This window comes from Nicotiana tabacum, chromosome 18, assembly GCF_000715075.1.
Source record: "Nicotiana tabacum cultivar K326 chromosome 18, ASM71507v2, whole genome shotgun sequence".
Taxonomy (NCBI): Eukaryota; Viridiplantae; Streptophyta; class Magnoliopsida; order Solanales; family Solanaceae; genus Nicotiana; species Nicotiana tabacum.
In genome coordinates, this window is record NC_134097.1 from 29,284,133 (window position 1) to 29,356,221 (window position 72,089).

General features: G+C 38.4%; 4 protein-coding genes and 1 long non-coding RNA gene across 7 annotated transcripts in view; 3 read left to right on the forward strand and 2 right to left on the reverse strand.

Annotated features, from left to right (window-relative positions):
• Positions 1-21,987: 21,987 nt before the first annotated feature.
• LOC142172383 (uncharacterized) lies at positions 21,988-27,174 on the reverse strand. 2 transcript variants are annotated; one of them, XR_012701723.1, is made up of 4 exons: positions 27,022-27,174; positions 26,623-26,689; positions 25,366-25,410; positions 21,988-22,274 (listed from the first exon to the last, which is right to left on the reverse strand). It is a non-coding gene; the product is annotated as an uncharacterized LOC142172383 (long non-coding RNA). The 2 variants fall into 2 exon arrangements; XR_012701722.1 differs by having other exon boundaries at positions 25,343-25,410.
• Positions 27,175-33,981: 6,807 nt separating this feature from the next.
• LOC107775294 (inosine-5'-monophosphate dehydrogenase 2) lies at positions 33,982-38,120 on the forward strand. 2 transcript variants are annotated; one of them, XM_016595014.2, is made up of 5 exons: positions 33,982-35,066; positions 35,661-35,840; positions 36,382-36,639; positions 36,837-36,930; positions 38,003-38,120. In XM_016595014.2, exons 1-4 carry the CDS (start codon positions 34,077-34,079, stop codon positions 36,906-36,908), a joined length of 1,500 nt encoding a protein of 499 aa, XP_016450500.2. In that variant the 5' UTR covers positions 33,982-34,076; the 3' UTR covers positions 36,909-36,930; positions 38,003-38,120. The 2 variants fall into 2 exon arrangements, with proteins under 2 accessions (XP_016450500.2, XP_016450498.2); XM_016595012.2 differs by lacking the exon at positions 38,003-38,120 and having other exon boundaries at positions 33,983-35,066; positions 36,837-37,042.
• On the forward strand, positions 37,992-38,811 carry LOC142172461 (UPF0481 protein At3g47200-like). The gene is made up of 2 exons (XM_075236084.1): positions 37,992-38,298; positions 38,342-38,811. The coding sequence occupies exons 1-2, from the start codon at positions 37,992-37,994 to the stop codon at positions 38,809-38,811; spliced, it is 777 nt and encodes a 258-aa protein (XP_075092185.1).
• A 29,592-nt stretch (positions 38,812-68,403) lies between these two features.
• Positions 68,404-71,237, forward strand: LOC107775295 (cytochrome P450 89A2-like). Its single transcript, XM_016595015.2, has one exon. It carries the CDS (start codon positions 68,943-68,945, stop codon positions 70,524-70,526), a length of 1,584 nt encoding a protein of 527 aa, XP_016450501.1. The 5' UTR covers positions 68,404-68,942; the 3' UTR covers positions 70,527-71,237.
• A 555-nt stretch (positions 71,238-71,792) lies between these two features.
• The window catches only part of LOC107775296 (uncharacterized), a 5,617-nt gene continuing 5,320 nt past the window's right edge, over positions 71,793-72,089 (reverse strand). The window contains exon 5 of the mRNA XM_016595016.2: positions 71,793-72,089. This exon is cut by the window's right edge and continues 33 nt beyond it. Coding sequence (XP_016450502.2) covers positions 71,973-72,089 — 117 coding nt within the window. The 3' untranslated portion in view covers positions 71,793-71,972.

Consider the following 72,089-nt stretch of genomic DNA (forward strand, 5'->3'; position numbering starts at 1 on the left):
AGTTATTGACCAAACTGCAACCTTGGTCCTTACTTCAAATTCCAAACCACTCACTGCACCTCACGTGCCAATATACGATAGACGCGATTTCCATCACAACTATGGAACCGCCGATAGGCTAATACTTCATCACATAAGACTTTCCATTTAACTCACTTCAGGAGAACTATAGCAGCATACAGGCGAATCCTCGTAATCGTCGAATATGCCAATCTCTAAGTAGTTATCCAAGCCACCATAACACTTTCTAGGATCCGCCTACTCATAATAGGCCCTAACAAAAGAATGCTTCAGAATAACATCAATCACTGCGGCCGACACGCCTCATATTCATAACTCGATTACGCTAAACGAACCGATCACTGACACCAGTATACCAACTCAACTATGGCTAATCAATCTACTTCCTTCCAATTTATCCTTGATTGCCTTAGAAATAATAATATCTCCCTTTAACACCTAACTTATTTCAACCAAACTCACCCCGAGTGACCTTAAATCACGAGACCATCCTGTCTCAAATACCATGACCATTCCATGTCTCTCAAATGCTACATCGCAAGTCAAAACATCTTAGAACATTATGTGCCTTTCTTCATAAGCTGCTTCAAAAGCTTGACTCTTAACCGTACTTATAGACTCAAAATCATTAGGCACCACACTTTACCTCTTGAATTAACTAGGACCGCTATTGAGAGCACCCAGCTCTGACTTGGCCCCGAATGCAACCAACTCTACTGAATTTTATAACATATGAATACCCTCTCGATAAAGCACCTAGAGGGATCACTTCCCTCGAAGCCTGCACCTATACGAGGCATAAATCATGAATCTTCCCTCAAGTCTGAACATGAGCCAATAAGGCTAACCATAGCATGCATCCAATAATTCATTTACTCAAATTACCACTCATGGTCATTTTCCGTAGCTGCAATAACCCACCAATACGCCAATAACCAGAATTCACGCAGGTATTAAACTGTGCAATCAGCTAATCAACAGCAAGCTCCCCAACTTGGCTCGAAGCCATAGATCACAACACATATACTCTATTGCTGTCGTAATATCATGGTGAGATTAAACTCACTCCATCATAAGCTCGTGGAAACACGAATCATCTGGAATTTTAACTCTTCTGCAATTCTTGCATTTACTCACACAACAGTTAAGCCCACTCTCTAGGCGACCAATTTTTTTTAAGTCCTAATTTTCAAAAATTTTGACAGAGCCTCCTTTGTAATTGGTCCTATCCACCTGCCAGAGAATCACCAAAATCATCCTAACAACACATCCACAACTTGACAAAGCATCACAATGCATATCAATTACATAAATCTAAATTGATACATGGACATGCGTTGCACCTATTTGAATCATAACACATAGAAAATACCCTTCAACCCTCCATTATTGGGCTATTCAACCAAGTAGGAACATATTCTTCCTTTAATATTTTCGACCTTCAAGGTGGTCTCCTTGACTCAACGATTTCGTCATAATACATTTACGGAAGCGATCTCAGCTCCCAGACTTATCTAACTAGGAGACACGAAAAATATTCTTCACGCGCCCATAACTCGGGCTACTCAACAAATCACAATAAGAAACGAATCACTTAACAGTTCATCTACTATCCAGTAGGCTTCTTCGCCACTACCAAGTCGTACAAATACACCTCGCAACACTAACATACTCATCACGTGGATATCCAACCTCCATTCCGGCTAACAAGGACAATAATGAACATATGAGTTCAAAACACTTGCTCACAAAATCAGCACCTCGGTGCTTGTCACACCTCCTTTTTACGTACCCGCGAGGGCGCAAGGGAGTTTTTTCCAATTAAAGGACAATCGAAACGGGGTTGGTTTAATTATTTCAGAGTCGCCACTTGGGAGATTTAGGGTGTCCCAAGTCACCAATTTTAATCCCGAATCGAGGAAAAGAATGACTCTATATTATAGCCTGCGTACCAGAAATCCGGATAAGGAATTCTGTTAACCCGGGAGAAGGTGTTAGGCATTCCCGAATTCCGTGGTTCTAGCACGGTCGCTCAACTGTTGTATTCGGCTTGATTATCTGATTTTATACAAATTGAACATATGTGCAAATTTTAACTTTTAACCGCTTTTGTCGTTATTATTATTTTACGAGAATTGCAACGTCGTGAAAACATATCTCGAACCACGTTACATCAATGCACCCGTGGCTATCGATATATCTCGACTCGGTTGAGATTTGGATTTGGGTCACATAAATGTGCACCCGAATTAAGGAAAATAAATTATTAGAGGCACGCCTAAAGCAACTAGCGTCTTGTTATTTTGAGGAAGGTCGTAAAAATTCGTTAAACGGCACATCCCGAATTCTAAATACTTTGATATATACATACATTAGAGGGCCCCGCAACTTTTGTACATTTTGTTTGTCGAGGCTCGTCTCATTCTTGTTTTTTAAAAGGAATTTGCGACGTCATGGACACGCATCTCGAACCACGTCACAATCAATGTACCCGTGATTAGAAACACATTTCGAATCCGTCGAGATTTGGATTTGGGTCACATAAATGCGCACCCGAATTCAAGAAGGTAAAATTATTAAATACGCGCTTAAAGAGACTATCGCGTTATTATTCCTGGAGGTCGTGAGATTTGCTAAACGACCCACCTTAGGGACTGAATGCTTCAATATATATATACATTTAACGAGGGCCCCGCAATTTGTGCATTTTTCTTTACTTTTGTCGAGGCTCATCTCGTTCTTATTTTAAAAGGATATCCTATAGCAACTACCTTTCTTGTCGTGTTTGTCTCTACTAATTGAAAACAGTAGATAGCCCTAGTTAATTACATGCTTGCAAGTTATCTATAACAGAATTCCGAGTGCTTGCGCAAAATCAGTAGCACGGCCACGTACACAGTCAGCCGAGCAAATTTAAGGGCCCAAATCCAGCCCATGCGTGATGGACCAGACCTGGGCCATTGTTTGTTCGATGCAGGCCTGCTTGGTCTGTTTCGACCTGGGCTCGACCTTCGTGAGGTTGAGATTGCAAGCTCTGTGTTCTTTGTCTTAAAACATGGTTTACCAGTTATATGAAGCAGTTTTTCAGAAGGGAAAGAACTTAACTAGTTAGTGTACGATTTTCATGCTTGGCATACATTACAGAATTATACTACACCATTAAGCTAAATCTAAGGTACAACCTACTGCATTGGGCATACTTTTATCACCAACCTATATACACAGTCTAACATCCGACTACCATATATTGACATTTATTAGGCATGAGGACTATCTCCAGTGTCCAAAACAAGAACGTAAACTATTATACATTACATGAGGCCTAACATAATAGTCTATGTATATATAAACATCAGCAGATCTTCTCTTTTATACTCATTGCTCAAACTTTCGAGTTACATTGGTAGTGTAATTGTGTACCTGGTAAGGTAAGCAAGGGAAGAAAGGAATGATCAGTTGAGTAGTATTGCAACAAACACAGCAACAGCAGACACACAACAACAACAACCAACCAACAATGATGAAGCTCAAGAGCAGTCGAGCAACAAACAAACAATCCCAGAACCAGAGTAACGAACCAATAGAAATAACAGAGTATTCAATGCAGCAACACCAGCAGTTCAACAATCACAAGTAGCTCAATCAGGGCAAGCAACAGAACTTGGCCAAGACAGCTTGACCAAACGTGAATTCTTATGTAGTTTACAGACAATGTTTGGTCACAATATCCTCTGAATTTATGTCTCTTTCTTTCAGTTTTTTTTCCAGAAGAACCTCCTCCTTTTTTCTTGGCTCCCAAAAGAATCCCCCTTCTTATAGCCTAACCTCAGCACTTTACAGCCTGCTGGACAACTCAGAATTCCCCCTCCCTGTTGTTTTTTTCCACTCACTTATTTTAAATAACAAAACTCCCATGAAATCCCTGACAGCCCCTCTCTCTTTTTGTTGTTAAAGTGTCCTAATCCGTTATTTATTTAGCCAAAGTATGGGCAGCAGGAATATAATCCGACAGCACATGCTGTCCAATTATTTTAATTCCTTAAAGCTAATCATACACATATTGCCCACAGTCTAAGCCAAGAGAACATGTTATCCATAAAAAAATACACAGCCTGGACTGCAACTATAACACACCCTCAAATGTTTTTGATTCAATTCGAACAAATCTCAGGCAACACACTCAGTTCCTAATTGAATTCAAATACGATCACAGCAACAATAAACAACACGGATCAAGTTGTTACCATTAATGACTGAAACTAATTGACGACATACATCGACTCGACTATATTAATCGTAACACATAACAATCAATCGTTCATGTAAACAACACGTACAGAGTCCCGAATGACTTCAGACAACTTTGTTCAAACTGGGAGCCTATATGAATTAACTCATTTGACGACTAATTTAATTGACGATCATGTATACCACAGAATACATTCAGAGCATACACAGAAAATAATCGACCAAATAAAAGGTCTTTGACAGAAATGAAAAAAATTAAGAAAACTATCAAACAATAACAAACAATCACAACAAAGCATGCTAACAACTTAATTAGCAGTTGAATAAAACAAAAAGGAAAAGAAAAACTTACCGAAAAATGTTTAAACCAAACTGACCCAAATCTGACTCAACTTTGACCATTTGAGGCCGAACAAACTTTAACCAGGGTGTTCTCACATGAGAACACCTTGGTTAAGGTCTATTAGACCTCAAACCCCTGTCAAGACCGGCCTGATTCCAAGGCTACTCGTGTTCTAGGTTTTGGATCTTCAGATCTGGTTTTTTAGGAGTTGTGGGTAGATTCGGACCAAACCAAACTTGGTTTGGTCACAAGGGAGGTCAGGGGATTGTCTGGTACGAAGATGGTGAGGTTTGGTATAAATCGAGTTTTGTCTCGAATCTTCAAATCCAGATTCGAGGCGATGGGAGGTGATTCGAGGTACATGGTTAGTGGATTCGTGCTCAGGGTGGTTAGATGTTTCAGGGGTGTGAAGGGGGTGGTCACCGGCGTTCATGCCGCCGGGTTCTGGTGAAAAGGATATCAGGGCGACTGCTAGGGTTTGGGGTTCAAGGCTTGGGGAAGGAGATGAGTGAAGGGGGGTTCGGATAGGGGGCGTGGGGTGTGAGGGAAGGTTTATATACGGCGTAGAGGATTGGATCCAGGCCGTTAGATCATCTGATCTCAACGGCTGGGATCTGATGGTGAGGGGTGACACGAGGTCGTTTGGCATTAGAACGGGGTCGTTTGGGTTTAAGTGGTGGGTTGGGTTAGACCGGCTAAACAGGTCGGGTTACGGGTGCGGATGTGGACCGTTGGATCAAGGGGTTTAGACGGCTCAGATCGACTTGCCTGAAACGGCGTCGTTTGAATTGGTGCTTGGGCAGGCCGGATTTGAACTGGACTTGAGTGCTGGTTTGGGCCTATTTTTGTTTTATTTCTTAGGCCCAAACCGATTTTCCCTTCCCTTTTAATTCAACAAATTAACAAAAATTCCCAAAACAATGTAAAAAATTAACATAAACTTATACACATATTGGGTAACACCTACAACAAATGACACACATATGTAGAATTTTAAAATGGCTAAACCACAGCCTAGAGTAAAAGCTGCGTATTTTTGTGAGTTTTCTCTTAAAACCGGACTACGGCCTGATTACACACGGCGTACTTATTTTTGTATTTTGTAAGATTAATTGCAACACGGGCTGAACCACAGATGACTAGCAGCACATGGCGTGAAAAACTGAAAATTTGTACAGCGAGGTCACTGGTCACTATTTTTGTTTTCTTTTGGAGTGATTGTCCGTGAGGCAAAAATCACGTGCTTACAGCTGCCCCTCTTTGCACGAAGACACGAAGGGTTTTCGCGTAAAGATAAAGCGGGTGATTTTTGCTCGTCCGAGTACTCCGTGTGAAGCATTTTTGAAAAAGATTTGACCGAACCTTTGCTTCAGAGGTTTCCTACATATCCTGGGCTGAACAGGAATCAGGTCAATGTAGTTCGGGGAATTTTGGTAGCTGGGACTACCGTGTGACTGTAGTGCTCGCTGCTGTTGTGTGCTGTTGCATGCTGCGTAGGATGCTACTGCTCACTGATCTCCTTGTTACATTGTCTGAAAGGAAAAACAAGAAGCTAAGCTAGACTATGGATCATGAGATCTCGTCTATCCTCGACTTGTTCTTGTTGCCTTGCTTTCTTGTCGGCCAGTGCTTTCCTCTGATGCCTTTATTTTGTGAACTTGGGGGGATGATACTGGTCCTTCGCCTTTTCTGAATACCAGTTTTCATCACTTCACTTGATCTGCTGGGAACATGGCCCTCTTCTTTAAGCCTTTCAATGGTTTCTTCAGTGGTATGGCTTTCTTCATCAAAATCGTTATGTTGGGCATGCTATAACGTTCCCAACTGCTTCTTCTGAGACGCGTTCCTTCTTCTTTTAGAATCGCGCGCTTGCTTTTGCAGCCTTCCGCTCCTTGGTGCTGGGGATTTTATTGTTTCCTGCTTGGGGGTCTCTGTTGTAATCTTCCGCTTTTAGGTGGGGTTACTGATTCCAAAATCTAGAGCTGAAAAGTATTCCCGCATTTTACTGGTGGGCGACCTAGAACTTAAATGTATTCCCGCATTTTACTGGTGGGCGACCTAAAACTTAAATGCATTCCCGCATTTTACTGGTGGGCGACCTAGAACTTAAATGTATTCCCGCATTTTACTGGTGGGCGACCTAGAACTTAAAAGTATTCCCGCATTTTACTGGTGGGCGACCTAGAACTTAAAAGTATTCCCGCATTTTACTGGTGGGCGACCTAGAACTTAAAAGTATTCCCGCATTTTACTGGTGGGCGACCTAGAACTTAAATGTATTCCCGCATTTTACTGGTGGGCGACCTAGAACTTAAACGTATTCCCGCATTTTACTGGTGGGCGACCTAGAACTTAAATGTATTCCCGCATTTTACTGGTGGGCGACCTAAAACTTAAAAGTATTCCCGCATTTTACTGGTGGGCGACCTAGAACTTAAATGTATTCCCGCATTTTACTGGTGGGCGACCTAGAACTTAAATGTATTCCCGCATTTTACTGGTGGGCGACCTAGAACTTAAACGTATTCCCGCATTTTACTGGTGGGCGACCTAGAACTTAAATGTATTCCCGCATTTTACTGGTGGGCGACCTAGAACTTAAAAGTATTCCCGCATTATACTGGTGGGCGACCTAGAACTTAAAAGTATTCCCGCATTTTACTGGTGGGCGACCTAGAACTTAAATGTATTCCCGCATTTTACTGGTGGGCGACCTAGAACTTAAAAGTATTCCCGCATTTTACTGGTGGGCGACCTAGAACTTAAATGTATTCCCGCATTTTACTGGTGGGCGACCTAGAACTTAAAAGTATTCCCGCATTTTACTGGTGGGCGACCTAGAACTTAAATGTATTCCCGCATTTTACTAGTGGGCGACCTAGAACTTAAATGTATTCCCGCATTTAATTGGTGGGCGACCTAGAACTTAAAAGTATTCCCGCATTTTACTGGTGGGCAACCTAGAACTTAAATGTATTCCCGCATTTTACTGGTGGGCGACCTAGAACTTAAAAGTATTCCCGCATTTTACTGGTGGGCGACCTAGAACTTAAAAGTATTCCCGTATTTTACTGGTGGGCGACCTAGAGCTTAAACGTATTCCCGCATTTTACTGGTGGGCGACCTAGAACTTAAAAGTATTCCCGCATTTTACTGGTGGGCGACCTAGAACTTAAATGTATTCGAAATTGTTTCCCCGTTCTTCCGAGAAAATTTTCGACAATCGGCAGAAAATTTTCTGCCCCGGTTTTTGGTGGTTTCCCTGGCATTGCGTCTTGCCACCATCATCAATCCTTTGTTTTCCTGCAGCAGATAAAAGGATTTAGTTAGTTTTAATCGTGGTGGTAGGAGGTGCCTTTCCGGCGGATGATTTTTCCTCTCTTCCCCTTTTCTTGCTCTATGTCCCCATAATTGGTTGGTGGACAAAATTGCTTGCTGGGGGTTTCTAGCCTGCTGGGGCTGGTTTTCAATTTATCCCCTTTCCTGCTTTCTCTTTAAGCACATGCTGTGGGAGTCTGTTTTTACTCCCGAAACCACTCCCTTTAGGAGCTTACTTTCTCCAAAACTGCCAGGCGCGATCATTGCATTGCCTGGGGCCGGCCTTTAAGTCTGTTTGTGTTATCCTGCATTGACTGAATTCCCCTTCGGTCTCTGGAAGTAAGCTTTGAAAAAAATTCTTTTCAAGACAAATTTTTAGGAAGAGAAATAAAAGATAGAAAAAGGAGAAAATCTTTCTGAACCAATATTTGGTGGGAGAAGAAATTCAGAAGAACTTATCTGGAGGACATGACTGGTCCCCGTGATCATGACATGCACCATAGATTCCCAACCCAGTCTATTCGTATCAATCGATTTGCCCGATGGTCTGACTTGCTGGGGATGATAAATGAGTGTCCATTTCGTTGCGAATGTGGTCACTTTTTGTTGATCTGCCTTGTCGCCTCATAGTGCCCTTCGAGGGGTTTTCACTAATGAGACTCTCTCTTTTCTTTCATCTCCCGGCGCCTTATGGTGCCTGTGAAGGTTTTCACCAATAAGACTCTCTCATTTCATATCTCTCATCTTACGTCGCCTTTCGGTGCCTGTGAAGGTTTTCAACGATAAGACTCTCTCATTTTATTCTTCATCTTACGTCGCCTTTCGGTGCCTGTGAGGGTTTTCACCGATAAGACTCTCTCATTTTATTTTTTATCGAGGAATCGGGGTGTTGTCGATACGACCCTCTCTTCTGGAGATTCCTTTGACCATCAATTCATTCCCAGTCTTACGATCCTCTTCTTTGCTGGGGATCAGTGCATTATTCTCGGCCTTATTTGCCTGACTTGGCATCTCTTGGATATTGATCGGGAGGTCTTTTGGACGTCGATGTTGGTTTTGGTGTGGGGTTAAAGAAAGGCTATTCAAAAAATGAAATAATTTGATGGGTGATCTGCTACAACTTTTGGAATCAAACCTTTGTTGGAACTTAAAACATAACCTCTGCCCCAGTTTTCTTGCTTGGGGAATTTTATTTTTTACACTTATGTTGAGCTATGTGCGTTACGCACATTGTGCCTATTATGCACACTATGTACATTATGCATCCTAATTTCACTATGATGCACACTATGACCGAGCCGTGAGGCGCCTACGTATCCTCTTTGAGGAATCAGGTCAAACGTAGTTCCCACGGTTTTGCATTTCTTATGATTTTATCTTCTTTTTTCTTTGTTTTTTTTTCTTTTCTTTCTCCTTCTTTTCATTTTCCTTTAAAGATTTTTTTTCTTTTCTTTTTCTCTCTTTTTTTCTTTTCTTTTTTTTTCTTCTTTTCCATGTCTTTTCCATTAGTGATTTCAAAAGAGGGGTATGAAAGAATAACTTAAGGCTCAAAAGGGGAAGCAAGGGTTAAAAGTGTTTGGATAGAAGAAAGAATTGCCTCCGTCATCTCATTATCCAATAAATGCCAAATACAAATAAACGAACCAATAATTGCCATAATTAAAGAAATTACGCATAATATCTCTTGACTGCATCAGAATTGATAGCCATGTCGACACATCTCCCCTCGATATCTGTCAAACACAAAGCACCGTTGGACAATACTCTGGTCACGATATAAGGCCCTTGCCAATTTGGGGCGAATTTGCCTTTTGCCTCGACCTGATGTGGGAGGATCTTCTTCAATACCTGCTGCCCTACTTCAAACTTCCTAGGGCGCACCTTCTTATTGTATGTTCTTGCCATTCTCTTCTGGTACAGCTGACCATGGCACACTGCCGCCAATCTTTTCTCGTCTATCAAGCTTAACTGTTCCAACCGAGCTTTGACCCATTCATCATCATCAATCTTGGCTTCAGCGACAATCCGGAGGGATGGAATTTCGACCTCCGCCGGTATTACGGCTTCAGTTCCGTACACCAACAAATAAGGAGTTGTACCTATGGAAGTCCGGACAGTAGTGCGGTAACCCAACAAAGCAAAGGGTAATCTCTCGTGCCATTGTCTGGATCCTTCCACCATCTTTCGCAGTATCTTCTTGATGTTCTTATTGGCTGCTTCGACCGCTCCATTCGCCTTGGGACGATATGGGGTGGAATTGCGGTGTGTAATCTTGAATTGTTGGCATACCTCTCTCATCAGGCTGCTATTAAGATTCGCACCGTTATCCGTGATGATTACTTTTGGGATCCCAAATCTGCAGATGATATGGGAATGCACAAAATCCACCACTGCCTTTTTAGTTACCGACTTGAAGGTTTTAGCCTCAACCCATTTGGTGAAGTAATCAATGGTCACAAGAATGAATCTATGGCCGTTGGATGCTGCTGGTTCAATAGGTCCAATGACATCCATGCCCCATACTACAAACGGCCAGGGTGCTGACATCGTATGTAACTCTGTTGGCGGGGAATGGATCAGATCTCCATGTACCTGGCACTAATGGCACTTCCTCACGAAAGTGATACAGTCGTGTTCCATGGTGAGCCAATAACACCCTGTTCGAAGGATTTTCCTTGCCAATACATATCCGCTCATGTGTGGCCCACAAACTCCAGCATGTACCTCTGCCATAACCGTCGTGGCTTGACCGGCATCTATACATCTCAACAATCCCAAATCCGGGGTTCTTTTGTACAACACTCATCCGCTGAGGAAGAAACCATTCGACAAACGCCGAAGGGCTCTTTTTTGGTCTCCAGTGGCCTGTTCTGGATATGTCCCCATTCTGAGGTATTCCTTGATATCATGAAACCAGGGCTCACCATCCGGTTCCTCTTCTACGGCGTTGCAATAAGCGTGCTGATCACGGACCTGGATGTGCAGAGGATCAACATACATTTTGTCAGGGTGGTGCAACATTGATGCTAAGGTGGCCAAGGCGTCCGCAACCTCATTGTGAATTCTCGGGATATGTTTGAACTTCACCGATCGAAATCGCTTGCTCAGATCATGCAAGCATTGTCGGTATGGTATGAGCTTTAGATCTCGTGTTTCCCATTCACCCTGAATTTGATGTACCAAGAGGTCCGAGTCTCCCAAGACCAAGACGTCTTGGACATCCATGTCCGCAGCTAAGCGCAGACCCAAAATGCAAGCTTCATACTCGGCCATATTATTGGTGCAATAGAAGCGTAGTTGAGCCGTAACAGGATAATGGCGTCCTGTTTTAGAAATGAGTACTGCTCCTATTCCAACCCCTTTCGCGTTTGCAGCTCCATCGAAGAAAAGCTTCCAACCCGGTTCCTCAATTAATTCCATCTCATTTATATGCATTACCTCCTCGTCGGGAAAGTACGTTCTTAAGGGCTCGTACTTTTCATCAATGGGATTCTCTGCCAAATGATCGGCCAACGCCTGGGCTTTCATGGCTGTCCTCGTCACATAGACGATATCAAACTCTGTGAGCAGAATTTTCCATTTTGCTAACCTTCCCGTAGGCATAGGTTTCTGAAATATATACTTCAATGGGTCCAAACGGGATATGAGATAAGTAGTATATGAGGACAAGTAATGCTTCAACTTCTGAGCTACCCAAGTTAGGGCGCAACATGTTTTCTCGAGTTGAGTGTACTTGACCTCATGTACTGTGAATTTCTTGCTAAGATAGTAGATGGCCTGCTCCTTCCTTCCTGTGTCATCATGTTGCCCCAGTACACAACCAAATGAATTTTCCAAGACCGTCAGGTAAAGAATTAAGGGCTTCCCAGGCTTAGGCGGGACCAATACGGGTGGATTAGACAGATACCCTTTGATTTGGTCGAAGGCCTCCTGACACTCTGCCGTCCAACCTATCGCAGCATCCTTTCTCAGCAGCCGGAATATGGGCTCACAAGTTGCTGTGAGTTGAGCGATGAACCTGCTGATGTAATTGAGTCTACCCAGCAAACTCATTACCTCTGTTTTGTTCCTTGGCGGTGGCAAATCTCGGATGGATTCAATTTTGGATGGGTCTAACTCAATCCCCCGTCGACTGACGATGAATCCTAGCAGCTTTCCTGATGGAACCCCGAATGCGCATTTGGCCGGGTTGAGCTTGATATCATACCTTCGGAGTCTTTGGAAAAATCTCCTTAGGTCTGCTACATGGTCCTCCTGACGCCAAGACTTTATGATCACATCATCGACGTACACCTCGATTTCTTTGTGTATCATGTCATGAAACACGGCAGTCATTGCTCGCATGTACGTTGCCCCGGCGTTCTTCAATCTGAACGGCATTACCCGATAGCAGTAAGTTCCCCATGGCGTAATAAACGCTGTCTTCTCCGCATCCTCCTCGTCCATTAGGATCTGATGATAACCCGCATAGCAATCCACAAAGGATCCGATCTCGCGCCTAGCGCAATTATCGATCAGGATGTGAATGTTGGGTAACGGAAAATTGTCCTTGGGACTTGCTTTGTTGAGGTTGCGGTAGTCGACGCACACCCTGATTTTTCCATCCTTCTTTGGGACTGGTACCACATTGGCCAACCACTCGGGATATCGAGTGACCCGAATGACCTTTGTCTGCAACTGCTTAATCACCTCTTCTTTGATTTTTACACTCATTTCTGTTTTAAATTTCCTTAGTTTTTGCTTGACCGGGGGGTATGCCGGGTCAGTGGGCAATTTGTGAACCACTAAATTGGTGCTTAATCCAGGCATATGGTCATATGACCATGCAAAAACATCTTTGAATTCCATGAGGGTTTTGATCAATTCTTCCCTGACATTCGGCTCAATGTGGATGCTAATTTTGGTCTCTTGGACGTTATCAGCGTCTCCTAGATTCACAGCCTCAGTGTCATTTAGGTTAGGCTTGGGTTTTTCTTCAAATTGGCATAGTTCTCGGTTTATCTCTTCGAAGGCTTCACCTTCATCACATTCAGATTCATCCTCACAAACGACCTCTTGCATCATTGAGTCAGATTCAGATTGATTTATTAGACTAGGTCGAAGATCCGCTGTGCATGCCATGTCATTAGAACCAGTAAAAAGAGAACTGTTCAGAAAGGAAAAGAACAAAACAAAATTAAAATAGGGAAAAGGAGAGAACTTTATTAAATTTGCGGGATAAAAGGGTTCACACTTTTACAAAACAAAAGTAAAATTTGGATTACACCCTGAAATAATCCGGACAAAACAAAACACACAAAACATAAATCAAAGCCTACTACCAAGACTCCCCTCGGACAGGAAGAGGAGTAACTGTCCAATTGTTGGTCTTGGCCTCAGGCCCCACAAACTGTATCTCTGTTCTGCTGGAACCTTCTCCAGCTTCTACCATACTGACATCAGCGAATAGCCTCTCAAAACTCTGATTCAGGTCCCCATCCATACCAATCAACGGTCCTAGGATCTTCGGGACTGGCAACCTCTTGGCATTTGCTTTGACAAAAGACCTTGAGAGACGTGGCACCGGCTTAGGCAGAAACCAAACCCTCTTCTTCATTTCTCGCGCTTGCTTCCTATCTGCTGCGGTTGGTTTGAACCCCAATCCGAAAGTTTCCAGATTTTTAGGCAAGGTGATAGGTTGGACAATCCCCTGAAGCTTGACTCCTAGGCCTTTTCCCGGCACGAATCCATTACCCAGCATTTCTGAGACCATCATGATTGTTGCGGCAGCTACCCTAGGGTGCGGGATGATTTCTCCTTCAGAAATTTTGTCGGCCGACCCTGTATCAAAAATCTGGTAGACCCAAGGACCTTTGTCATCAGCGGTCTCTATGAAAGGTACAATGGCTCCGCCCGTGGTGCATGTTGTATCCTCGCCGTGTAACACGACTTCTTGTCTTTCCCACTCGAACTTCACCATCTGATGTAGGGTGGAGGGCACCGCTTTGGCTGCATGAATCCATGGTCGTCCCAACAGCAGGTTATAAGATACTGTGGCGTCTAACACCTGGAATTCCATGGCAAACAGGACTGGACCAATAGTCAGTTCAAGTACAACATCCCCCACAGTGGCTGTTCCGTTTCCGTCGAACCCTCGGACACAGATACTGTTCTTGTGGATCCTTCCGTGGTCGATCTTTAACTAGTTCAGGGTAGATAGTGGACAAATATTGGCGCTTGAGCCGTTATCCACCAATACCCGAGTTACCACCGAGTCTTCACATTTGACAGCTAGGTATAGAGCTTTATTATGCTCCGTACCTTCCACCGGCAGATCATCATCTGAGAATGTTACCCTGTTCACCTCGAAAATCTTGTTGGCAATGGTTTTCAGGTGGTTTACAGAAATCTAGTTGGGTACATGAGCTTCGTTCAATATCTTCATCAAAGCCCGTCGATGCTCCTCAGAATGGATCAGTAATGACAGCAGTGAGATCTGGGCCGGTGTTTTTCTCAGCTGTTCGACCACGGAGTAGTCTTGCACTTTCATCTTCCTCAGGAACTCCTCAGCCTCTTCTTCGGACACAGGTTTCTTGGTTGCAACTGGGTTGGTTCTTCTTAGCTCCACCGGAGCAAAACAACGACCTGATCGAGTCAGCCCTTGTGCTTCACAACTGACTTCTTCCACCTGTTTTCCTTTGTACATCACCACCGCCTTTTCATATTTCCAAGGTACAGCCTTGCTATCAATCATCGGCAGCTGGACTACAGGCTTTATGGTGACCAGTTCTCTATGTGCCCCCTTTAACACAACAGCAGGTGTGGGCGGAATCCCTGATATTACCAGCTTGTTTGGCTCGGGTTTGCTTGTTATGGCGGACGGGCTCTTTCCCAATATCACTACCGGCTTGACGCCTTCTCCCTGCGACTGTACACTCGTTCCTCCACTAGTTGAGACTTCTTTCGGGGCGGCCTGGATCATCATCACTGTTTGTGAGGGTTTTCTCAACTCTCCTCCCTCATATACCAACTCAATCATGTGAGTCTCGTGGTGTGCTGGTAGTGGGTTCTGGTTGATGTTAGGAGCCTCCGGTGTCTGTACCTCGATCTTATTGGTGTCAATAAGATCCTGTATGGCATGCCTCAATTTCCAACACTTCTCGGTATCGTGCCCGAGCATCCCTGAGTAGTATTCACAACTTATTGATCGATCCAAATTCTGAGGTGGGGGATTTGGTTCTCGAGTCTGGACAGGACTAACCAAACCCAATTGCCTCAGCTTGTGGAACAAAGCGGTGTAGGTTTCTCCCAACTCCGTGAAAGTTCTCTGTTTCCGTAACCTGTCATTCCTAGCATCTGGATTTCCCCGAAAGCCTGCCCCTGAAGGGTTTCTATACGCCCTCGGTGGAGGGTAGGTGTTTTGTGGTGGTGCATATATGTTCTGGGAAGCCGGTGCGCGCCATTGCGGGCGAACCGGAGGCTGAGTGTATGCTTGGGCCTGGTGTACGGAACAATGTGGTTTTCGAGGTGGATAGAAATTTTGTGGTGGGTTGTATGGGTAGTTTGACCTGTGAGGACTGGGTTGGTTGTAGTATGGCCGGCCAGCCCTAGACCAACTGCCTGCCTCGATCGTGGCAACCTCTTCTTTCTTTCTTCTCAGCGCACCTCCCGTGCCGCTTTGAATAGCCTGGGTTGTGGCCTTGAGTGCCGAATAGTTCAAGATTTTGTCAGACCTCAGACCCTCTTCTATCATGACCCCTATCTTGACCACCTCGTTGAAAGATTTTCCAACTGTTGTCACCAAGTGGCCAAAGTAGGTTGGATCCAATGTTTGTAAGAAATAGTCCACCATCTCTCCCTCTCTCATGGGAGGATCGACTCTAGCTGCTTGTTCTCTCCAACGGAATCCGAACTCGCGAAAGCTTTCCCCGGGTTTCTTCCCAGTTCTCAATAATGTGAGACGGTCAGGGACTATCTCGAGATTGTACTGGAAATGACCTGAAAAAGCCTGCGCCAGATCATCCCACGTGTACCACCTGCTGGAATCCTGCCTGGTATACCATTCTAGAGCAAATCCGCTCAGACTTTGGCCGAAATAAGTTATCAGCAGCTCATCCTTGCCGCCTGCCCCTCTCATTTTGCTACAGAATCCCCGCAAATGTGCCATGGGATCACCGTGCCCTTCATACAAATCAAACTTAGGCATCTTGAACCCAGCCGGGAGTTGGACGTCTGGGAAAGGGCACAGATCTTTGTATGCTACGCTGACCTGGTTGCCCAAACCGTGCAGGTTCCTGAAGGACTGCTCCAGGCTTTTGAACTTTCTCAATACCTTATCCTGTTCAGGGGCCTTGACCGGCTTCTCAATCTCTGCCGGCACTTCCAAGTGTGGATTGTAAGCCTGTGGCTTGGGAGCGTGAAACGTAGGCTCAGGGGGATAGTATTGTGTATCGTGAGCCTGAAACAATGGCTCACTGGTCGTTCTTTGCAAAGGGGCTGATGTTGGTCCCACAAAAATGGGAATATTGGGTGTTGGGAGAGGTTGATGGGGTGGTGGAGCTTGGGAATCATGAGGGCTTCTTTCTTGATGATAAAGGGGATTTGGGCGGCTTGTGGAAGGGCCGGAGTGAGGGTATTCTGGCATGTGTCCCAGTGTTTCAGGGCTCTTTTGTGTTCTAGCTATGGCTAGCTGCATTGCATTCATCTCTAGTCTCATCCTTTCAATCTTTTCCATCGCTTCTTTTAACAACTGGCTCATCGGCCTCTCTTCCTCATTACTATTCTCTGAAGTAGTCATGCTTGTTGCTATCGGTCCTTTGGATCTGGTTTGATAGGAGTGTGTTGCCAGAGTTCTTTAACAACTAACTTGTCTGGATCAGACAACAACAAACTTTGTTAGCGTTAGAGCTTAACAGATTTGATCACAACACATAGAGGATGCAATGCTCCTAGGCAGTTAACCGTTTCTACATGTTTCGCTTCGAACAACATGCGTCATCCCGGTTTGCTCATTTGTTCCCTTTTTATTTATTTTTGTATTTTCTCTTCTTTCTTTATTAAGAGCGGTCAAATCTTATGGGGATTGCCTACGCATCACGTCCCCGCGCAAATCAAACCAGGCGTAGTTCTGCACAAATGAGCATAAAAGCAAACAACCTTTTATTGTTGAAATGGCCTATTACAAACTACATTTTGCAAACGAAAGAGCAAACTTTGAAAATAAGCCTAGACTCAAAAATAGACCAGAAATCACCCTGATAAAAAAAACAAGCAAAAAGTGCTAAGATACAGACTTTGACTTATGAGTACATTATGGTTTTGAAAATTGGTGTCCGCGGGGCGTCGTTCGGCCTTGCCGCGGTCCTAGGTGCGAGATCCCTCTCAAGTTGGTCCAGCTCATGCATGGTCTGCTTGACATAACTCATCACTGCCGAGAGGATGGTAACGCTGGTCATGTTCTCACATCGTAGACATCGTCGGGTGATGGCATGGGCAATGGCCTTGATCCTATTTCTGGTTTGCTTCTTCTCTATAAATAGGCATTTTATCTGATCGCTGCACATCTTGAATACCTGAGCATCCTGGATATGTTGATTCTTCAGTTGCCGTACTTCTAACTTCATTCGGGCCAACAAGTCGTACCAGTATCTGCTCTCAATTTGGAGATCCTTGGCCTGATTAGCTGCTTTGATTTCAAGTGTAGCCATCTCTCTCTTCATTTTAGCAACAGTTTTCTCGTGGTCGCCTTCCAATTGATTCAGGTATCGGCGATGCTTATCTGCTCTTGTATCCCACTGTGCCCTGAGCTCTGCTATGACGTTTTCGGATTTCTCCAAACCATCTTGCCATTCCCTGATTTCACTTTTTAGCCTTTTTATCAGCTGCTCGTCTGATCGACGCCTTGGCTGTTTATCCGCATCCACCCTTATCTGTTTGATCTGGGCTCTGAGCATTTCGTTTTCCTGAATTAACCTGTTCCACTCTCCCAGATTGGTAGCAACTTGCACATTGTGCTCATATTTCAAGCTTTCCACTTGTCGCTTCAACCTGCTGATTTCGGCGCAATAGCCTCTTTCCTTCGCTAACCAATCCCACTGCTTTTGCGATGATTCGGTGAAATTCCGGATGTGGGGTCTCTTAGCCGGCCTTTCATGCTCAAATTCCCTTCTATACCATGCAAGGTAACCTGGCGCCGTCTCTCCTTTGGCTCGATCCCGCACGCAAGTATCTGATTTCAAATATTGACCCTCACTCCAGATTTGGCGAATCTTCGCTTCTGGGAATTGTCCGTTAGGACTTATCTCAACTGCTTGAGTGCTAAGATCCTCCTCATGAGGTACTGTTTGGCATCTTCCGAACTGTCTCAAAACTCGGCAGGGTGCGTAAGGTTGAATGCTCTTAAGCCCCATCAGCAAGAAATGAGTTTTAGCTGCCGACATATATAAGATCTCATCAACATGCAACCATCCCAACGTCCATTGTATTTGGCTGGCAGTAAGAGCTTGAAAGAACGAGGTCCATGCCAGGACTCCTTTGGGCAAACTGATCTCTTTGGTTCTCGTGTAAAATTCTTCTATGCAAGTCTTTTCTGGGGAACCATGGCTCAAAATCTCGGAATGATGGCAGAGGTGCTCGGTCATCCATATTTGTAGGAGCAAGTTACAACCTTCGAAGAAATTTCCCCCAGCTTTACAAGCTATAAGAGCTCGAAAGATGTCAGATACCACCATAGGTGCGAGAGTACTGTCATTTTGCGTGAGTAAAGTGCTGACGACCCCGGATATCTTCAAATCAATGTTTCCGTCTTTCCTTGGAAATACCAGAAGGCCTAGGAACATCATCATGAAAGCTACCCGTCTGTGTTTGTCCCACTTCTGACGAACACCTTTGCTGCACAGTTTGTTGATTGGATTATTGAATCCCCCCTCATGACCGTACCTATTATATATGAAGCATGGAGTACAAAATTCGGCTGCCAGATCCGGGTTGTGGACCGTTATGGGTATCTTCAATGAATCTAGGAACCGATGTACCGTGACAACTCTTGGGGCGACCAAGTATTTTTGCCTCAACAGAAGTTCAGCATTCCCGATGTACCCGGCCATTTCTTCCAAAGTCGGGGTGAGTTCAAAATCAGAGAAATGGAAAACATTGTGTGCCGGGTCCCAGTAGGTAACCAAAGCTCTTATGATATCTCCTCGAGGCTGGATTTCCAACAAACCCACGAGACCCTTCAGATATTTCTTGACCTCATTTTGTCCTTCAACACCTAGATCATTCCACCATAGCCGTAACTTGACAGGGATTTTGGTCATTATTGAAAAATGTTCATTTTGCATCGTGCTCATCCTGCACATTTATTAAGGTGATTTTAACAAAATGACTTGACTCAAAAATATTTTACAAAGGGGATCAAGTTTTGAACACGGCCTTTAAACACTTCGGGGACGAAGATTTTAAGGCTGTGTGGGTCAACTGGACAAAAAATGCTAAACAAGACCCAAAGGTGGCTGTTTATGCAAAGTCAGCCTTCCGGCGTCCCTTTTCGGGAACATTCGGCTATTTATGATAAAACAGCATTACCTGACTTATTTATGAATCTTTTAAAATTTGACACATCTTTTTTATTTATTTATTTATTTATTGATTTTGGCTATTTTAGCAAAAATGGGGTTGAACCCGACGAGGGTTGCCTACGTATCTCACATTCGGTGAGAATCAAACCGGCGTAGTTCGGGATATCGTGAATAGAGAAAATCAAATAAACCTAGAAAACGAGAATATATATTTATTATTTTTTTTCTTTTGTAAAGAGATAAAGACTAAAGAAAATATTTATTTTTTAGGAAATATTTGGACTATTAGTCTGAGTTTATAAAAGGGGTACTACGAAAGAAACAACATTTTTGAATTATGAATTTTCCGTTTTTTTTTACTTTTAAATAAATACCTTCTCTTTTTTTTTTGATTTTGAAAGTGATAAAAAGAAAATTTTTATATTATTTTTTTTTTCTTTTTTTAAAAATCCAACTAGAAGTAATTTTTATATTATTTTCGACACTACTCGGACATTGGTTTTTCCAAAAGAAGTAATTATCTCCCTACGCTGCTATTTTTCCCTTTTATTTTTAGAAACCGGTCAGCATGCGGAACTGAAGCAAATAGATGCGCAAAACAAATAGGATGCAGCAGGATGGTCTTTTCATTTCAGGTTGCTAGTCCTAGACGGACCCAACCCCTGTGTTGGGTCCCCTAAGTCAAATGCAACATGATGCAAATAAGCGTTCCTACTAGGGATCCGGCATGACGTTTCGTTATACTAGGTTCACAACCTGGGTATTTGTTCTAGACTGTGTACCCGAGCGGACAACTCGAGTCGAGGAGGGGGCTACGTACCGGGGACCCGCGAGATCGTCCGGCTTTGTAACTTGTCCGACCTCTTTCTTATTTCAGGGTATGACACTAACAGAATAGGGAGTCTCGACCAGCGAGCTTCTCCCCGGAGGTAAGAAGAGAAGGGTTTCGGCACAGTTTATATGTACAGTTCAAATAATATCAAAGCGGTAAAAGCAGCATTTAGCACATTATGCTCAAAACATGTAATAAAATCAGATAATAAACAAAGCCAAATAATAACAATTATTCTAAGCTCGAATTATCAACCCTGAACCAGTGGTTCTGGGTTTTAGATATCCCCAGCAGAGTCGCCAGAGCTGTCACACCTCCTTTTTACGTACCCGCGAGGGCGCAAGGGAGTTTTTTCCAATTAAAGGACAATCGAAACGGGGTTGGTTTAATTATTTCAGAGTCGCCACTTGGGAGATTTAGGGTGTCCCAAGTCACCAATTTTAATCCCGAATCGAGGAAAAGAATGACTCTATATTATATCCTGCGTACCAGAAATCCGGATAAGGAATTCTGTTAACCCGGGAGAAGGTGTTAGGCATTCCCGAATTCCGTGGTTCTAGCACGGTCGCTCAACTGTTGTATTCGGCTTGATTATCTGATTTTATACAAATTGAACATATGTGCAAATTTTAACTTTTAACCGCTTTTGTCGTTATTATTATTTTACGAGAATTGCAACGTCGTGAAAACATATCTCGAACCACGTTACATCAATGCACCCGTGGCTATCGATATATCTCGACTCGGTTGAGATTTGGATTTGGGTCACATAAATGTGCACCCGAATTAAGGAAAATAAATTATTAGAGGCACGCCTAAAGCAACTAGCGTCTTGTTATTTTGAGGAAGGTCGTAAAAATTCGTTAAACGGCACATCCCGAATTCTAAATACTTTGATATATACATACATTAAAGGGCCCCACAACTTTTGTACATTTTGTTTGTCGAGGCTCGTCTCATTCTTGTTTTTTAAAAGGAATTTGCGACGTCATGGACACGCATCTCGAACCACGTCACAATCAATGTACCCGTGATTAGAAACACATTTCGAATCCGTCGAGATTTGGATTTGGGTCACATAAATGCGCACCCGAATTCAAGAAGGTAAAATTATTAAATACGCGCTTAAAGAGACTATCGCGTTATTATTCCTGGAGGTCGTGAGATTTGCTAAACGACCCACCTTAGGGACTGAATGCTTCAATATATATATACATTTAACGAGGGCCCCGCAATTTGTGCGTTTTTCTTTACTTTTGTCGAGGCTCATCTCGTTCTTATTTTAAAAGGATATCCTATAGCAACTACCTTTCTTGTCGCGTTTGTCTCTACTAATTGAAAACAGTAGATAGCCCTAGTTAATTACATGCTTGCAAGTTATCTATAACAGAATTCCGAGTGCTTGCGCAAAATCAGTAGCACGGCCACGTACACAGTCAGCCGAGCAAATTTAAGGGCCCAAATCCAGCCCATGCGTGATGGACCAGACCTGGGCCATTGTTTGTTCGATGCAGGCCTGCTTGGTCTGTTTCAACCTGGGCTCGACCTTCGTGAGGTTGAGATTGCAAGCTCTGTGTTCTTTGTCTTAAAACATGGTTTACCAGTTATATGAAGCAGTTTTTCAGAAGGGAAAGAACTTAACTAGTTAGTGTACAATTTTCATGCTTGGCATACATTACAGAATTATACTACACCATTAAGCTAAATCTAAGGTACAACCTACTGCATTGGGCATACTTTTATCACCAACCTATATACACAGTCTAACATCCGACTACCATATATTGACATTTATTAGGCATGAGGACTATCTCCAGTGTCCAAAACAAGAACGTAAACTATTATACATTACATGAGGCCTAACATAATAGTCTATGTATATATAAACATCTGCAGATCTTCTCTTTTATACTCATTGCTCAAACTTTCGAGTTACATTGGTAGTGTAATTGTGTACCTGGTAAGGAAAGCAAGGGAAGAAAGGAATGATCAGCTGAGTAGTATTGCAACAAACACAGCAACAGCAGACACACAGCAACAACAACCAACCAACAATGATGAAGCTCAAGAGCAGTCGAGCAACAAACAAACAATCCCAGAACCAGAGTAACGAACCAACAGAAATAATAGAGTATTCAATGCAGCAACACCAGCAGTTCAACAATCACAAGCAGCTCAATCAGGGCAAGCAACAGAACTTGGCCAAGACAGCTTGACCAAACGTGAATTCTTATGTAGTTTACAGACAATGTTTGGTCACAATATCCTCTGAATTTATGTCTCTTTCTTTCAGTTTTTTTTCCAGAAGAACCTCCTCCTTTTTTCTTGGCTCCCAAAAGAATCCCCCTTCTTATAGCCTAACCTCAGCACTTTACAGCCTGCTGGACAACTCAGAATTCCCCCTCCCTGTTGTTTTTTTCCACTCACTTATTTTAAATAACAAAACTCCCATGAAATCCCTGACAGCCCCTCTCTCTTTTTGTTGTTAAAGTGTCCTAATCCCTTATTTATTTAGCCAAAGTATGGGCAGCAGGAATATAATCCGACAGCACATGCTGTACAATTATTTTAATTCCTTAAAGCTAATCATACACATGCTGCCCACAGTCTAAGCCAAGAGAACATGTTATCCATAAAAAAAACAAACAGCCTGGACTGCAACTATAACACACCCTCAAATGTTTTTGATTCAATTCGAACAAATCTCAGGCAACACACTCAGTTCCTAATTGAATTCAAATACGATCACAGCAGCAACAAACAACACGGATCAAGTTGTTACCATTAATGACTGAAACTAATTGATGACATACATCGACTCGACTATATTAATCGTAACACATAACAATCAATCGTTCATGTAAACAACACGTACAGAGTCCCGAATGACTTCAGACAACTTTGTTCAAACTGGGAGCCTATATGAATTAACTCATTTGACGACTAATTTAATTGACGATCATGTATACCACAGAATACATTCAGAGCATACACAGAAAACAATCGACCAAATAAAAGATCTTTGACAGAGATGAAAAAAATTAAGAAAACTATCAAACAATAACAAACAATCACAACAAAGCATGCTAACAACTTAATTAGCAGTTGAATAAAACAAAAAGGAAAAGAAAAACTTACCGAAAAATGTTTAAACCAAACTGACCCAAATCTGGCTCAACTTTGACCATTTGAGGCCGAACAAACTTTAACCAGGGTGTTCTCAAATGAGAACACCTTGGTTAAGGTCTATTAGATCTCAAACCCCTGTCAAGACCGGCCGGATTCCAAGGCTACTCGTGTTCTAGGTTTTGGATCTTCAGATCTGGTTTTTTAGGAGTTGTGGGTAGATTCGGACCAAACCAAACTTGGTTTGGTCACAAGGGAGGTCAGGGTATTGTCTGGTATGAAGATGGTGAGGTTTGGTATAAATCGAGTTTTGTCTCTAATCTTCAAATCCAGATTCGAGGCGATGGGAGGTGATTCGAGGTACATGGTTAGTGGATTCATGCTCAGGGTGGTTAGATGTTTCAGGGGTGTGAAGGGGGTGGTCATCGACGTTCATGCCGCCGGGTTCTGGTGAAAAGGATATCAGGGCGGCTGCTAGGGTTTGGGGTTCAAGGCTTGGGGAAGGAGATGAGTGAAGGGGGGTTCGGATAGGGGGCGTGGGGTGTGAGGGAAGGTTTATATACGGCGTAGAGGATTGGATCCAGGCCGTTAGATCATCTGATCTCAACAGCTGGGATCTGATGGTGAGGGGTGACACGAGGTCGTTTGGCATTAGAACGGGGTCGTTTGGGTTTAAGTGGTGGGTTGGGTTAGACCGGCTAAACAGGTCGGGTTACGGGTGCGGATGTGGACCGTTGGATCAAGGGGTTTAGACGGCTCAGATCGACTTGCCTGAAACGGCGTCGTTTGAATTGGTGCTTGGGCAGGCCGGATTTGAACTGGACTTGAGTGCTGGTTTGGGCCTATTTTTGTTTTATTTCTTGGGCCCAAACCGATTTTCCCTTCCCTTTTAATTCAACAAATTAACAAAAATTCCCAAAACAATGTAAAAAATTAACATAAACTTATACACATATTGGGTAACACCTACAACAAATGACACACATATGTAGAATTTTAAAATGGCTAAACCACAGCCTAGAGTAAAAGCTGCGTATTTTTGTGAGTTTTCTCTTAAAACCGGACTACGGCCTGATTACACACGGCGTACTTATTTTTGTATTTTATAAGATTAATTGCAACACGGGCTGAACCACAGATGACTAGCAGCACATGGCGTGAAAAACTGAAAATTTGTACAGCGAGGTCACTGGTCACTATTTTTGTTTTCTTTTGGAGTGATTGTCCGTGAGGCAAAAATCACGTGCTTACAGTGCTCAAGCCATTGGCAAAGATTTGGTCTCAAGTCCTCCTGACTGGTCTAACTTCAAACCCACAGAGATTACACCTCGCCCCTCGGTCGGGGAATCAAAAGCCATTGAGACACATCTGATACTGAGCGTCTGTTGGTGAATACGATCACGCGGAAGGAATTTCAAAAGTTTCTTTTCAAGCTGAATCGAGGACGCACGATAAGAATTCAAGAATGTGAAGTTTTCCCAGAGGTTCTGCAGCCTCCCGAGGATAAGTACAGACGTCTCCGTACCGATCCACGAGACTCTACTAAACTGGCTCATGACTCGTAAGACCAAGTAACCTAGGCTCTGATACCAACTTGTCACGACCCAAAATCCCAACCCGGTCGTGATGACGCCTCTCGTGGGGACAAGGCCAGCCAACAACAAAACAATACATCTCTTTATAATTACTTAGCAGGAATAAGTCTAATTCGCAGATAATATAATCACAAGTGCGAAGTAAACATGATAGAATAATGGAAACCATCCCGACTCAGCCCGAAATCGGGGTGTCACAAGCCACGAGCATCTAAAGATCTAAATACTAATACAAGACCAGCAATATACAGAATGTAATTTAGAATTAATGAAGAAATACGGTGCCGTGAACGCTGACGATCACCTTGCTCAGCTACAATAGTATACCTTCAGTTCGCTAATAACCCGCTACCGGGTGAACAATACCTGCAACTGCACGCGAGGTGCAGGGAGTAAAGTGAGTACTTCCAACTCAGTGGTAATAAGAGTAAATAATAACTGAGCGATAAGAAATCACGTAAGAACACTTCATCATGCTATCTAAGACGGTACAACCCTTTTTGAAAACAGTAATTCCATGAAAATCCTTTATAAAATATCTGACTCAGTTTTAAACCTCTTTTGAAAATAATCTTTTTAATAGTTGCAAAATAATTCCAGCCATCGGTGTCACTATGCACAGAAACCCGCCCCTCGGGCAATATCTTCGTTCCTGGTCAGCCACTCGGGCCCCAACACTCAAGGATCAGATAGCACCAGCAAAAGCAGATAAATATCTCCAGAAATATCACAATGACAAATAATGAACAAATGCATGAATGCAATGCAATGCATATGATGGTACATTCCAGTACCCACTGCGGCGTGCAACCCGAGCCATCCATATTTATTTATCGTCGACGGCGCTCACTGGGGGTGTGTACAGACTCCGGAGGGGCTCCTACAGCCCAAGCGCAATATCTTGGTCAGTCATTGTTACCTGACCAATTTATATCATACAGTGCCATTGTTACCACTGTTCAAGTATATCATCCAGTGTCATTGTTACCACTATTTCAAGTATATCACACAGTGTCATTGTTACCATTGTTTCAAGTATATCACACAGTGTCATTGTTACCACTGTTTCAAATATATCACACAGTGTCATTGTTACCACTGTTTCAAGTATATCACATAGTATCATTGTTACCACTGTTTCAAGTCACTTTATAATCAGTCCAGAAAATAATATAATAAGCCCTTTGGGCATTTACAAAACAGAAGTTCCCAACCCGGAATACATTTAAAAATATCGTTTAAGTTTTCAACACTTAGAATTATGGCTGAGTTTGCAAAACAGCATTTAAAACCTTGGACTGAAATTAAATGATATGCAAATCATGCTAAGTAGTAATATCAATCCTCTAAGGATTTTACAAATCGGCACAAGGCCCTAAACATGGCATCAAGCCCAGTAATATCAATGAAGTATGTGTATCAATCACCAGTATAGTATAAATATCACACGGGATGGACCAAGTCACAATCCCCAATAGTATCCGACCCCGCACTCGCCATGGAGTGCGTGTCACGCCTATAGCGTTACGAGGTGAAAGTCCGGGATTTCAAACCCCCAGAACAGCATTTACATCTATTACTCACCTCTAACCGGCCGTAGACTAGTCCGCAATGCCCTTTCCTCTTGAATCGACCTCTTCGCGCGTCGAATCTAGTCAAAACCACAACAAATACGTTACAATAGGCTAAGGGAATATAACCCAATCGAAAAGACTCGAAAAATGTCGAAAATCCCGAAATTAGCAAAACCCGAGCCCCGGGCCCATGTCTCAAAATTCAGAAATTTTTACATCAATACGACCCTTATCTCGCCACGAGTCTATACATACCAAATTCACAAAAATCGGAGTTCATTTGACCCCTCAAATCACCATTTAATTCTCTTAAGTTTCAAGCCCTAAACCACCATTTTTGTCCATAATTTACTTGAGTTTTCAGCTCTAATCCATGTATTTAACTTGGAAATAAGTAGAAACAACTCACCTTTGATGCTTGATGAAATCCCCCTTGAAATTCTCTCCAAAATAATCCAAGCCAAATGAAAGAAATGAAAGAAATAAGCCAAATCCGTGTTTAAAAGAATCTGCCCGTGCTTCGTCGAGTTGTACCTTGCACTTGTGCTATACAAGTTGTACATCCTATTAAAAATTTTCCTTGTCGGACACCTTCTGTTTAAACACCCATAACGTCTTGTATAAGTATCCAAATGACAAACGGTTTGAATATTTAGAAACTAGACTCGAAGATCTTTAATTTGATAGGTTGTACACTATATAACTCTTTATGTATCCCGAGATATGAGCTTCTAAAGTAGGCTCCCCGAATCAGAAAATTGCAGCAGAAATTTCTGCAGCTTTTTCTTTTCTTTTTGGTCCGAATTTCATTCCGTTAACCTTCCGAAATCCACCCGAGGCCCTAGGGACCTTAACCAATTATATCAACATGTTCCACAATATCATTCAAACTTGTCCCAACCTTCTAAACACCCAAAATAACATCAAAACATCAAATCATCATCGAATTCGAGCCTAAGTTTCCAAAAACTTCCGAAAATACACTTTCGATCAAAAACCCGACCAAACGATGTCCGAATGACCTGAAATTTTGCACACACATCACAAATGACATAACAAAGCTACAGCAATTCTCGGAATTCCATTCCGACTCCCGGATCAAAATCTCACCTATCAACCGGAATTCGCCAAAATACTAACTTCGCCAATTCAAGCTTAATTCTACACTGGTCATCACAAAAATATTCCGGACACACTCCTAAGTCCCAAATCACCTAACGAAGCTATCCGAACCATAAAATTCACATTTCGAGCACTCTAACACATAAGTCAATATCCGGTTGACTTTTCCAACTTAAGCTTACTTAAAAGAGACTAAGTGTCTCAAACCTTACCAAAACTAGTCTGAATGACTTCAAATTTTGCACACAAGTCATATTCGACATTACGGACTTGCACTAACTTTCGGAATCGCATTCAGACCCCGATATCAAAATTTCCACTTCCGGTCGAATTTTCTCAAAAACCTTCAAATTTCTATATTTAGCCAAATGACTTCAAAATGACCTCCGGATATCCGAATTCACTTCCGATCGTGCTCCCAACTCCAGAATCACCATACGGAGCTATTCCCAGACTCGGAATCTCAAACACACATCTATAACTCTGAAATGCCTTCCAACCCAAATTTATGAAATTCTTCTAAAATACTAACTTCCACAATATACGCCGAAATGCTCACGGGTTATCCAAAACTAAATCCGGACACACGCCCAAGTCCGAAATCATCATACGAACATGCTGGAACTTTCAGATCTCAATTCCGAGGTCGTTTACTCAAAATTCTAATCCTAGTTCATTTCTTCAATTTTAAGCTTTCAAAATGAGAATTTCCATTTAGATTTGACTCCAAACTTCCTGAATTTTAATTCTGACCGTACACACAAGTCAATATACCCGAGATGAAGCCGCTCATGGCCTCAAACTACTAAATGACGCGTCGGAGCTCAAAACGACCGGTCGGGTCGTTACAATTAGAACTTACACAAATGATCAATTTAGTAATGTTAGTTAGATAATTATATATTATAGTTTAAAAATATTTAATGTGATGGTATCTTACCGAATACTTCTTTGTAGATGATGTTTTTTTGTGTATGGTTCCTTCTAATGCTTTGGTTGCTCTGCCGTAACCAGAACTCTTGTTGTTGATATTGATATTCCTCATGAAAGTGTAACATATAGTTATTCGTGCAAGAAAATATATTGCAATAAATATAGCCTAATATTTAGTATGTTTTTCTTTGTGCTTTATTTATTATAATTGCAAAATATAAATATATACATCTAAAATTATTATCACACAAATGTAAAAAGATATTCTTTAGTTTCGGAAGACGAAAGTTGAATTTGGGGATAAAAATATACTTAGAAGTACATTGACCAGTATCATAATTTTTCCATGTATGATGTTATTGTCAAAACTTCTATGTACCATCTTTGTGCTATTACATACGCTATTCGGCGGATCTAACTTTTTAGTAGCATGACAGACATATTTTTTTTAAATCAATATATATGCAACAGAAGACCAATTTTAACTTAGTATATTGTATATATATGGTGACGGTAACATAAGTAAGAATTAATAAACTTGACAACAAACCTGTGTGGTAGAAAGCCATTTGGTATTAAAGTATTTAAATATTCTTCACGGTAGTAATTGTTGGTATCATCTTCCGCTAAGCCAAAAACTGAAAAATATTTTATTTTTACCATAAAATTCCGCAATCGCCCTTTTATTTAGTTGATCAATATATTCTATTTTGCTAGCTAAGATACCTTTAATTTCTATCATGCAATTTTTACAAAGTGTGTTTTAATATAATGATAGAAATATTTTCCTTATTAAATGCATTATTGTTATATAATCATCTTTTATTAGATGCTCTTCTTCGTTTCCGACACGAATCAATAAGTCACCGAAAACTGGATCTTTTCTTACTTTATATTTTTTATTAGTTGACTTTTTTACATTTGAGGTCATAAGTATAATTTCGACAAGCTAGTTTTTATAGTCCCTGCTTTCGTCGATTTTGGAACTATTGTAGTACTTGACAGAAATCACCTTCCAAATAATTAATTTTTCACCAAGCACTTCATTGATATTCAATATATATCTCTAGAACTCGGGGCAATTGTTTCGATCTTTTGACACTTAGCCATAAGCGCTTTATCCCATATTATCAATTCTGCTTTTCTTATAAATTTAGCAATATTTGCTCTGCTTTGATATATTTGTGATGTTTATTTCAATTGTTTGAAAAGGTATATCGAATCTAAAGTGAGTGACCTCATAATAAAATTGTTGTTGGTACACCATTTGTTATTTTGCTTACAATATCATGCCTCTTGATTGACATTTTCAAGTAATGCATGACATAGAAATATTATTTCGATTCCGTCGGAGACATCTACAAAGGATAATCCCGCTATACCAGAGTCGGCTCTTTATAATATAGTATTGAAAGTTTATTCTTGTTCACGATTTAGCTTTGATTATGCTTCAACAAGCAATTGTGTGGCTGTTTGATTCTTAATACTATACTAATATTTTTTAGTTTGTGGTCTAATTTTTAATCTATAACGCTCTTTTTATGGAATAAATTTATGTACCCTAAGATTTTTTTTTAAATTGAAAAATAATTTTACTCATATGATGAATTTAAAAAATAATTAAATTGGATTCTCTTGCTAAATAATTAATTGAAAGATTTTATTGTTTGGTGTATAACATAACAAATAATTTATTTTATGTTTATTTAGATTCTTACTATTAATTAAAGATTTAATCATAATTATAATTTTATCCACCATAAATATTATTTTCAAAGAGTGAAAAAATGATTTAACATTTAACTTTTTAGATCTTTATGTATGCAGAATCATTAGTGATATTGACTCTTACCAACCATTTTTTCCCTCTTTGTCACACATTTATATTCTTAAATAATTTCTTAGTTGTTGATATTACATGAAAAATCAATTAAATATATATTATTTGAGTAGAAAAATAATTCAAATACAGTATAAAAGTATATTATGGGCATATATTTTTCTCTAAAATTCAACGCTTTAGGCAATTCATATAAGAGTATTTTTATTTTGTCTTGGTATTGAATGTTATGGAGCGGTAATGTACTGCCAATATAGAGGATTCTTATAAAATTAATTTAATTTCTACATACTTTTAATAAGAATTTAATAGATAAAATTTTATTAATTTAAAAATCTTAAATATTAAAAAAACCAACATAGAAGGTATTGTAGTCCAAAAAAAGAAGAAGGTTATTTTAGTTATATCCTTTGCCTATGAATTCTTCTATTTAATATTTAAGAATATTTTGGTCTTTCAATATTGTATTCGTACTTTTATAATAATATAGGCTCTCCTTTTTCTAAATAGATTTGGACAATATGAATTAGTAATAGGACATTATAATATGTTTTCAAATTAAATTAGTAAAAGAAAAATATAACGTGTCTATGCTCGCAAGTACTTATACTAATAGGATTCCTAACGTGTACTATTATGTCCTAAAATTAATAGGATTATAAGCCTAGTACCTAGAATTTCAGTTATGTCCTTTTATGTGAGTTATTATGTTTTATATTATAAGATTATTTTTGTAAACGATATTGTATTCATGATTTTTAATTTTATATATATATATATATATATATATATATATATATATATATATATATATATATGCACTTTTATTAATTATTATCGAACAGTAAATAACTTAAATTCCAAAGCATGTCGATTTTATAAAAATAAATGCCCTTTAAAAAGTTTATGATTGAGAATATGGAATAAGTGACTTTGTTAGAAGTATTTGGTCCTCCTTTTTTTTGAATGAATTCATATAATACGTTCTCAAACAAAATTGAAATATAATTCAAATAAAAAGGGATAGGAAATTAAATTAAGTTATTTAAATTAATATGGGTACTTATTAGGGATTTTTTCCTAACTATACCATATATAAAACCTTATTACCAAATATGTGCATACTATGTAAATTACCCGCCCAGTCCGCAGTTTTTCTACAATTTCTGTACCATTTGTTTAATACAAGATTAATTGGGCAAAATCTTCTATAATTAACGCGCTACAAATCAGGAAAAAATCTTGCGATTGATTGAGTATACATTAAATTCAAGTTTTGAAACGGAAAGGAGATTTCTATTCTTCATCTTCATCTTCATCTGTTCTTCCATATATTTTCTACCATTGATAGCCATTAAAAAAGCTTGAAAGCTTTGAATTCAAATTTGAGTTTTCAAAAATCATTATTTGTTTGGATTGAGTGTTGTTGAAAATAATCGGGAATATGGTTTGGAGTTTCTATCTCAATTTTGAGGGGTTTTGGTGAAGATTAGACTTGGTTTTGACTGAATTTCAGATTGAAACTCGAAGAAGAAGAAGAAGACATATTGCAGAAATTGTAGATTATTTGTATTCTGATTGTAGATGCTTTATTTTCTGTTTTCATAAATAAAAAACTGCTAAAACTTCTACAAATCTTCTAAAAAAATGCAATTATGTCAAAAATCATAATTATGCTACAATTGGATGGGAATTGGGATATAAAATTTAATGTACCCAGTTTGTAGATATTTTGTAGATTATTTGTATTCTAATTGTAGGTGCTTTGTTTTCTGTTTTCACATATCAAAAACGACTAAAACTTCTACAAATCTTCTACAAAAACACAATTATGTCAAAAATCCCAATTAAACTACAATCGAACGGGAATTGAGATATTAAAATTCAATATATCCAATTTGTAGATATTTTGTAGATGACTTGTAGATTATTTGTATTCTGATTGTAGATGCATTGTTTTCTGTAGATGAATTGTAGATTAATGTGGTTAGCGGGTATAATCACAGCAGCAACAGCAGAATCCTTGGAAACTTACAACCGTGACCAATGTAGAAGAATTGAAGCTAGTTATCAACACGATTCCCATTTGGCTAACCACTATACCATTTGGTATCTGTGTAGCACAAGAAGCAACATTTTTTATCAAAACGAGGCGTGACACTGAACCGAAAGATTGTTCACAATTTTGAGATTCCCCCTGCCTCAATTTTTTCCTTATGAGAAAATCCTCGTACTTGTCCTAAGACGGGCAACAGGAAACGAAAAAGGCATTAGTATTCTCCAAAGGATCGGTATTGGAATGATCTTCTCCGTTTCTACTATGATGTATTATTTGTATTTGTACTCAATGAGTTTCATCTCTGTATTTTTTGAGAAAAAGAAGGAATGGAGAAGAGAAATAAATGGGAGGGGGAAAATGACGTTGGTCAGATCTTAGGAATTAAGGGGAGAGAGAAACGTGGGATATATGGATACCTTTAATTAAGGAGTAAAAACTGCCCATTAATTAGACCCTTAATTAAGTATAGTATAGGATTGGTAATTTGGTATACGAGTTTGTAATTAAACCAAACCTTAAACATTGAGGGTAATAAAGTTTCCTATGTGGTATAAGATGGTAAAAATTACTACTTATTATCGTTGTTGTCCAACCATGAATATGATTGTAGGTATACTTGGTCCAAAAAGAAGTATGTCTATGTCTGACAAGTAATTACTAATAGAATTAAGAAGGAATTTAGGATCCAAAAGGTAATATGTTTACATGGTTACGTGTTCCTAATAAAGGTAATTGGCATTCCTAAAGGTAATTGGTTTACAAGGCTATTATATAGTGTATAATATACTTGTATGTCCTAAAACTAATAGGATTATGAGGCTAATGTCTAGAATTTTGAGTATGTCCTTTTATTGTGAGTTATTATGCTTAATATTAAAAGGTTATTTTTGTAATCCAACATTGTATTCATGCTTTTATAATAATATAGATATAGACTAGTATAAGTGTACGCGCGTTGCGCGTGTACCCTATATAAAAGAGAAAACACTTTTTAAAATAGCATAATTAATTATTCGAAAGATGTATTTGTGTTACATCCCTTTATTTTCACTGTCTCGATTCAGTTCTGAAGCCAAAGAATTTTATAGCTTGCGGTCTTAGATAATGAAGATAATGATCGTTGCGTGAACCTCTATAAGAAGTTAAAGCAATTCTTTCATGTAAAATAATTTTTTTTATAGTTTTTTTAGTTGATTCACAGTAAGCTTATTTCTTTATTCATTAAAAAAGAATATTTATTTTATCGATTGGAATTGAGATCATTCTGGCGCAAGCAGTCATGGTATATTGTGATTTGGTTCATAGTATATTCTAACTTGTAGTTTTTTCTTAAATTTGAAGGAGCTACAGTAAACTATTTTTCCAGCTAATAGTGTTGCTCAATTTTGTTATAATTACAAAAATACACTTGTGGGCCTAAACAAATAGCTCAAGCAGACGTATCTAGGTATCCTTTCCCCGCATCACTTCCACAAAACTCAGCCGTACATATTTGCCGCTCGCCGCCGCCATGAACGACGACGGATTTACAGCTGAGAGATTGTTCAACCAAGGCTACTCTTACACTTACGATGATATCATCTTTCTCCCTGGCTACATCGACTTCCCTGTCGACGGCGTCAACCTCTCCACTAAGCTCAGCCGCAACATCTCCCTCTCCATCCCCTGCGTCGCTTCTCCTATGGACACCGTCACCGAGACCTCCATGGCCGTTGCCATGGCGGCGCTCGGCGGAATAGGTATGGTTCACTACAACAACACTATCTCTCAACAAGCATCCATCATCCGTGCTGCCAAATCTCATAAAATCCCTTTCTCCGCCGACTTAATCTTCGCTACTCCCTCGGATTCAATCCATTCCGCCGATGAATTCGCTAACTCCCCTTGCATTTTCGTCACCGAGTCAGGGAACAAACAATCCAAACTGTTAGGACACGTGTCAAAGTCTGATTGGAAGAACTTGAGCAATAAGGAAGCTAGGATTTCTGCTTATATGAACACTTCTCCCGTTACTCTGCCTTCGAGTTATGATTTCAATGACGTGGCAGGCTACATGGCATCTAAAAAGCTGGACTTTGTTGCATTAGTAAACGAGGAGGAGGAAAACGGGGAAGTAGTCAATTTAGTGACGAGTGCTGACACGGAGAGAATAAAGGGACTTCCGAAATTGGGTTTGCCATCTTTAGGGGAAGACGGGAAGTTCTTAGTGGGGGCAGCGGTGGGGACGAGGGAATCAGATAAAGAGAGGCTGGAGCATTTGGTGAAAGAAGGGATTAATGCTGTGGTGATTGATAGCTCGCAAGGGAATTCGCTGTACCAGATTAATATGATCAAGCATGTGAAACATACTTACCCTCACTTGGATGTGATTGGTGGAAATGTAGTCACTAATTACCAAGCTGAGAACTTAATTAAGCAGGGAGTTGATGGATTGAGGGTTGGTATGGGATCTGGGTCCATCTGTACCACTCAAGAAGTTTGCGCTGTGGGTCGCGGTCAGGTGAATTATCTATCTCTTCATTAACTTGTTATTGTTGGAAGCAGCTGGTGTTTTGTTCCGCTAATTGTGCTCCCTTCGTTCGAATTTAAAATTTGTTGCATTGTTTGCTATGTTTGGTTATGTGATGGAAGTGCAGCTTTGTAAGTAAAAAATCTGGTGAATTATCTTTGAAGTGCCATTTTCTAGTCAAAAAATATGGTGCACTGCAGTTTTTTTAGTCAAAAACTCTGGCGCAGTGAACTGATAGCTGTGCAGTTTCTTTTTTTTTTTGCAAATTTGAAGAGTACAGTTTTTATCATTGAGTGGAAATTTGAAGAGAATAGCAGTGAATGTTTCCTTGTGCAGGGAAAATATCTGATCTCTGAGCAGGGAAAAGGGAAAAGCATTGAACGTAAAGCCTCTTTTGAGAAATCAGTTAGATTTAGGTTCTCTACCAACTGTGTCATCTTTTTACCTACATCAAGGACTATATCTATCAAGTGTGATATATATTAAGGACCAAAATAAAGCAACCCCAGATATCATTAAGGACCATTTTGATAGTTTTCTCGGTAAAAGTAAATGAAACTTATGTTCTCTATCAATTTTGTTTAGGCAACTGCTGTTTACAAGGTGTCATCAATTGCTGAGCAGCATGGTATCCCTGTGATTGCTGATGGTGGGATTTCAAATTCTGGCCATATCGTGAAGGCATTGTCCCTTGGAGCATCAACTGTCATGATGGGAAGCTTCTTGGCTGGTAGTAATGAAGCTCCTGGCACATATGAATATAAGGTACAACAGGATTCTCAATGCTTTTATATATGTATGCAAAAGTTCCTTCCAAGATACATCCACGGTTTTTAGCTGTATCTGGAGTCTTATTTTTACATGGTATTGCCTGGAAACTTTCCTATCTGATTTCAGTTTATATCCCGCGTGCAAGTTGACTTGGTCCGTGGAAAGTTGCTCTTTGGAACATAGTTATATAAAACTTTTTAATTTTTAGGCGGGTCCTTCAAGGTTGGCATGAAATGTTAGTTGATCAGCAGCAAAGTTTTATTGTCAAACATACATTTTGTGCCAACTCTTAGACTACCGGTATACTAGCCTTATTTTAAATAAATATAGTATATTTGATTATTTGGCACATAGTATATCTGCTTTCCGTGACAAGAGTTTTGGTTATGTTAAATCTTCAAAGCTGCTTGATTGCAAATGTTTGTACTGTGAGACTAAAAGAACCTTGGTGATTCTATTCATATTTGCAAGTGTAGCCAACTCAAATATGCCCTTGTGCTATTTTTAACTTTGGTCAATTTTTGGGCAAGGATAGAATGGTCTGCGTGTGAAAAAATATCGAGGTATGGGATCCCTGGAAGCAATGACAAAAGGGAGTGATGCAAGATACTTGGGTGATACTGCTAAACTAAAGATTGCTCAGGGAGTTGTCGGTTCAGTTGCTGATAAAGGTTCTATTCTGAAGTTCATTCCCTATACAATGCAAGCTGTAAAGCAAGGATTCCAGGATCTAGGTGCTTCCTCCTTGCAATCTGCTCATCATCTTTTAAAATCAGGCAAATTGAGGCTAGAGGTTTGTCTCTTGTTTTTTGTTGTATCTTCTTACTCAACCATTATTATTGTTGCATGTTTGGGTTTTTTTTTCCGGGTATTTGGAAAAAACAAAATGAAACGGCAGAATCATCTTACCTCATAGTTCATGGGGATCTTTTTTTTTTTGATTGTTAGTTCATGGGAATCTAACTTTAACTCTCTTTTCTGGTTCTCCAGGTCCGAACAGGAGCCGCACAAGTTGAAGGAGGGGTTCATGGTCTCGTCGGTTATGAGAAGAGATACTTCTGATTTAACTTTATTGGAGAGTAATGTAAGCAGTTACGCTTGATCCACAAGTTTCTTGTTGTTAAACTTTACAAAACCTTAGCTGTGGTTGACAGTGTAGTCAAATTTTGGGAATGTATGCTCCAAGTTTCTCGCTCTATTTATCAGCAACTATTACCATATATATATCGAAAAGTGTGCTGCAAAATCAACCTCTTGCCAGTACAATATGCAAAATGGCAAATCAGAATTGCATGAAACTTCTAACTGTCAATATAATATAACTCCATAAGATGAATTTGGAAAAGCTTCTTCCTTTTCATAATTAGTTTTAATAGTAAAACTTTATTGACCAAAGTACGAGAAAATATTGGTAGCCATAGGGTGATGTGGGTGGCACATAGTGAATCTCCAATTAACTTGTATTCCTAGTGAACCCTTTATAGTTTAGGCTTCTCTGGTATTCTTAGTTGAAGGGCTTACATTAATGATTTAATTTTCTATAGAAACCGGAAAATCCATACAAAACAGGTGCATGGCTAGTGATTTTATCCCGATGAGCAGCCATTTCTGTAGTGGTCAAAGCCAAATTCTTCAATGTTAGTTCTAAATTTCTAGGCTTTTCTGATGCTTAGAGTGAAAATAATTGGTAGTCTAGATCTTTCGCATTTTACTTTCTATTAAGTTTTCTTTGATATCAAGTTTGTATATTCTGATATCTGCAATTCTGTTTTTGTTCTATACAGTAAGAAACGGAGGAGTCGTATTGCATTTAGTGTGCCTTGTTCTTGAAAATCCTAGTAAGTTACACCCTCCAAAGTATCAGTCACTTAAGTTTCACTTAGACAACCTCTTCATAAGAATGAGAATGATTTTGGATTAATTAGGAACAACATTGTCATTTTGTCTAATAATCATTGTAGTCTTGACTTCATAAGAAAGAATGATTTTGGATTAATTAGGAAACAACATTGTCTTTTTGTCTAGTAATCGTTCAAAGGTCTACGTCATGATCCAATACCATTCATGTGCTTCAGAGTTGTAAATTTACACGAACAAAAATATGAATAACAAAATCAGCTACCTTTTGAAGTCCTGCATGTGTTAATGAGCTGTAGGTTCAAGAAAGATGAAGGAATGAGTATGATTAAAACGTTCATCTCGAGTGCACATGCAAAGCCTCCTCAAAGTCATGGATTAATTCAAAGTATCAAGGATTTCTTTCTTGATTTCTTTGGCAAGATTTGTGAAGGAGAAGGGCCTTACCTGATCAAAGAAGAAAACCCTGCTCATCTGCTCGAGATATTAAGAATGCAACTCATAGACCCAAATGTTTTCTCAGAAGGCGGATGCTATCTAAGGGGTGAATGGTGCTCATATCGTTCAGCCATGGAGCTCAAGAAAGCAGGACTACGTTTCAGGCATGGACATTAAGTTCAATTCATTTCATTGCTCAGCTCTTTTAACACTTCCACCTATAACCATAGATGATTCAACCAAGTCGGAGCTATTAAACTTGGTTGCATATGAGGCATGCCCTGACACACCAGATGACTTTGGTATTACATCTTATCTTTGCTTCATGGATTCACTAATTGATCATGCTGAAGATGTGAAAGAGCTGAGATCAAAAGGTATACTTCTTAACTTTCTTGGAAGTGATCAAGAAGTAGCAGATCTCTTCAATGAAATAGCAAAAGATTTGGTGCCTAATCCACATGCCTTTGTTGGTGTGAAAGACAAAATTGAGAATCATTACAATAACAAAGGAAAAATATGGATTGCTGAGTGGAAGAACACTCATTTTAATAACCCATGGACTATTTTTGCATTTATTGCCGCAATTTTTGTCATAGGTTTGGAAGTTACTGGTACAGGTTTATCAGGTATCCAAACCTACTTTGCAGTCCATCCCAAAGGCAGCTAGTAATGATAGTATTGAAATCCTCTTATAGTAGAAGGCACGGTTGAGCTACTTGAGCTATCTGTGTCATCAACATGCCTGCCCTCCTGTTCTTCCAAATACCCACTCCCCACCTTTCTCAAACATTTCAAGCGTTTATTTTAAACGCAAAATCAATTGCTACGTTACCTGGTTGAATTACAACTTGGTGTGTCTCAATTAATTTTAAACTTATTATCTTTGAAGAAAATGATTTAATTTTGGTATTGTTTCACGGGGAATCTGTAATAGTACGTACAAGACTAATTAATAGCACGTAGTTGCAGGATTTGAGTCCTCATAGTTTGAAGTATTTGACAACATAGGGATGAAGCACAAGCTTCCCGTGGATTTTGGAGCTAAAAGAACTTCCCTTTTAACATATATTGTTTGTAATACTATATCATTCTCCTCCAGCTAAAACACTTAAGGGATGTTGGGTTCATGGAATAGTTATGCAAGAATTATAACCTACAATATTATCTATATAGTGAATAATAATGTCGTGAATATTATGTGACGAAAAATAATACAGGAATCACTATGCAGTGTTTTCTTAGTTACTTAAAATTTTATCTTAATTATACTTATTCATATATTACTAATATATACTTTTTTATTTTATATTTTATCTTACATAAAAATACATAGTATCTTGGCTTCTTCACCACCCTCTGTCATCAACTGCTTGAGATTCAAAGTATAATCAAGTCATTTCAATAAAATGGAACATCATGGTTGGCCAAAAAGGAATATAATTTATATATAAAGAAAAGTAACTACATTGCCATCCATATCCATGCCAAGTCTCGCTATCCCCTCAATATATATATATATATATGTATCCCCTCAATTTTTTTTTGTTTGACTAACAGAACTCTAGTTGAGAGGTATCCTTCCCAGCATTAAACACTTCATACGGATTTTTTTAGACAAAACTTAACCCTAGATATTTGCCGCCATCGTCGTCATGAACGACGACGGATTTCCAGCTGAGAGATTGTTCAACCAAGGCTACTCCTACACTTACGATTATGTCATCTTTTTCCCTGGCTACATCGACTTCTCCGTCGACGACATCAACCTCTCCACTAAGCTCAGCCGTAACATCCCCCTCTCCATCCCCTGCGTCACTTCTCCTATGGACACCGTCACCGAGACCTCCATGGCCATTGCCATTGCGGCGCTCGGCGGAATAGGTATCGTTCACTACTACAACACTATCTCTCAACAAGCATCCATCATCCGTGCTGCCAAAGTAATATAATTATTACTACAGTCTAGTAATTGGATAGACTTGCATATCAGTATGAATATGCTATATAATTTTTTTTTAGAATAAAAGACTTTGACATTTATGTTAGAACTCTCACATTAGATCAGTGTGATAATATTTTCTATATGATAAGTATTTGATATTTATGTTTAAATTTACACGTTTGATCAGTTTAGCAAAACTTTATCCATAAATATGTTTTGGCATAAAATATTTTATGAACTATATACATTTTGGTAAGTTTTTTATACCCTTCTATAGAACTAGCAATAATTCTATGTCGCAAAATGAGATTAGTTTCATAGACCTCCCCTTAGGTTTTACTTCGTAGCACTAACTTTTCTTATGTTTTGTGATACTAGTTTCTATGAATATGTATTGCACGATAATAATTGCATGTTAACGTTCAATCGCTAAAAAATTTGACGTTCATAATTTTTACATAGATTCTCAATCAATTATAAGGAACCAAAATTAAATTTACTTAAAATATTATCTATATGAACGCAACAATTGTATGAAAGAAAATGTAACAATCTTCAAATGTTATTACACTTACATAATACTTTGTAGTTGTTCCCTTATGATACTTTGACGAGAAACTTTCAGAAAACCACTATGTTTTAGTGGTTATTAGCTAGTTGTAACTATCATTTATTATATTACTTCCTATAGCTATATTTTCAGATTTTTAGAGTGTATTCGATGTATTTAAGCTATTGTATTCATGAATACAATAGCATTTCTAGGCATGAAACAGGGGATTACAGCTAGACAGATTTTTGTATTCGACTGTATTCATGGCACGAAACATGGGATTACAGCTGGACAGATTATTGTATTCGAATGTATTTCGACTGTATTCACGGCATGAAACAAGGGATTACACTGTTTTTAAACGGAAAGTGAATCAATTAACATAATAGATTCCTAATATAACTCAACAAACTCAATTATAACACACAAATTTTGTATTTCCAGTTATAAAAAAAATTCTCAACCGAAAAACACCCCAAAACATAGCAATCTTCAGAGAAATTATATAATATATCTGAATACATAAATTATATTAATTAAAAAAATATATGAATACATTCGTGGAATAAAACGAGACAGTGAATACGATGAAATACACAGAATACAACGAGATACATTGAAATACAATAAAAAAAAAAGACAATGAATACAATGAAATACATGGAAATACAACGAGATACATTGAAATATATTAACAGAAAATTGAAGTTGCTCAGCCCCAAACTCCGTCGTCTTCGTTGAAGAACAACCCTAATGTCATCTCGTCGAGAGAGCCGCGATTCTGACTCGAAATGCCACAGAATCTGGGAAACTTCCAAGTTCTTTCCTAGGCTATTACGAGGAAAACACCAAGTTCGTGCCAGCACACTAAATCATGTCAAGGATATGACTACAGACATATTCGTGTTTATCGCCTATGATTTAATTTCATTTCACATAACTGGAAAAACTCCACCATTACTGTCAATTCATCTTTTTGGCTAACTGGGAGTTGTGAAAGTAACTCTTCAAACCTTGGCACTAGATCGCCGGAAAACTCTAATTTTGAGGTGGAAGATGAGAGAGAGGGGGATAATAGATATGTGGTAGGGGATACTAGAAATTTGAGGGGATATGAGATATTATAGTGGAGAAAGAAAAATAATACAAAGCTTGTTTTATGGCTTAAGGGTAAGAGGTAACCATAAATAGATATTTGGCTATAAAAAATCAAAAGGTAGCTGTGGAATATAATGTTTTAAAAGGGTATTTATTTAAAATAAATAAGGTATCAACCTTTGTTATTGGAGCTAACTAATCCTACTTTTAGTGGCGGATCCAGGATCTTGTAGTCATGGATGCTCCGCCTCTGTATCTACAGTTGTTACGGTCAGAGGCGGATGCAGTGTTCTACCGACAGGTTCAATTGAACCCATAACTTTTTACGTAGAGTAAAAATTTATACGTAAACATTCAATAAAATTGCAAAAATAGTGGATATGAACCCATAACTTTAAAAATATATATAATGGGTTCAGTGTTAAAAACCTTAACAGTTAAACCCATAGAGTTTAAATCCTGGATCCGCCTCTGGTTACGGTCACAACATATAAGTGCACAACTACGTCTTATTCCACGATGGTAAAAATATTTAACAAATATACTAAAATTAATATTATAGTTAAAAGATTTAATTTATTCATGGTTATCCCTTGCGATTTTCATTTTTTAAATACACAATAAGCAAACAAATATCATTATTTGCTTATTTTACGTTTATTTTCAGAATTAGCCTTCAGTGCAAAACTATTAGCTTTAGATTGAACATAAATTGAATATTTTTAATTAATTACAAAAAAGTTTAAACCATATTAGCAATTTCCTTCTACAATCGCAAAAGATGGAGTTCGTCAGCTTAGGTTTGATGGGGTTTGGGGAAAAGAAATTAAAAAAAAAAAAAGCAAAGGCACTTAAAAAGAAAAGAAAAATATGAAAAAGACCATTCATTTTTGGAGCCGGATGGACCACGATATTGGGGAAGAAAACAGAAAGAGAAAGAAGAAAAATTAAAATGAAGCAAATAAAATTAAAAGAGGAATACAAGTACTGAAGGGATTATTAATATCAAAATGGAAAAAATATTTTCAGGGATTCGATTCTGCGACTGTTCCATCTAGAGATCTCTCAAGTGCACTTTCTAACCAAAGCACCCACCTGCTTATTTTGTTCCTGGGTGCTTACTAAAATTATTTGTTAATTTAATACTAATTGTTTACATAAAACAGAGGTTCCGCACCAAAAGCAATGGGTGCTAGAACACCCATATGGCTCCACGTGCATCTGGACATGCCTACTTTGACTGCTTTGTTATGATTAGAATTATCACGGCCCAAGCCCATGATACATATTGTCCGCTTTGACCCAACAGACCTTACAGATTTATCTCTTGGACTATGCCATCATCGAGCCTAAAAGCGCACTTCACTTTTCTCTCTAATTCTGATGTGGGATTCGCCTAAGGTGTCATGTATAATCCTTCTCTAGAAGTTTGCCAACTTAAAAACCTGTCAGTCCTGCTTAACCCGTCCTCATCGGCCCGCTCTCCGTCATGGAATCACCTTTGGTTCGTACATGCGTTTGTTTTTCTCCTCTTGCTTTCCACGCGATAGAAAATGAGAAATAATAATTTACAAAATGTAAAGCAAAACAAATATAGACAAATTACACAAAAATATTATCGCAATTTTTCAAATAAAATAAGTTAAGAAATTGAATCTTTTGTACTTTTAGGGATATCTGAAGGAAGAGGTGGTACAGAAAAAATTGATAAGTTCATAGAAAGTCTAAAAATGAGTAATTTCAAAATTAATATTTAACAACAAACATACTGAGTTATTATTAGTTAAAATAAATGCAAAAAATAGAAAAAAAATAATCATTAATAATCTACGATTAATAATCATTAGCTGCACGCCAATATTGTATATATCCATATATATTTTATTATTCTGGAAGTTCTTACAAAAGATCTTATCTGCACAAATAATAATCCTAGCCAACTGAAATTCAAACGACTATCTAATTATTTTCTAACCTGTGCAGAGTACTATACTTAATTTTTCTTCTTTGTTAACGCAGATATGCTAATTAATGAATTTGATTGACGAAAGCTACGATTTATGTGGCTCGTGTTATTTAAATTTCTAAATATTAGGAGTTTCTATATAATTTAAATAGGGAAATACTATTTATTAGCCAATTTTTTTGCTAATATTAAAGATCTAAATATTAGAGAAATCACTAAATGACTACTTTGTCTAGGGTAAAAATTTATTTTTAAAGTAAAAAAGACGAGAGATATTCATTACGAGCTTTCGTACTTTTAATATAATATAGATAGATGTTTTTTCAACATTATTGTCAACGTGTAATAGATGTTTTTTTCCAAAAATATTCTCTCTTGCCAACCTAAAATCAAAAACTATTTCTAGATATTCATTGTTTATAACTCAGTCTTGGGTTGGGAAGGAGGAGGGGAGGGGGGTGTTGGTCCACTATAACAAGTAGAAGACAGTTTTATTTACAATTGTTGTAGGAGGATTTTTAGAAATATTATTTTCTAAACAAGCCATAGATTAACAGTCTTTATTATTTCCTGAATAAGTCATAGATTAACAGTTTTGAATCAGTCATAAGTCATAAATTAGATGTTTTTATCTGATTTGAATAGGTCAAAGGAATCTTGTAGAAATAGCATGTTCTTGAGATGTAAATAGACGCACAGAAATATAAGTTCTTCTTTTCTTAAATCTTCACATAACCTCTGGCTTATTTGATGAAAAAAGTTTTAGCTTATAATTACTTACATAGATAATTGAAAATAGATTTAGAATCTAAACCAAATGTTTTCAAAAAAATTTGAGCACCCAGTAATGTTCGGGCATACCAGATTTGTTTGTCTTCTCCGGTAGCTTTGATGATCCGACCAGTCGTTTTGAGCTTTAGCATCTCGTTCGGCGATTTGAGATCGTGAGTAGATTCATATGATGTATTATGACTTGCGTATATGGTTGTTTTCGATGTTCGAGAGGTTCAGGATTGATTTGGAAGAGTGATTCTTAATTCGAAATTTTTAAGTTGGAAGAGTTGATCAATATTTGACTTTTGGGTAAACGCGCATGGAATCAAGATTTGATGGTTTCATTAGGTTCGTACGGTGATTTTGGACTTGTGCGTATGTTCGTATTGAATTTGGGTGTTCCTAGAATGTTTTGGCTCTATTTAGCGAAAGTTGACAATTTGAAGGTTTGCAGAGTTCATAGGTTTGACCGGAATTTAATTTTGATATTATCGGGGTCCGGCCGGTATTCCAGGACTTTGGTTAGGTTCATTTGGTGTATTAAAACTTGTGTGCGAAGTTTGATTGTAATATAGAATTTCTAAGTGTGATTCGGACGAATTCGGCGAAATTGGAATGTTTGAAAGTTAAGAGTGATTTTAATTTTCAATTCGTGATTTTGATGTTATTTGCGGTATTTTGAGCTTTTGAATAAGTTTGAATATTTTATATGGATTTGTCAGTATGATTGGACAGGGTCTCGAGGGGCTCGAGTGTGTTTTGAGGTGGTTACGGACCATTTCTATATGTTTTGGAGCAGTTGAGTTGCTGGTATTTTGTGATGCTTTGCGATCGCGAAGCTAGGCTCGCGATCGTGGAGAAGGATTTGGCTAGCTGGGGCTATGTGCTTTGCATTCATATGGGTTCCTTCGCGTTCACGTACTGTTAGCATGCGCGTCTTTAAGGGTGTCAATGGTTCGATTCGGCCAGTTATTTTATAAAATTTGTACCATACTAATTTTCGGTTATTCTATTATGTATAACCAAAATTAGACTTTTCGAAACTGTCCCAATCATGTTGGTTTCTCTTCGGTATTGGTACGGTTCGGTTAATTTTCAGTATTTTGTTAAATATCATGTAAAATTCACCAGTAGAAGTATAATGCAATAACATACGTTCTTTTATAGGACTTAGCAAAACTCTCTAGACATTTTAACTGTTTAAAGGGTGATGGATTAAAAAAAATGAAGGATGGCTAGAGTATAGATCCATCAACTATGCTACAACAACGTAAAAGAAACCAAGCAAAGGCAAAAAAAAGTATATATCACACGAGTGGAAAGATATTAAGCAAGCTGTGACTCAAGAATAAAGTCTATAGAAGATTAAATATTCAAAAAGATAAATCTAAATTATATGAATGAAAACATATTCAATACATTGTAGTTTGCTACTCATAATCGCTAGAATACTTTATTTCTTGCTAATAAGGATACTTGAAATAACTTAGTTTAAGTAGAAGTAGCATAATAGGTTTTAGGAATTAGTATTTTGAGTTTGATTATTGTTGGCTTGTAATAATTTTGATAATTCTAAGGCCCAAGGAAAAATTTAATGCATTATTATTTTTATACTTACTAAATAAATATATTTTTCACATGTAAAATTTATTCGGTATGGTTCGATATTTTTTGGGTTTATTTTTATAAAATAAAATACCTATCCTAATTATCGGTGCAGTTATAGATTTATATAAAAACCTACGGTTTCTTAAAAAGAAACCTAAAAGTCAGTTCGGTGTGGTACAGTTCGGTCGATTTAGTCAGTTTTCGAATATCCATTGACACCCCTACGTGTCTTTGCTTGAATAAAATTGCTTGAATCATTTGTAGTTATATAGAAATTTCATAAGCACATATCCGCATAATTATTATTAACTCCTTGTGCATCTTTTATCTATTAGTTCTTGGGCATATGCATACGTATTGTATTTAGGGGCGGACCCAAGTGGTGAGAAGTGGGTTCAACTGAACCCGCTTCGTCAAAAAATAATACTGTGTATATGTATAGATTATGGCTAAAGCAAGATAAATTTTGTATAGAAATTATTTTTGAACCCGCTTATACGGGTTATACTACTTATGTTAGTTATGGAATTCTCCGACTGAATCCGCTTGCACAAAATCCTGGGTCCGCCACTGATTGTATTTGAATGCTTGATTTGGACTGGGATTGCGGCACGAAAGTTTAAAGGTCGTGCGGTTGAAATACAGTTATGGCACAAGATATCATGAGCGGATATTTGATTATAAGTGAGCTATCAAGCTCCTGTTACTCTGGAGTCAGGTAATTACACATGTTACTTTGGACCCTCTGAGCATGGTCGATACATGGATTGCGTATTGAGTCGATACATGAATTATGTATCGGGTTTCAGTGAGACATGGATCTTGTATCGGTTATGGTAAGAGATAGAGTTTCGAGCATGCATAGATACCCTGACTCATTTAGAAGCATTCATTTAAATGCTAAATATTGCATGTCACCTATATACGCTAGTTAGGAGCCTCGACTCCGTTGATTGAAGCATGCCATCTTTAATTACCATACGTGAGCAGTATTATGATTATCTTTTGAATTGGAAAGCATGCTTTATATCTTTTGACTGTTTTATATCTTTTGATACCTATTATTCAAGAGGATGTTCCCTGTTTCAGTTATTTATGTCTGCATTATAAGTACCTTGATGCCTATAGCCTCGTAACTACTTCTTCGATATTAGACTTGATACTTACTAGGTATCGACTATGGTGTACTTATACTACGCTTCTGCACATCTTTTTGTGCATATCTTCAGGTGGTACTAGCAGAGCCTCTTGCTGAGTTTAGGTGTTCGCTCAGAGACTTAAGGCGAGCTGCACCTCATGGATTTGTTTTGTAGTGCTCGAGACCCTGTCCTTATTTATAACCTGTCTGTTTTCTTTCTCTCAGTTAGTTTAAATTATGTATTCAGACTTGTACTTATTCAATAGTTGCTGGTGTATTTGTGTCACCTTGTTCTTGGGTCAAATTCTTATGGAGTTGGAGTTGATTTATGGAGCGTTGGTTGTGTACTTGGTTAACTATATATTTACTTTAAAGCCTATTATGCACGGTAAAACAGAAGTCGAGCAATTGGATAAGGTCTTCAAGTTCTGTGGTTCCGCATTTGGTTGTGATCCCACAAGTTTGCCAAAATATTTGGTATCAATTCCCACTTAATACTTCTTAGTGGTGCACCCACATTCTAGAAATCTGGCAGCACCACCATAGTGAAGCATCTCCGAATTCTGTAGAATCAACTGGACCTGAATACCTGGAAAACATCCAATATTTAGTCGACTGCCTGCTCTATCAAAAACAATCAATGTGGATAGATTACTTAGAGCCCATAATCGTAGAATAATATCGCAAAGAAAGAGACGTGGAAAAACAAAATATAAAGGCTCAGATGTGCTGTTATATCGTCTGTGATAAGACTCAGTGAAGACTCAAGTTATCACTACCGTGGCAGGGTACTATTGTACCACTAGACCACTGGTTCTTTGTGTTGCGGAAGCCAAATGTATAGAATGTGAATAAGTCACAACTACTATACCAAAAATTATGACAACCACCAAATAATAAATAAGACAATAAAGCAATAATAAAGGGAACACCAGAATTTACGAGGTTCGGCTAATTTTGCCTACTCCTCGGACACAACCAAATATTTTATTCCACTCCAAAAATACAAGTGAAATAATACTAAAGAGAGAAGATACAAATGCCTTAAACAGATAAGAAGGCAAATGAGAGGTGTGTTTCAATCCTAAACATTAGGCCTTCTTTTATAGGGGAAAAATCCCCCCAAACTTAACTCCCAACCAATGTGGGACTTTGGCATTTTGCCAAACTTCAACAAATCTCCACCTTGGCAAAATTCCACATTTTCAATTCTCTCTCAATAACAAATTTTGGTTGTGTCTTCATCTTCAATCTTCAGTGTTCAACAATGTTGATCAAATCCAAACAATGTTGAAACTTGACCGCAGTCACCACCTTTGTCAGCATATCAGCAGGATTCTCTGTAGTATGAATTTTCTTCACCGTGACTCCACCTTCTTCTATGATTTCTCGTACGAAATGATACCGAACATCAATGTGCTTCGTCCTTGCATGATAAACTTGGTTCTTCGCTAATTGAATAACACTTTGACTATCACAAAAAATTGTGATACCTTTTTGTTCAACACCAAGCTCCTTTAGCAATCCTTGAAGCCAAATTGCCTCTTTCACAGCATCTGTAATAGCCATGTACTCTGCCTCTGTTGTAGACAAAGCAACTGTTGACTGCAAAGTAGACTTCCAACTAACTGGTGCCTTTGCAAAAGTAAACACATAACCAGTAGTTGATCTTCGTTTGTCCATATCACCCGCAAAATCTGAGTCACAATATCCAACTACAAACTGATTGTCTTCCTGCTCAAAAACTAACCCAACATCTACAGTATTATGAATATACCGTAGAATCCACTTCACAGCTTGCCAATGCTCCTTCCCTGGATTGTGCATATATCTGCTAATAACTCCAACAGCTTGTGAAATGTCAGGCCTTGTGCAAACCATTGCATATATCAAGCTACCAACAGCATTTGCGTATGGTACCTTTGACATATACTCTCGTTCAGCTTCATCCATTGGCGACATAGTAGTACTTAGCTTAAAATGGGAAGCAAGTGGAGTACTAACTGGCTTAGTCTTGTCATCTATGCCAAAACGTTGAAGTACTCTCTTCAAATATTCCTTTTGAGATAAACAGAGTTTCTTTGAACGTCTATCTCTAATTATCTCCATGCCAAGAATTTTCTTTGCCTCACCCAAATCCTTCATCTCGAACTCCTTCTTCAGTTGAATCTTCAACTTATCAATTTCTTCCGAATTCTTGGAAGCTATCAACATATCATCAACATATAGGAGAAGATATACAAAGGAACCATCTTTAAGCTTGTGCAAATACACACAATGATCGTATTTGCTTCTCTTGTACCCTTGCCGCAACATAAACTCGTCAAATCGCTTGTACCATTGTCTAGAAGATTGTTTCAATCCGTACAACGATTTTTCAAGTTTGCACACCATATTTTCTTTTCCAGCAACTTTGAATCCTTCTGGCTGAGTCATGTAGATTTCCTCCTCCAAGTTTCCATGTAAAAACGCAGTTTTTACATCCATCTGAACTAGTTCCAAATCCAATTGTGCTACCAAAGCCAACATAATTCTAATGGAGGAATGTTTTACAACTGGAGAAAACACTCCATTGTAATCAATTCCCTCCTTTTGAGCATATCCTTTGGCCACCAATCTTGCTTTGTAGCGAACATCTACTTGGTTAGGAAATCCTTCCTTCTTTGCAAATACCCATTTGCACCCAATTGCTTTCTTTCCCTTCGGGAGATTGGCCAATCTCCATGTATGATTCTGATGAAGGGACTGTATTTCATCATTCATGGCAATCCTCCACTTATCTTCTTCTGAACTTTGGACAGCGTCTTTATAAGTAGTAGGAACATCATCAGCTACAATTGAGGTTGCACAAGCAACCGTCTCTATGAGACGAACAGGTTTCGTTATTGTTCTTTTTGGCCTGCTGGTTGCTATTGATTCAAGTTGTTGTTGAGATTCCTGAGTTGGAATCTCCTCTACTGGCTCTCCTTCCAGAGGGTAATCTTCATTTGTTTCCTCCTCTGCTTCTTGTGTAGGAAAAATAAATTTTCCCTCAAACTCCACCTGCTTAGAAGCACCTTCATTTTGTTTGGTATCTTCTGTTACCTTATTTACCATAGCAAATTCATCAAAGGTAACATCTCTGCTGAATATTACTTTCTTTGTCATAGGGCACCATAAGCGATATCCTTTGACTCCAGAAGTAATTCCCATAAAAATAGCCTTCTTTGCCCTTGGATCCAATTTTGACTCCGTCACATGATAATATGCAGTTGAGCCAAACACGTGCAAAGAGTTATAATCTACAGCAGGTTTTCCGTACCATTTTTCAAATGGTGTTTTGCCATCAATAGCAGCAGATGGTAGACGATTAATGAGGTGACATGCATATGTAATTGCCTCAGCCCAAAATTCTTTGCCCAAGCCAGCATTGGACAACATACACCGTACCTTCTCCAGCAAGGTCCGGTTCATACGTTCTGCCACTCCATTCTGTTGTGGTGTATGTCTAACAGTGAAGTGTCGGACGATGCCATCATTTTCACAGACCTTATTGAAATGATCATTTTTGTATTCACCTCCATTGTCTGTGCGAATACACTTGATCCTCCTTCCTGTTTGATTCTCCACCATCGTCTTCCATTTGAGAAAAATTCCCAGCACTTCATCTTTGTTTTTCATTGTATACACCCACACTCTTCGAGAAAAATCATCAACAAAGGTTACAAAATAGTGCTTCCCACCCAATGAAGGTGTTTTGGAAGGACCCCAAACATCAGAGTGTACATAATCCAAAATGCCTTTAGTATTATGGATCGCTGTACCAAATTTAACCCTTGTCTGTTTCCCTTTGACACAATGCTCACAAAACTCCAAGTTGCAAGCCTTTACTCCTTTTAACAATCCTTGATCTGATAGAGTTTTCAAGGATTTTCCTCCAGCATGTCCCAAGCGCATGTGCCATAGCTTGGTTGCTTCTGCCTCTTTGTCGTCACTGGATGTCACTGTCGCTGTCCCAATAACTGTACTGCCACGATAGCGGTACATATTATTATTCTTCCGATTAGCCTTCATTACCACTAGTGCACCGGAGCATACTCTCATCACTCCATTTTCTGCAATGATTTTGAACCCTTTTGATTCTAGGGCTCCCACAGAGATGAGATTCTTCTTCAAATCCGGTACATATCGAACATCTATCAATGTTCTGATCATTCCATCATGGTTCCTTAATCGTATTGAACCAATGCCATATGAGGTAAGAAGGCTGTTATCCGCTGTGTGGATGACTCCATATTCTCCTTCTTGAAATTCCACGAACCAGTCCATGTTGGGACACATATGATAGCTACAAGCCGAGTCCATCAACCATATGTCTGAAGATGTTGATGACTCTGTTGTAACTAATGAGAAGTCTGAATCATCACAATCAGCTACATTTGAATCCATAATGGCCTTTCCATTGTTATGTTTGGCCTTATTCTTCAACTTCGGACAGTCTTTCTTCCAGTGCCCTTTTTCTCGACAAAAGGCACATTCATCTTTGCTGGGTCTGGATCTTGACTTGGATCTTCCCTTCTTTGTCCTCGTTTGATTTTGAGGACGACCCCTCACAAATAGTGCTTCTCCTTCTCCGCCCTTCTGTTTTTCTCGCTTTCTTTGTTCATAGCTGTACAAAACCGAACAAACTTCTCTGAGAGAAACTTCGTCATTTCCATGGAGTAGAGTAGTTTCAAGGTGCTCGTACTCATCAGGAAGTGACACCAACAACATCAAGGCCAAGTCACCATCATCATAAGTTGTATCCATATTTTGCAAATCTGTAACCAACTTATTGAAACTGGTGATATGTTCATTCATCGTGGTACCAGGAACATAGGTGAAGTGAAACAGTCTCTTCTTCATGTACAATTTATTTTGACTGTTTTTCTTCAAAAATTTATCCTCCAGTGCTTTCCATAATTTACTTGCAGAAGTTTCCTTTGTGTATGGATATTTCTGCTCTCTAGCAAGGTAGGATCGAATAGTACCGCAAGCAACACGGTTGATAATTCTCCAATCTTCTTCTCCAATAACATTTGGTTTCTTTTCTTCAATGGCCAGATCTAGCCCTTGTTGAAAAAGGACATCTAGAACCTCGCCTTGCCACATCCCAAAATGTCCGGACCCGTCAAATATTTCGACCGCAAATTTCGCATTTGACACAATTCTTGTCATAAGCGAAGATGCCAATGATGACGTATTGTTGACACTTGATGTAGATTCTTCTTGTTTATTGTCTCCCATCTTTGACACAAATATTATTTAATAGCTGACGACACAAATCAAGATTATTTCCTTTCTGGTGTGGAAGATCAGACTAAGCTGCAACCACAGAGCATACTCAGACAGAACCTTGACTCAGTTACCAAGATAAATCTTTTCTGATGTGGAAGATCAGACTATGCTGCAACCACAGAGCATACTTAGACAGTACCTTGGCTCTGATACCAATTGTTGCGGAAGCCAAATGTATAGAATGTGAATAAGTCACAACTACTATACCAAAAATTATGACAACCACCAAATAATAAATAAGACAATAAAGCAATAATAAAGGGAACACCAGAATTTACGAGGTTCGGCTAATTTTGCCTACTCCTCGGACACAACCAAATATTTTATTCCACTCCAAAAATACAAGTGAAATAATACTAAAGAGAGAAGATACAAATGCTTTAAACAGATGAGAAGGCAAATGAGAGGTGTGTTTCAATCCTAAACATTAGGCCTTCTTTTATAGGGGAAAAATCCCCCCCAAACTTAACTCCCAACCAATGTGGGACTTTGGCATTTTGCCAAACTTCTAACACTTTGTTGGTTCAAAATTTCAAATTCTTAAAAAAGTATCATTTCTAATCTATTTGGGTACATCCGTAAAGTGGAAATGTAAGTTATTATAATGTTAATTATCTTGCACATCACCAATGGTCTTTATGGAGATGGAATTTTGTGACAAGATTAAGAGCCCGTTTGGCTTAGCTGATTTAAGTAGCTGATAAGCATTAGGTGATGAAAAGTACTTTTAAGTGCTGAAGCTGATTTAAAAAATAAGCAGTTACGTGTTTGGATAAAAGTGCTGAAATTAATAATAAGTAGCTGAAGAATTGGGTATACGAACAATTTTGTTTAAAAAGAATTATTTTAGGGATAGAATAGTAAATATTTTGGTCAAACCTAAAGTGCTTATAAGCTGAAATTTGATAAGTTGGGGAAGACCAACTTATGGCTTTTGGCTTATTTTTGGCTTATAAGCACTTAACTTATAAGCACTTTTAATTTTACCAAACGCGTAGATAAGCCAAAAAGTACTTATAAGTCAGTTTGACCAGCTCATAAGCTTAGCCAAACACCCTCTAACTAAGGTTATTGGTGGATAATGTTGATATATATTGAGTTGAAGTAGAAAACTAATCTAGTTGCTCACCACACTTAAATACTTACACTAGTGATGGAGCATTCATCTCAATCACAGGATTTGGTTTTTTGATAGAATAAAACTAGGTTTAGCCTTTTTAATTTCATTGGCTTACTAATTACTCAAAACACAGACGTGCTAAGTTGACAGCAGTTAGCATCACATACAAAATCAGCACCCTTCAATAAAATCAACAACGACATACTGCACCAATAAAATAAACTATCAGGTTAACTAATTTTTTTTGGTCAGAGTTCGAAACAGTGATTGGTTTAATACTTAGCAACCTAGGCCGTCTGCCAGGGCAGATAATGTACCAGCTGCTGGAAGGCTAGGAAATGAGAATGTTGCAGTTGGAGGTACTTTCGTTCAACTCATGTCAATTGAATTAATAAATGCATCTTAGGTGGTGTACATGGGATTGTGCGCTTGTCGCACCGTCTTGGTGCACCGTCCGTTATTTGATTTGAACTTTACTCTATAAAAAGAAAGAAAAATACATTGTAAACTAGAGTATTGATCTGATTGATAACTGATGGTAATTTTGACGCATGTTACCTTTCTTTGCGTGTGGGTTAAGCACATACCCAAGAATTCTTTCAAGAGTGTTCAAACTTTAAACATATAAAGCGAAAGAGAGAGTTGAGAGGATTTGTAGTTTGTAAAGCGCTTTTGTTGAATAAATTTTTAAAGAGCTTTACTTTTAACTTATAAAATTTATTTAAGAAATAACTTTTAGTTAAAAAAAGTTTCTTTTAAGATTAGTTGTTTATTCTACACAAATTTAAAGTTTTAAGAGTTATTTTATTAGAAAAATTTTTAGATTAAAAAAGAATTAAATAGACCATACATGGTGGACTCAATTTAGTTTTGGCAGAACTTTGAATCCATGAACAACTCGTTACGTTGAACACCCTGAACCGTGAACAGACTGAACTGCTGGATTGCCTCATTTAACTATGTTAAGGGTGTTCAAAATATAATATATAACCATATAAAGTAGTAGTATTTAACTTATATTTGCAGCATAATTTTTCGGTGAAGAGTGTGCGCTTGACCACCCTTGGCACAAGGTGGCTACGCCACTGATCACGGGTTCGAACCCTGGTGCAGAAAAAAGCTTGATAATTAAGTGAAGAAGGGTAGAGGGGTGTGTCCATTATCTCACGAGTTGCTAACTGTACCAGCTAGTCCTCGGGGATTTCTCTGTTGTTGGAATTTTCTTATTCCTCTTTGTAAAATTATTGCGTCAACCTACCATCTTAACCGAAGTTGATTTCATGTTAGTTTTGAATGTCAACTAGGAAATGTGCGCTTCATGGATTGCTTCTACACATATCTACTGCGGGATATTGAAACTTCTCTAACTTTTCGTCATATTGCTGTGGCAGAGGGACAGGTTGCAAGCGAGAATGAGAATCAACAAGGTAACGGCGTGGTCAGAGACGGATTTACGTGGAGGGGGCACATGCACCCATGCTCCCCTCCCTGGGTTATATATAAAATATTAATTTTTTAAATTATGTGGTCAAATATATTTGTGGCCTCCCATGCTCAAGTGATTGGTTTGGTGCATTGGTGCCCTCTTATCTCCTTTTTGTCCCCAAGGTTAAGGGGTTCGATCCCCATACAATTCCTTTTGATTAATTCCGTTTATAGTTACTTACAATAAATAAATTCCCAATTTTCCACGCCCTTTTCAATTAACAACATATCCCTATGGGCTATGCCCTTTCTTTCTTTTCAACTAACAAACAATACATTTTTTTTACTTTAAAAAAAATCCCTTTTGCTTACGTCTTTTTTATTTTCTTCCCCTAATCATTCTTTTGAGTACAAACACTTTGAAATCCCTAAAAGCAAAGTACTCATGACTCGTCTCTCTCGGCTCTCAGTGGATTCAAAGCAGGAAAACCCCTGCTCAATATTAAGCGCTTTTAAAAACGTTTTTGAATGATTGTTTAATTTGCTATATAGAGCGTGAGATATTTAAAACTGTAAGTAATGATGTTATTATTGACTGTTTTCAATAAAAACTCGTCGAGGACAATTGTAAAGTGAATAATATTTTTTGCAAATATAATATTAATATAATTTGCTCGTCAACTTGCCGCCATCATAAATTTTTATATAATGGAACAAAACAGGAACCAAACATCCATCTTAAAGATAATAGTGCACCCATGGTATTAAATTACTGGATACGCCTCTGGGCGTGGTGGACCGAATCTAGGAAACCGGTCGAGGCAATCAAACCCCTCAGAACTGGAGATCTTGCCTCGTGGTGAGGAAACTCAGAGTAAACACTTAAGAACCCCTCCACGTGAGTAGTGATGCTTTCCTCGGGGTCGGGGATCTGCACCACGACCTTGTCTCCCTAGCTGCAGTCCTTCTTCATATATATGTTATATACAAAAATTATACACTTTTTTAGCTACCGAATGTAAATAGTTTGTGGTGCAGGCTATGAGTGATAATACCCCTAAAGTCTTTGTTAACAAAGCCTACTATTATCGCTTTCATGGAGTCAACTCCTCTGATTTCCTCAATGATCCACTGAGTTTGTAAGTTGGGTTCTTAGAAAATGACCTTGAATTCAAAGAATGATTTAGGTTCTAATGGTTTTTCCACTGTAGGGTAAATGCATTCTAAGGTAACAGATTAAGAACTTGGTACTCCAATTCCTCTAAAGTTCTCACTGATATTGTTTAATAAAAATAATATCACTCTGAGGTAGCTATGCATATTCCATAGAATCATAATGTAGTAGGTTCAAATATCTTTTCTTTTAAATCTTTTTTGTAGCTTATATTTATCATAGGAAATTATTGAAACATGAACATACGTAGAAGTTATAACAATGTCTCATTTTCTGGCATAGTAATGGGAGGAGACTTGGAAAAAAATAAAGGCTCAGAGATGTGCAATGATATCGTCTGTAATCAGACTCAGTGAAGACCCAAGATTTCACAACTGTGCACATTTATCATCACAGCACTTTTGATGCACCAAGCCGGGAATCGAACACGGGTCTGTACCGTGGCAGGGTACTATTCTACCACTAGACCACTGGTGCTAGTTGTTTGTTACATCAAATGTTTAAAATAGTAACTTTAATCTGTTTTGTGTACATCCATATAATGTAAATGTAAGTTAATAATCATTTCAATTATCATATACATCAGTAATAGTCTTACGGAGATGGAATTTTGTGACATAATCAACTAAAATTACTGATGGAGCATTCATCTCTATCACAGTAATTAATTAGCTTTAAAATAAACTAAAACTAGGTTAAGCCTTTTTAATGTCATTGGCTTATTATTAACTCAAAAAACAGACGAGCATAAGATAGTTGATATTTTGAAGACTTTTCAGAGCTAATAAATATAGGAGAGCAAGAGAAAACAAGCATGAAAGATAAGAAACTTATGCGATGAAATTGGAGCTGATTTTCATTCATACAGCAAAAGTTTGTTTTACACACAAAGTAAACAAAAAGTAAAAAGTTAGTATACTGTTTCTGAAAATTCCAGAGAGATGTGAGAGACACTCCTCTTTCTCTCTACACATACCTATCACCCTCTTCGCTACAACACCTCTAACATGGACCCAACAACCACCAATTTCCCACCGGAACTACCAGATCTAAGCACAATGCACATTGATTCTCCACCATCCAACACTCAAGCTACCAAACCATCCTTCAAGAATACTCTCCTCAACCAACAACAACTACTCCACATACCCAGTACAAGTCAAACGCCACCACCACCTATCGATTTATCAGACGAAACAATAAGTGACAAAGAACATGAATCCTTTATACCCCTCACATCCACTGACAAATCTCGTCTCTACTCCCCTTGGAAATCATCAGTAATAGTGAAAGTGTTTGGACGTAAAGTTGGCCACCAAACACTAAAAATCAAACTCCATTCCTTGTGGAAACCCATTGAAGACATACCTCTCATAAATCTCGGATGTGACTTCTTCTTAATCAAATTCCAACAGGAGGAAATATGAATAAAGCTCTACATGGAGGACCTTGGTTCATCTTTAATCATTTTCTCCCGGTCCGTAAATGGGAACCAAAGTTCATAGCTTCAAATGCACAACTTACCTACTCAGCCATATGGATACGTCTACCAGAGCTACCTACTGACTTTTTTCGATCTTGAGATCTTACATAGGGTTGGTTCAAAACTTGGAACGCTATTAAAAATCGATTCATGCACATCCGGTACCACTGGAGGTAGATATGCACGTATATGTATTGAAGTTCCTTTAGAACGCCCGGTAAAAACACACATATTCATTGGCAATCATCGTAAACAAATACTTTATGAAGGTCTTACTCTGTTATGCACATTATGTAGACGTTTAGGTCACAACAAAAATCTATGCACACAAACAAACTCTCCTACAACCCCCATCACCACCAAAATCAACTCCACAACTACTCCAAAAGCCACAATATCCACCTCCAACAACAACATAATTGCTCCACACACCCCGTCAACTTCACATACATCTACTGCCAACGAATGAAAAATAGTCACTTTCCCCACAAGATAAAAAAATAACAGTCCATCATGCGGGAAAAGCACTCAACCAATACGCTCACATTCATCACTGGAACCTAACCACCCCTCTTGCGATGTCAAGACGGCTGGGCCACAAAAGATTTATCAAACGGGCCCTACAAGTAAGTCCTCTAATGAATCACTCTCAATCCCTACTCCCCCTACGACAGGAAAAGAAATGCATACCCCCCTCAAATGCTTTAATAATAAAACATTACTCCTAATTGAGGAAAATACGGATACTTCTATGATGGACTCAACCACAACCCATACTGGCCCAACGTTAACCGCTCCCAAGCCCAATACAAATTCTCCTAAATTAGAACTAACCCCCCAAAGCCCAAAATAAAAGACCAGTAGCACGCCTACTCATTACAAAGGCCACCAATCATCCCTTCCTCCTTCCGCATCAAACCAATGCCATGCACCCTTAAGCCACGTAGAAAATAATACTGACATGGAAACCACCTCGTCTTCTCCGTCAGAACTAGCCCCTAATTCAACTTCTACACAACATAATACCCAAACTTATGATGGCCCTAATAAATCTACTCTCTCTAGCCCACAACCAACTCAACAGCCTATTTCCAACCAATATACTTTTCACTCAGCCCAACATTTATCACACACATCACATGCAAACCACCACTGTAATATTACCCCTACCAGCCAAATACCATCAATTACACCATCTAATCAACCGCACCCATTGACCACTCCAATTAACCTAGATCCTGAAACCATCCCATTAATCACACCACTATATTTTGACACTACTACTACACGCAAACCTCCTCATATAACTGACCAACACCAAAATGAATCATCTACCACTAAATCTACAACACCGGAGAACACTCACCTACTCCAACACACCCCTCTTCAACTATCCCAGAACCATGAATCGCAATATCAACCACCCTTGGAACAACCCACCTTGAAACCTGCCACCACTTTACATCATTCAATATCCACCCACATAAGCTTACCCTCAATCATGGTTAGAAATGAGCCTACAGGAACATGTACTTACATTCACGATGGAAGTGGAAGGCCAGGAAGTGATCCTCATGCTCCAGAACCCAGCAGATATTGCACAGATAGTAACGGAAGGCATGAGGATGGGGGAGGAACTCTACAACCAGTATCTATGGGCCATGCATCCACCCCCATCCATAAAACACTTCCAGACACACACACCACTCCCCCCACTATACTACAATCACACAGCTTTCATGGATCTACCATTTTATCTACCACAAGTTCCACCACACTACTACTTCCATGGATACAACAAAGGTCAACCATCTATATCCCATACCCCTTGCATGCATAAGCAGCACCATATCAACCCACTCTAGTACATACACCATAAGCAACTCCCAACATACTCGATGAAATAGATCAACTCGAGGTGGCAACAACAATGGCGGAGATCAGGGAAACACAACCAATCTTGTGTTTCCTCAACAACAACAAATATTATGACCTCAAAGAACAATATACAAGAAAGGTGTTCATCATGTGTCCGCCGGAACTTCAAAGTTACTCACACAATCTCCGACCAACAAACAACCCAGAGGTAGGAAAGTACGGGTTAGTATTGATTCCCTCACTACTCGGATCAATAGTGCCCCAAGTGGAGACACCACAGACTCCACCACCCCCACCCCCACCACCCCCACAGTAATCAAATGCAGATTATAATATGGAATTGTCGTGGAGCTCAGTCACAAGACTTCAAAAGAAATTTTCGATCGTTACTCAACTACCACTAACCTACCCAAGTAGCACTGCTGGAAACTCACCTCCAAAGCCATGCTCATTTGAAGGAAGAGTTTGGTTTTACAAACATAGCATAAGCACCAGCACAAGGGCACTCAGATGGTATCGTACTACTATGGCATAAGGAACTGCTCAAGCTGGACCAAATAGAGGTGACTTCAGAAGCCATACACTCTATTGTCCAGGTACCTCCTAACCCTAATACTTGGTTATTTTCAGCTATATATGCAAAAAATGACTTGCATGCACGTACTTCTTTATGGGATCACTTAATGACTATGCATGATAATATCCATGTGCCTTGATTAATCGGGAGTGATTTTAATGAAATAACATGTGCAAATGAAAAATATGGAGGTAACCCTATAAATAATTCCAGATGTGACCATTTCATCCGATGTCTTGACTATTGTAATTTATTAGATTTAGGCTTTAGAGAGAGTAGCTATACCTGGACAAACAAAAGATGCCTAGCTAATAGCATTTTGGAACGATTAGATCGATTTGTTTGTAAATATGAATGGCTTAATCTATTTCCTGAAGCCAATGTACAACATCTTCCACGAACTCATTCGGACCATTGTCCGTTACTTCTTCAATTAAAACAAAAAATTTCTCGTAAAAAAATATTTCGATTTGAAATCATTTGGTCGTCCCACCCATCCTTCCCTACTCTTATTATCAATAATTGGACTCCTTAAAAACACTTGTCGACAGTTATTACTGATTTCACTGAGGATGTCCAAAATTGAAATCAAGACACTTTTGGGAACATTTTAAAAAATAAAAAAACATATTGGCTCGTCTTAATGGGCTTCAATCATCACCTATTTACCCAACTAGTCATTTCCTTCAAATATTAGAAAAATACCTCGTAAAGTAATTTAATCAACTGCTTAAAATGGAACAGGATTTTTGGCGCTTAAAATCCAGAGTTAATTGGCTTCAACAAGGGGATGTCAATACTAAGTTCTTCCATCTCACAACACTCCAACGACGGAGGAGGAACATGATCACAACTCTTAAGGATCTAGGAGGTAACTGGATTACGGAACAACCACTAGTAAATTCTTTAATAACTAACTATTACAACACTTTATTCACCACTACCCACAGTCACTCCTACATTAAGCAGCCTACACATGATTTTCATACACTCACTACCATAGATCATACCATCTTGACACGCCCATTAACCACTCAGGAAATACATCATGCCATTCAATCGTTCCAACCCCTTAAAGCACCAGGGCCTAATGGTTTACACCCATTTTTCTATCAAACATATTGGCCACAAGTTGCCTAATCAGTAGTTTCCTTTTGCAATGAGGTTTTTACCACTTGCCAAATTCTTAATCAAATTAATGAAACATAGCTATGCCTCATTCCTAAGGTCAAAAACCCTTCAATGATCAGTCAATATTTCCCAATCGGGCTTTGCTACTATCTATAAAATAATCACTAAAATAATTGTACATCGTATTAAACGTTTCATAAATAAAATAATTAGTCCGGAGCAATCTGCCTTCTTAAAAGGGCGTAGAGCAGCAGATAATGCCATAATCGCTCAAGAAATTCTCAACTACTTCCGTAAGAAGAAAGGAAAGGTAGCAAATTTTTTTATTAAACTAGATCTAGAAAAAGCCTTTGACAAGATGGAATGGGTCTTCATTAAAGAAAGATTATACTACTTTATTTCTCTCATAGAATTATCTCTCTAATTATGTCTTGCATCACAACCATTTCTATTTCAATTCTTATCAATGGTCACCCTTCCCCTTTCTTCTTTCCCTCGAGGGGCATCAGGCACGGAGATCCATTATCCCCTTACTTTTTTATTTTATTCATGGAAAGACTCTCACGACAAATAGACCAATTGGTGGATTATCAACAATGGAAAGCAATCACATCTAGTGTCCACACAATTATTGATACACTTTCACTTTTTACACAAAAAAGGACAAAGTATCAATTTCATAAAAACAAAATTTTATTTCTCCAGTAATGCCGCACCAGTGGAAAAATCATTTGTCCTAACCTCCTTTAACATGAGGAAAGGTATCCTTTTTGGTAAATATTTTGGTTTCCCATTATTTGTTAATAAACCAATATCCCGTGATTTTCAGTACATCTTAGACAACTTCAAAGTTAAGTTGTCAGGATGAAAAATCAATATGCTTTCGATGGCAGGACGAACTACCTTAATAAAATCTACCTTAAACACACTACCAAACCACATAATGCAATACATTAAAATACCTTCCCAAGTTATCCTAAGAATGAATCGATATCAAAGAAATTTTCTTTGGGGTTATCACTGATCACAAAAAGAAATTTCACTTGATTAAATGGTCAATAATAAAAAAATCTAAGCATCAAGGTGGTCTAGGTATTCAAAACCTAATTGCTAAAAATAATGCATTGTTAGGAAACTTAGCTTGACGTCTTTTTAAAAGCCCTACTACCCGCTGGGTATCTCTACTATTGAATAAGTATCAAAACATCACCAAAGTCTCTACCACATCCCTTACGTGAAAAAATATACAAGTAGGATGGAAACTTTGCCAATTAGGCTTATTATGGAATGTTGCTAGAGGAACGCACATCAATATTTGGAACGAGCCATGGCTAGGACCTAATATTACCCTTCGAAATTCTATACAAGGACGACTAAACTCTCATGAATTACATGCCACACTCAGCCACCATATCATCAATAATAAAATTGACACCAATTCATTATCCTTTGTCTTTCTAGAACATACACTTTTCTTGATTAACCAAATCCATATCCCTACTTTAACTAACCCCCACGCTTTTGATCAGATCATTTGGGGGCTCACTCCTAAGGGCCAATTCTCTATTAAATCATTATACCATCCGCTACACAAACTAAAAATAGCATACGCACACATTGGATTAGGAAATTACAATTACCTCCAAAAATAATACATTTTCTTTGGCTAGTCTCACATCAAAGATTAGCCACAGCTACATACCTACACCATATAAATGTCACACAATCTAACATATGCAATCTTTGTCTTCAAAACACATAAACAATTAACCACCTACTATTCCAATGCCCTATCACAACCACTATATGGTCTCAATTGTGGATTGACACTATATTACGTACTTGTGACATCCAACTCTCAGCACCCATCCAAATCATACAACACTTAGTCAATAACACTAACAACCTCCCTTTCAGTTTGCCATCACGCGTTCTTATCCCACACATAGTATGGTATATTTGGAAGCTCTGGAATCATTATCTTTTTAATAGGCACTCACACCCGCCTCTTTCAACACAACATTTGATAACACAAGAAGTAAAATATCATTACCTTATTAAATAAAATGTACCAGCACCAACACGCACACATATGTATGTCAAATGGCATCCGCCACCGCTAGGTAAAATTAAACTAAACACTGATGGAGCAGCCAAAAACAATCCATCGAACAATGGTATAGGAGGAGTATTCCGCAATACAATGGGACAGTGTTTACTAGGCTTCATAGGTACAAGAGCTACATGTAACTCCACCTACATGGAATTACATGCACTATTACAGGGTTTGCAACTAGCATGGCTTCATCAATTCATTCCACTGGAAGTGAACGTGGATTCTACTGAGGTAATATCAATGCTTAACAAAGATATTTGCACTACTCATCCACCTTAATGAAATGCAGGCACTTAATATAGCTGGGTAATCCTCCGATTATCCACACATAGAGGGAGCAAAACTACGTTGCATATACTCTTGCTCAGAATGGTTCTACTGGTACTGGGGGGGGGGGGGGACTATATAACAACCTTCACCCACTCACCAAGTTTTTTGCTACCACGTCTCTTGGCTGATCAACAAGGCACTGCCTGCCCAAGATCTGTGAAGACTACATGCCCAACCAACTTATCCTACAGTCCGACTTTTTTGGAAAGTGATCACTCCAACGATCACCATTTTGATTACAATTTTTGTAATGTATTGCAACAAGCTCCTTGTACTGTCACAATTTAAATCAATATAAGTTCATCCGTTGACAAAAAAAAAGTAGAGTCTTATCAAATCCTGAAAATTGACACCTTATCATTACTTTCTATATCTCTTTCTACTTGAAATCCATCTTCAATCAATTAATCTTCCCCAAATCCAACCATAAGAACATGAAACTTTCACCTGGACCCTTCATTTTTAGCGCGATTGGGTGCTTACTATGGTTTAATACCGATATACAACTCATCCTCAGGGACCTTAAGACTAAGTATGGTCCTCTCATAAACCTCAGAATTGGATCTCTTCGTCCTTCCATATTCATCGCTAGCCACTCATTAGCCTAGAAAGAGTTAGTCCAACACGGAGATGTTCTCTGATCGACCAAAGGATATGCCGACTTTTAATAGTCAACAAATTAACCATTTGACCTAGTTCCTTTAGCCATTTATTCCGAGAATCTATCAGCTCTGAAACTAATGTTAACTGATATGTTAACTGAATCGTAGGAACTAAACAATAGATCGAGAATTTAATAGTTAGTTCAGGAATTATGCAGGGTAATTCGAGAAGATAACCTAAATGATGGGATGAAGAAGATGAATTTAGAATAGAGTAGTATCTAGACAAATTGTAAATATATATTGATGATCTTTACAGAAATTACAAGTCTATATATCACAATTGTAATGAAAGAGTAGTTGGTTATTTCCTAACTAACTTTCTCGCCCAATTTCCCTTTAACCACTTCTAACTAACTCGAATAACAACTCAATCATTTCCTCACCAGCTAACTAATCCAGTTGAGTAGAATGATACTCATATATTTACAATATACTGATATTAGTATCTGATGCATATATAATTTTTGTCCTGTTTTTTTACCATTGGATAACACTGTGCTGAATAAGTTCTTTTATGATTACACAATTACATATTTTTATAAGTTGTTGATTTCAGTATTTGCAGCAAAGAAGGTGTTGCCTGTTTGTGGGTATCAATTGATTTACGTGAAAAATATTTATGGAGTATCTTCATGCATTTCTAATAGTTGTATCATCTTTTTCCCAGACCAGTCTTGAACTTGTAGCCAAATCATCCAAATTGCATTTCCTAATATTTTTCCATTGTTTGTTGCAATCTGTTGGACACATATAGTTGTGGATACATTTTTATTATAATCCTATTATTGTCGATGCATATTGTTATTAAGTATCATTGCTCAGTGATATGGCTCTGGCTTTGAGCAGGAGAGCAAGGAGCCGACATTACTTCGTTGTAATTGCGAATATCAGAGTACATGCATAATGACGTGAGGTAATGTCATGCCGAGATGCCTATGCAAGGTAGCCAAGCTTATGTGTGGGGATTCATGTGGATGCACCAAGGATGCACCAAGAAAGTATGCATAAATCATTATAAAGAGGAACATGTATACAAGTACATAGTTTCCTATTTAAAATTCATAATTTTATAGGTCACACCTTAATACATCTGTTTTTTATAGGTGCGCCTAGACCCATCAGAGATGTGGTGTACATGCTTTACTGATATATATATATATATATATATTGCAAAAAGTTAGTGTTGACTTTCTCTCTCTTTTTTCTCCATACTTGATGTACATAGTGCAACATTCTTCCAAGAAATAAATTATAGCTTCACATAGTCATCTTATTATTCATATTGATAATAACTAATTCAACTTAGTAAAAGGTAAGCCATATGTTTGCAATATATTATCTTGGATATTGTTGCAAAAATTTCATTTACTAATATAAAAACATAAAGTATTTATTTCAAAGTTTTAAAATATTTCTTCTATTAAACAACAAGTTTTTTCTCTCTATAATTATTTTCTAAAATATATTATAGAAAAATATACTAACAAGTTTTTTGTTTTGGGACACCAGAAAGTGAGGAGACTTGGGAAAAAGGTAAAGGCTCAGAGGTGCAATTGTGCGAGGGTTTTGCATCTATACACGGTTTTGGGATTACAATTGAACCTATATCCATTTTATAAAAAGAAATTGCAAGCCTACCCACTTTACGATCAACTTCAAACTTATTGGATCTGAAGTTAAAAAAAATAGTATGAAGTGAAAAAATTATACTTCAGATGCACTTTAAGGCCAAATAGGTCTGAAGTGCAACCAATGATTTCATGCACTTAAGACCAATAAGTTTGAAGTGAAAAATTGCACTTCAGATGCACTTAAAGCCAAAAGGTCTGAAATGCAAACGTTTTCCTACACTTAAGGCAATAAGTCTGAAGTAAAAATTACACTTCAGATGCACTTAAGACCAATAAGTCTGAAGTTAAAAGTCGCACTTCAGATGCACTTAAGGCCAAAAGTTCTGAAGCGCAACAAACGGTTTCCTGCACTTAAGGCTAGGGCTATTCAAAACCGAACCGAAACCATTAACCAAACCGATGGCTTATTGGCATAGGGGTACCAGGGTAATGGATGGTGAACAGATTGAGATTTTAAAATTAATGGCTTAATGATTTGGAGGCGGATTACTCAATTTTCTTATCGGGTAAGCCGTTGACCCATTAATTTTTTTTATATATACACTTTTACCCCCTATATATATAAAGTACTATTAAAACACTGTGGCAGTTGACTCCATTTTCTAGCGATAAAGTCTACTGTGGTAGTTTTGCCGACATTATCAAGACCTAAAAATAAAATCTTAGCATCTTTCTGCCATAGACCAAGCGATGCGAGAACTCCGTAGAACCAATCGACCAAAAACATTCATTTCAAATTGATTTTGATTGACTATGAGCCTTAAGATGCAGATTTAAGAAAAAAGACAAAGGTGTTTGATGGATCGAATGATATAAGAACAAAAAGTGTATCACAATCTCTCGATGGATTCAAGGGAGAATATTTCCTCAAAATGGTAGACTTTATCACTAGAGAGTAGAGTCAAGGTAGACTTTCTATTTTTATTCTTCCCCCATTTGGTATTGATTGTTTTTTTTTGTTAAGCCAATAAACTGCCCGATAATCATTAATCCGATATCAATCCACCCATTGCCTTATTGGATGACTAGTGGATTACTATATTTATAATTCGATAACCGATAAACTGAACCATTAAGCGTAATTAACCACCTAATAAGCACCCTTACTTAAGGCCAATAAGTCTGAAGTGAAAAATTGCACTTCAGATGCACTTAAGGCCAAAGGGTCTGAAGTACAACCAACGTTTTCATGCGCTTAAGGCCAAATAGGCCTGGAGTGCAAATTGCCCGGAAACAGAAATTTGTTCTTTAAATTTTAACAATCCAATATACGATTTAATACCTAAATCTACTCCAAATGAGCTCAAATTTGAAACTTAACCTCCAAATATCATCAAGAATAAACCTCAATTATCGATTTGTCAAAACAATAATAAATCTAACGACCCCATTTTGTAATTAAGAAAAAGAAAAAGAAAAAACCTTAAGCAATAGTAAAAACTAAAGCGCCACAATAGCTCACTACTGTAAAACATCATAAACTTCCTTGAAATATATTCACAAACACCATATAAAATCATTGTTATCTGAAGAAGAAGAAGAAGAAGAAGAAGAAGATGATGATGATGATGAAGAAAAAGGAGAAAAAAGCCTGAAGTTATTTAAACAATGGGTATAAGTTAAAAAAATTAAAAATTGGGTACAAACCATATCGTCTATGATGAGAGTCGTTGAAGACCCATGTTTTCACCAATGTGCACATTTATTATCACAGCACTTTGTTGCACCAGCCAGGAATTGAACCTAGGTTTGTATCGTACTATTCTACCACTAGGCCACTATGCTTGTTGTTTTGATATTTCAAAATGTTTTAAGCTAGGACATTTAATCTATTTGTTTACGTCCATAAAATGGAAATGTAAGTTATAATCATTTTAATTATCTTGTACATCACCAATAGTCTTATGGAGATGGAATTTTGTGACAAAATTAACTAAGGTTATTGGTGGATATTGTTGATATTTGATTGAGTTGAAGTAGAAACTAATCTAGTAGCTCACCACGATTAAATAATTACACTAGTGATGGAGCATTCATCTCAATCACAGAATCTGGCTTTAAGATAAAATAAAACTAGCTTAAGCCTTTTTAATGTCATTGGCTTAATATTAACTCACAAAACAGACGACCATAAGATAGTTCATATTTTATAGACTTTCAGAGCTAATAAATATAGGAGAGAAAGAGAAAACAAACATGAAAGAAAGGAAGCTAATCTGATGAAATTGGAGCTGATTTTTCATTCATACAGCAAATGTTTGTTTTATACATAAAGTACATAAAATGTAGGGTCTATCAAGTCCTGGAAATTGACTCCTTACCTTACGCTTAAATAAAGCTCCACCACATTACACTTACATTCAATAAAATCAACATTTACATACTGCACCAATAAAATAAACTATCATTCAGGATTTTTAGGCGTCAGGGGTGCAATATTCTATTCAATCAATGTACGCTGAAGGCTTTTAGTGTTCAGGTTGCCAAGCGCTTTACATTAACTATTTTCAAGGTATATACATATACAAATACAAGATTTTTTCCGAAGTTTATAGGGTCCGGTCACCCATCATTATAATATATAGGTCCGCCTCTGCTATCATGTACTACTAATTTTATTTCCCAGAGTTCGATGCAATATTGGTTTACTACTTTTATTCGTCTGCATAATTTAAGTCATGGCGTTTTATTATGATTATTTTTTCCTTTTTTTTTTAATTATTGTTTCTCTGTCTCTCTTCTCCCCTCGCCTCACACATGTGACAACACTACTAAAAAAAATTGTCAACTTGTAGAATAGTAGATGCAATAAGCAGTTCTATATAGTATAATAGAAGGAAGAGGAGACTTTAGAAAGTGGAGCAGAAAAAACAATGGAATCATGGCTCATGATAATCATCACTCTATGTATCTCTTTCTTCTTGAAATCCATCTTCAATCTATTAACCTTCTCCAAATCCAACCACAAGAACAAGAAACTCCCACCTGGGCCCTTCCCTTTTAGCGCGATTGGGTGCTTACTGTGGTTTAATGCCGATATACAGCTCATCCTCAGGGACCTCAAGACTAAGTATGGTCCTCTCATCAACCTCAGAATTGGATCTCTTCGTCCTTCCATATTCGTCGCTAGCCACTCATTAGCCTACCAAGCTTTAGTCCAGCACAGCGCTGTTTTCTCTGATCGGCCAAAGGATATGCAGACTGTTAATAGTCAACGGGTTAACATTAGCTTTTCCCCTTATGGCCCCTTATGGCGTCTCCTTCGTCGAAACCTTACCTCTGAAATCGTCCAACCATCTCGCGTCAAGTGCTACTCAAACGCCCGATCTTGGGCGCTCAGTATCCTTATTCAACGGCTCCTTCATGCTCAATCAGACTCTGGACAAGTTGCGAGATTAATTGATCATTTTCAGCATGCCATGTTCTGTCTTCTTCTACTAATGTGCTTCGGGGAAAAGATCGAGGGGGTTCGAGCTAAACAGATTGAAGATACACAACGGAGGTGGCTACTAAGTAATAGCAGATTCAAAAAACTGATCAAATTCTTCCCGAGAGGACTAGGAAAGATCATTTTCAAGAATCGTTGGGAAGAGCTCGTACAACTGCAACAAGAGCAAGAGGGAATCTTTATCCCTCTGATCCAGGCACGAATGACGGCTAAATCATCTGAAAAGATTAGTGATGGTTCGAATCAAGAAACAGAAGATGAAGCAAAAGTGGCGCCTGTGGCGTGCTATGTGGATACGTTGCTAAATTTGGAATTGCCGGAGGAAAAGAAGAAGCTTAATCTTGGACAGATAATTAGCCTCTGCAGCGAGTTCCTCAATGCAGCCACTGATACCACGTCCACCTCATTGCAATGGATTATGGCCAACTTAGTCAAATACCCTTCTATTCAAGAAAAATTATACCAAGAAATATGTGAGGTAGTTAACACAGGGAACCCGAACGAAGGAAAAACGAACATAGTGAAAGAGGAAGATGTACAAAAAATGCCTTACTTAAAAGCAGTGATCTTGGAAGGTCTAAGGCGGCATCCACCAGTTCACTTGCTGCTGCCTCACGCGGTGACAGAGGAAGTGGAACTCAACGGCTATGCCATACCTAAGGATTCAACGATCAATTTCATGGTTGCGGACATTGGTTTGGATCCAGAAGTGTGGGAGAATCCCTTGGATTTTAAACCAGATAGATTCTTAGATCATGATACAACAGAAGCATTTGATATAATAGGGAGTAGAGATATCAAGATGATGCCGTTTGGTGCTGGGAGAAGAGTATGTCCAGGCTATGGTTTAGCCATGCTCCATTTAGAGTACTTTGTGGCTAATTTGATCTGGCATTTCGAGTGGAAGGGTGTGGATGGAGACGACGTTGGTCTATCTGAACTGCAGGAACTCACTGTTGTCATGAAGAATCCATTGCGTGCTCGCGTCCTTCCCAGAGTAAATCAGTGACATGTGACCTTAATGAAGCAAACATAGAAGTGTATTATTCTGCAGTGTTATCAAAGGCGAAAAGCGCAAAAAAATCTCTAAGGTCCATTGGGGCTTTAAGCGCAAATAAAGCGTGGGCTTTAATGAAAAAAGGCGCAATGGGAGAAAAAGTAAAAATGTGCATGTAGTCCAAGACTAATCATTACAAGCATGAATAACAAATATATGGACAAAGAAATTGAAAAAAGATCATGATAAAGTGAAATATCAATTGTTTAAGGTCATCTTTTCAGGATTACACTCATTGGCAAGGAAAAGTATGCCTTAGAGCTTTGATGCGACACTAAAGCGCCCACAAAGCGAGGCGAAGCGCTCAATGTGTTTGAGCCTCGCTTCAGGGCTGACAACATTGTTATTCTGGTATATGGGAATTGAATCATTTCTCCAAATGTGAGGCCTGCGTTTTGGACTTCACTTAGAATTGTAGATGTAGTAGAAGAGATGCTAACATCTTGCCACTTGCACATATATAATTTAACTTTAAGCAACTGGAGATCTGTGTTTGGGAAATTCTAAAGGGGTCCAAATATTATGATGGAAAGAAATGGAATTTATCTTTCTTACGAGTTTCTGCACATTTCTTTCCTTATTCCATCTAATCAATCAAGTGTCAACCCCAAGAAACTGCAATAGCAAAAAGAATTTCCCCTTCCTTTCTGGGACCCACTCAAATACTTCTCGTTTTTTTAAGGAATACATCTCTACATATTCATTGTCTAAAAATATAACTTTCATTACAAAAGAATAAGATCAATTCGGATTAGCTCTAGTTCATTTGGAAAATGTGGTTTTCGGGACACTCAGGATTGGAACGAGTTGACCAGACCATTCAACATCCGATAACTGTTACTACTAGAGCGATCAACATCTCTATACAACATCCGATAACTCTTACTACTACAGCGATCAACATCTCTATACAGTACATAACAACCATTCAATATAAAAGTCAAGTTTTTATGGAACATATGTTCTCTATAATAGCATTTCGCTATAACCAAAAAAATTCGGAACAAATGAGACTGTTATAGAGAAGTTCAACTGTAGCTGAATTATTGCAAGAGGTTTGACAACTACCATATAAACCCTTCTTTTCAAATCAAAGACATCATCAGAATTTGATTAATTTTAAGCTAACCATCAACTTATTTGAGAGAGTTCCCTCATAGCTTGTAAGTGGAAAGCAGAACTGCACTTCTAACAACATATCACTGTTACATTTCATAATTGAGCAATGAAACTTGAAGGGGATTTTGTATTTACATAATAAGATCCGGGTACATGCCAAAATTTTGAATCACTCACAATCAAGAGATATGAGAAGCCGAATAGGACTTGATTATTCTGCATTCGAGTGCTTTAAATTACTAAATCTATATATACATATTTAACGTACTCTATGTCTCATTACATCTCCGAGAGGAGGTTGCTGATTTTCCGAAGCTCCTTGAGAGCTGCCATGGCTGTTACTTGTCCTTTACCAACTAGAACATTTTTTGAAAGGTTTTCTAAGGTCCCAACTTG

What these genes read in the sequence shown, in the direction of transcription:
- LOC107775294 (XM_016595014.2), top strand. Translation starts at nt 34,077, where the DNA reads ATGAACGACGACGGATTTACAGCTGAGAGATTGTTCAACCAAGGCTAC. An exon ending in GCGCTGTGGGTCGCGGTCAG is followed by an intron (nt 35,067 to 35,660) that starts GTGAATTATCTA and finishes AATTTTGTTTAG; the next exon opens with GCAACTGCTGTTTACAAGGT. An exon ending in CTGGCACATATGAATATAAG is followed by an intron (nt 35,841 to 36,381) that starts GTACAACAGGAT and finishes GGGCAAGGATAG; the next exon opens with AATGGTCTGCGTGTGAAAAA.
- LOC142172461 (XM_075236084.1), top strand. Translation starts at nt 37,992, where the DNA reads ATGAGCTGTAGGTTCAAGAAAGATGAAGGAATGAGTATGATTAAAACG. An exon ending in GCTCAAGAAAGCAGGACTAC is followed by an intron (nt 38,299 to 38,341) that starts GTTTCAGGCATG and finishes TTCATTGCTCAG; the next exon opens with CTCTTTTAACACTTCCACCT.
- LOC107775295 (XM_016595015.2), top strand. Translation starts at nt 68,943, where the DNA reads ATGGAATCATGGCTCATGATAATCATCACTCTATGTATCTCTTTCTTC.